The sequence below is a fragment of the Rhinolophus hipposideros genome, assembly GCF_964194185.1.
Source record: "Rhinolophus hipposideros genome assembly, chromosome: 22".
Taxonomy (NCBI): Eukaryota; Metazoa; Chordata; class Mammalia; order Chiroptera; family Rhinolophidae; genus Rhinolophus; species Rhinolophus hipposideros.
The window spans coordinates 23,472,119-23,540,215 of record NC_138068.1 but is presented as its reverse complement, the minus strand read 5'-3'; the positions used below and the strand labels follow the sequence as shown (position 1 = coordinate 23,540,215).

The 68,097-nt window shown below is 49.2% G+C and overlaps 2 protein-coding genes across 4 annotated transcripts in view; one reads left to right on the top strand and one right to left on the bottom strand.

Annotated features, from left to right (window-relative positions):
• Positions 1–14,439: 14,439 nt before the first annotated feature.
• On the top strand, positions 14,440–41,627 carry ANGPT4 (angiopoietin 4). Its single transcript, XM_081034736.1, has 9 exons — positions 14,440–14,938; positions 22,851–23,006; positions 23,552–23,673; positions 26,365–26,597; positions 30,275–30,390; positions 32,471–32,572; positions 34,069–34,235; positions 38,662–38,792; positions 39,437–41,627. The coding sequence occupies exons 1-9, from the start codon at positions 14,630–14,632 to the stop codon at positions 39,595–39,597; spliced, it is 1,497 nt and encodes a 498-aa protein (XP_080890862.1). The 5' UTR covers positions 14,440–14,629; the 3' UTR covers positions 39,598–41,627.
• Positions 41,628–65,694: 24,067 nt separating this feature from the next.
• Positions 65,695–68,097, bottom strand: part of FAM110A (family with sequence similarity 110 member A) — an 11,786-nt gene continuing 9,383 nt past the window's right edge. For all 3 annotated transcript variants that reach the window (XM_081034017.1, XM_081034018.1, XM_081034019.1), the window contains exon 2: positions 65,695–67,268. In XM_081034017.1, the coding sequence (XP_080890143.1) occupies positions 66,284–67,171 (888 nt within the window). In that variant the 5' untranslated portion in view covers positions 67,172–67,268 and the 3' untranslated portion in view covers positions 65,695–66,283. The remainder of the gene's footprint in view (positions 67,269–68,097) is intronic.

Sequence of the window (68,097 nt, the reverse complement as noted above, 5' to 3'; positions counted from 1 at the left end):
AGTGGCTCCTGATTTGCATTGGTATTACTGGCTGGCCTGAACTCAGAGGGTTCAGCAGTTAGGAGCAGGAAGAATCTGAGTCCTGAGGGGCTTGGGGTGGCTGGAGAAAGTGGTGTCAGCAGTCTGGGGCAAGCTAAGGTGATGAAATATCACTCCTCCACCCCAAGAGAGTGCCTGGCCTCACGCATCCCTCCGCCAGGCACATGGGGACCCCCTGACCCCTCAAGGCCCACCGTCACTTTCACTTCCCCCTCTTACCTCTGTGAGGACAGCTAGAGCCCCTCCTTGCCTGGCCAGACCACCAGCTTCTATTCTGCAAAAGTTTGTGCCTCTGAAATGCCCTGTTGTTATTTGTTATTTCAAGACCTCAACTTTTTTTTTTTTTTTTTTTTTTTTTTTAATAAAGGGAAGAGAAAAAAGAAACTTGCAAATGCTTCTTGGGCGTCCAACGGGTGTTACAAAACCATGATGCTGATGAGTTTAGAGTAGCCAAATCTAAACCATGTGGGTGGTTTGCACTGGAATGCTCAGGGCGGAGAGGGCCAAGGTATGTCAGCCCCTCCAGGCCCCTCAAGAAGGGGGCTCTGCCAGAGACAGAAGAGAACAACACTGTGCTCCCCCCACCCCCAGTGACTCTCAGCCCCATGAGCACAGAAGTGGCCCCAGGAACCCATCCGTGTTCTGTATGGCATGTCTGAGGGGCCAGGGACACCTAGGAAGTGCAACAATCCCATAGAACCATTTAAACACCCTGGGCTGCTGCTGAGAGGGGCCTCATCTTTGGAAGGCACAGTTTCGAGTCCCAGCCTATTATCAGCAGCCTGTGGGGTCAAGGCCAGATCATTTTCTCTTTCTGGGCCTCAGTTTCCCCACTTGATAGAAGAAGAAAAGGTATGATTGGATTGAATCCATTGCCCAAATCTGAGTAGCCCAACAGCATCCTCTGTGGTGCCTTTTTAAAAATTCGGATTTCAGGGCCCCACCTCAGACTTAATAAATGTGAACAAGTTTGAAAACAGACGGTGGGAGCTCACTCCTTCCAGGACAAGCTCAGTGGAGAAGGTGGCTCTCAGATGACCGCCAGCCCCAGAGTGCTGGGGTCTAAATTTGAGGAGGTTGCAATGCTGATTCTGACCTCAAGGCTCAACAATCTGATTTTATAGTTTGACATATATTTATATTCTGATATATATATATATATATATATATATATATCAGAAAACTGTGTAGACTGTATACATATATTCACATATGTAGAATCTATACATATATTCACATATATAGAATCTATACATATATTCACATATGTAGACTATATACATATATTCACATATGTAGAATCTATACATATATTCATATATGTATAATATATATGTATAGATTCTACATAGTTTTCTGATAAGATTGAAATGCTAGGGCGCTGAAGTTTCTAAATTCCACAATTTTAAGAGACCAGGACAGCAGTGGCAGCTTCCCGTCTGGCATTCCCCTGACCATGTTCTTTCCCTCAGGTGAACTAGTCCTCTGTCTCCAACTGTGGTCTGTGGACAAGGTTATTTTTTAGGAGATAGAGTCTCTTCGGGGCCTAGGTGCTTCCTGTAACCTTCCGAGCTCAGACATTCCCTCCCCTCCAGCTCATAATCCTTTCCAATCCCAGCCTCTCCCACGTTTTCCTGAAGATTGAGGCGTTTTACTGGAAAGGAGAGCATCCCATTAACTGCCTCTTACAGGAGAAGCTCATAGAGAAGCCCAGAAACTGGCCCAGGGCATCCAGCCAGAGAGGGCAGTGGGCAGAGCCCAAAGGGAGGTTCTAGCTGCCGGCCCCTCCGACGCTATTCCAGTGGGAGAGAACAAAGGCTTGGCCGGAGCTGAGGGGTTCCTGACAAACTTCTTCCGCCCGCACCCCAACGGGGCCACACCAGGGGCCCCTCAGCATCGTTTCCTCACCCACTGCGTTCACTTGGCCTCCATCCCAATCAGACACCGTAGCCCTGTCTGTAGTTCCCACCTCTTACACTAGAGGGCGCCACCCAACCAGCAACAGGGCAGCAGCTCAGATTGTTAAGGGGGGCGCTTTTTTGAAAGACGAATTTACTGCTTCTCTCTCCTACCCAGCAGGACCTAGGAAGGGTCGAGAAGGCTGCCTCAAGCTAAGACAAAAATTGCGATGGTGGCTTGGCTGAGTGGCATTCAGAGGAAGACCCAAGCCCAGCATTCCACAGCCAGTAATCATGCCTGTTCCTGATCTCCTGCCAAGACATCCAGACACGTGGGGGGGGGGGGCAGCCCTCAGAACTCGGGGAGCCTTATATTTATATATTATATTATATCTCCATTTTCACTTATAGGAAAATTTCAAACCATCCTCCTGACTCAGGAAATGTTCATTCTTATAAAAACTAATAATAGTAATCATGATCATGACTATTAATAATGTCTTACATATATACTGAGCACCTACTATGTGCCGGACAGTGCTTTAGAGGCAGTATTGCATTTCCTTTGCTTAACTCTCTTCGATGTAGGTCCTAAGTCCCATTTTACGGACTTCCTTTTAGGTGGGAACATTTTCACATCCTTATCTCCTGCCGCCCTCACAGAAACCCTGCAAGCTCTGAATAGCAGAGGCTCAAGTTAAAGTCATTCAAAATTCATCAATTTCAATTACCCATCCATTCAATAAATATACAAAAGTGGCTGCTGTGTGCCTGGTGTTGTGCTGGGTGCTGGTGATAAAGACCCAGGCCTTGTCACTTGAGCTTTCCAGTCTAGACACAAGTCAATTACAATGATATGAAAAGGCCTTCTACAGAGGACCAGATCTAGGAGGAGGAACAGAAAATCCATCTACAGCCTGGGGGGTGGGAGCTCCTCCTCTAGAACCAGATAATTAAGCTGACGACTGAAGAATGACGATGAGTCAATCGAGAGGGGTGGGTTCCCAGCTATAGGACACAGCATTTGCAAAGGCCTGGAGAAGCTACTCATGAGGGTGCCCACTCCAGAACTCCCAAGCCTCCTGGGCTGCCAGATCCTAGAATACAGGGACTTCCCTCTGGGGACTGCTGGTTCCCCAACCCTCCATGACTCCCTTCCTCACCTATAATCTTTCATTCAACCTGATACCCACAAAGGTAGAATAGATCATCCAACCAGACCTGTAACCGAAGAAGCCATCTTGGAAGCGGGTCCTCCAGTCCCAGCTGCTCCAGCCCCCAGCTATAGCGTCTTCCTAGCTAAGGCCCCAGCAGAGATAAGTTAGCCCACTCTGCCCCTTCTGAACTCCTGATCCTCAGACCCATGAGCATAATAAATGGTTGTTGCTTCATGCCACTAAGGTTGGAAAGGTTTGTTTTGCAGCAATAGACAATTGGAACAGGGGTCTTTAGGGGTTGATAGTGGCACTGCTAGGGTGGAGGGGCAGGGAATTGAGGCAGGTAAGAGCCAGACAGCAAGGCCACAAATCCCACCTCCACCGCTGATCAGCTATGTGCTCTTAGGCAAGATCCTGTATGTTTCTTCAGTTTCCTGTGCCTCAGTTTCCTCATCTGTAAAAGGGAATAATAAGAGTATGCCTCATGATGTCACTGTGAGGTTTAAGTAAGTGAATATATGAGAAATGGTTTGCATACACAGTAAGTGCTCAATAATAGTTTTTATTATGATGTGTATTTCATTTATTCACTAAACCAACATTTCTCAAGCACTAAGTCTGAGCCAGGAATTATCCAGGAATTATGTCAGGCGTTTAACATTAAAAACTTAAAACCATCCTTCCCAGAGCCCTCAGAAGTGGATTTTTTTATTATTCCTACTTTTCACGGATGAAGAATCTGAGGCTCAGAAAGTAAGTAGTGGAATGGGAACTGAAAACTTTGCCCTCCACCAGGCGGCTACTCCATGTGTAGGCGCCCACAGCGCACGTCCACGGGGCACATCCCATTCAGCCAGGAAGATGTGTATCATGTGGAGGAAATGCGCCCAGAGCTCCACTGCTGTCTTTCTGCTCAGCATCTGGAAAAGGAACTCCAAGTGGCTCTTACACAGAGGAAAGCAATGTCAACCCCACTCAAATTAAATGACAATGAAGTCACACAGAACTAACATTTTTCACCTATCTGATTGGCAAGGAGCCAAATTTTGAAACCACGGGGCTTTGGCAAGACTGTAAATAAGCTGGTGCTCTCCCTACCTTCCTAGGGGGAGGGACATGGCCCAACCTCTGCAGAAGACTAGTTGACAATATCAATCAAAATTACAGTGCGCATGTCCCATGACCCAGCAACCACTTCTAGGGGTTCATCCTCTGATTAGCCTCATCCATCTGCAAACTCACAGGTGTACATGGCGTACATCTGTTCTCTGCAGCCTGCGTGATTACAAAAAACTGAAAACAGCCTGAGTGTCTGTAGAAGATCTGATTAATTTGATCAGCTTACAGGTTTTAGCTCTTACTCTGCCTCCTCCTGGAAGCCTTCCCTGACAACCGCCTAGGTAGGCAAGGTGCCTCTCCCATCAGCTCTGCACCACTGTTGGTCCTGTTGGTTGCACCTGTGCTGTCCCTGACTCAGTATGTCTATCTTGCCCCTAAACGGGGGGCTCCATGAGGGGAAGGTCTGGGTGTGACTCCTGTCTGGATCCCAGTGCACGGTCTCAGTCAGCCGCAAGGGTGGGACCTAGTCGCTGTTAAATGGATGAATGAATGACCCCAAAGCGGCTCTGGATATCTGTGTTACCTGGCAAGCAGCAGCCTCTACCCGTGCCATCCACAGGCTGCAGCGGATCAGGCTCCAGCCACTGCCCCAAGGCCCCAGGAAACAGCCTCCAGTCTGGGCATCCAAACCCCACTTCCCACTCCCTACTCATCCTTCAAAGACCTGCGCTCACACGATCAGGGCGAATAAATAAACAGGTACAATCTCTATCTCTGTGGATATTTGGAAATAGCTATCAAATTTACCAACACATGTATGGTTTTCTTCAACATCAGGTTGATTGGAATATAAATTACTACAGTAAATAAAATGTAATCATTTGAGATGTAAAGTTCATTGCATTTTGACAAACATATACAGTGGGGTTACTACCACAATCATGATCTAGAACAGTTCCGTCACCCCAGAAAGTTTTCATACCTCCTGGCAGTTGATCTTGTCCCATCTCTACCCCACCCCCAACCCCAACCCCCGACAAACACTAACGGGTTGCTTTCTGCCATGTGGCTTTGCCCCTTCCAGAACATCACATAAGTGGGAATATATACAGTATGTAACTTTTGTAGTCTGGCTTTTTCACTCCACATCATACCTTTGAGATTCCTCCTATTTTTGTGTATATCAAGAATTCATCTTTTTCTATTGCCGAATAATATCCATTGTTTATCCATTCACCTGTTGGAGGACAGTTGTTTCCATTTTTTGATGATTATGAGAAAAGCTGCTGTAAACATTTGTGTACAGTTTTTTCACAATTTTCACTTCTCTTGGGTAAATACCTAGCAGTAGGATTGCTAGGTCACATGGTAAGTATACATTTAATTTTATAAAAATTTGCCAAATTGTTTTTCCCAGTTTCAGTTGCTATGTCCCCTCACCAGCACTTGGTATTATCAGTTATTTTAAACTTTAGCCAATTTAATAAGTGGTATCTCACTTATTAGCTTTAATTTGCTTTTACAGATAACATTGAGTATATTTTCCCATGCTTATTGGCCATCTATACCTATATTTTAGCAAAATATCTTTTTAAATCTTTTGTCCATTTTTATTGGATTATTTGTTTTCTTATTATTGAATTGTGAAAGTTCTTTATATACAGAGGGTGCCAAAAAATGTGTACACATTTTAAGAAAGGAAAAACTAGTATTAAAATTGTAATAATATATACCAATAACAAAAGATGAATACAAGTCACATTCGACATCTGCAATTACCATAGGTGCTCAAAGTGGTTACCATCAGCATAATTTTAATACAGTTTTTTCCTTTCTTAAAATACATATACATCTTTTTGGCACCCTCTGTATATTCTGGATGCAAGTATTTCATCAGATATAACTTTTGCAAATATTTTCTCCCAATCTATGCCTTGTCTTTTCATTTTCTTAGCAGTGTTATTAATAGAGAAGTTTTAAATTCTGAATAAGTCAAATTTATTATTTGTTTTCTTTTATGGTTCATACCTTTTGTGTCTTGTCTAAAAATATCTTTGCCTGACCAAAGTCACAAAGATTTTCTCCTATGTTTTTGTCTGGATGTTTTACTGGTTTAGGTTTGACGCTTAGATCTATGGTCCATTTCAAGTTAATTTTTGTATATGGTGTGAGGTATGGGTTGAAATAGTTTGTTATGTGTTGATGTAGAATGCCATTTCACCTGTAGAAAATTATCCTACTTATGTCCCCCCGCATACAGACAAAATGAATGTTCATTGCAACCTTGACTGAAAAAGTAAGGCATTAGAAACAGCCTAAGTGCCACCACTTGGAGACTAGAGGAGTACAAGTCGGCACATCCATACAATGAAAACATTGCGCAGACGCAGAGTGCCAAATTGAGCAGCTGTAGGGGTTGTGCACTGCGGGGATCCATTCTGATTGGTCAGTGTCCATGCAGACAGCTCTGCGATGTTTTGAATGTCATCTTGTTCCTGCGTCAAAAAGAATGAGGCGCCTTTTAGGGAGTGATGTAGAAAGATCTCTAAAATGTATTGTTAAATAACAAAAGGACAGTGCAGAATAGTGGGTGAAGTTTGCCATCACGGGGTAAAAAAATTCCTTTGTGGATTTCCTTGAATGTACATAAAATAACTCCGGAAAGATTTACAAGAAATTGGTGAAAAGGGTTGCCTCAGGGAAGGGAGTCTCTGGGTACCTGGAGGACAGGAGTGGGAGAGAGACTCACTTTCACTATCTCCCCTTTTGTACCTATGAGATTTTGTGCTATGAATCTATTATACATTCAGAAAATAAGTAAAAAGAGAAAATTAAAAACAAACAAAAAATTTTACTAACAATTGTCACCCCAATAAATTTTAAAAAAAACAAAAAGAATAAATAGATAAATAAATAAATAAATAAATAAATAAATAAATAAATAAATAAATAAATAAATAAAATTTCTACTTCCTCAGGGGCAGGCACCTGGTCTGGGAGATTCTGTCTTGTGTGCACAACCCTCCACAGTTTGGAAGATCCTCTCATGTTCCTCCTCAGGTTTCCCGACATACAACAGCTCTGCCCGGTCAGCTTGATGGAGAATGCCTGTTTTTCAGATGAGGGAACTGAGGCTCTGAGCAAGGCTGACATTCCCAAGGTCACCTGGCCCAAACCCAGGTAACTTCTCAGGTATCTACTAGGGCCAGAGGGGTGGAAAGCCAGGAAGGAGGCCTTCAGTCCTGCCCCCGCAGGGACCCAGATCGAGTCACTTAAGGTACCGCTCAGAGCCAAACCCATCTGGAAGCTATCGCCAACCCGCCACCCCAGACTGCGGAGAAAGGGTGGGTGGGAGCCCCGACTCTGTGTACATCTGTTCCTCATCAAGGCTCATGCTCTGGACCAGGATCCAGCCCTGGAATTCCCATTTCCCGGCCGGACCAGGCCACCCTCACACCAACCACCCTTCCCACTGAGACCTGAACAACAGCACATGGGAGGGGAACAGCCCTGAAATCTAGGCCAGCGTGTCCCTTTACCTCCTGGAGATATAGGTTCCCCTACTTATAAAGATTAAATAAGCCAGTTCATACAAAGCACTTGGCAAGTCAGTGTTGAATAAACAATAGCTATTACTAGCTCTCTCCTGATATCCCACCCCTTCTCATTACTGTAACATAGGTGCCCACGTATGCGTGCCAGCAGCTAATGTGCCCAGCACTGTTCGAAGCACTGACCATATACTAACTCATCCAAACTTCATAGTAGCCATCTGAACTAGATGCTCATAGTAGCCTGGGTTTTCTGATGACCCAGCTGAGGCTCAGAGATGTTGAGTAGTTTGCCCAAAGTCACACAGCCAACAAGGGGCATAGCAGGATTTGAACCCAGGCCACCTAGCTCCAGAACCCTGAATCCAAAGCTCTCCCTGCACTACCTCTGTGGACCTGAACTTCTTCCCTGATCTCTGATTCCTGCAGGTGACTGTGACAGTGATCCCTGAGACAGAAATGAACACGGATCTTAGCCAGTAAGATCCGGTTGACTGAGAGACAAGCACCAGCAGCACAGCTATGAGATGATACTCAGCCCTCTAATCACCTTGAATGGAACAAGAAAACAGGAGAGACCAGCAGGCTGGAGACTGCCAGGGTGGAGGAGTCGCGGTAACAGGGGCCCTGACACATGGCTAGGAGCAGTGAGTGTGCAGGTCTAGCACAGCCTGCTAGGGAGATGGGATTTGACGGTGCCCTCACACACAAAGCATGCGCCATCCATCCGCCTCATGTCCAGGGATCTGTCTTAGAGAAATGGTGCCCCTGTGGACAAAGAGGCACAAACGAGGGCCTTTCCTACAGTTCTGTTAGAATAGAAGGAACTGGGCTTCAGCCCAGAGGTCCATCAAGGGCCTGGCTCCACTGACAGGGTGGCCCAGCCACTGTGCTGGTAAACTATGCAGTGACGAAAAAGCTTGAGGCAGGGCTCAGGAGCCGATGGGGCTCAGCCAGACCCCATTGTGCAGAAAACAAAGGGAGCTACGGGGCCCACGAGTGCAGGAGGATCCTGGGAGCTGTCTGTGTGTAGAGAGCTGGGGGAGGGGCAGCAAGGAGGCTGAACCCAATTTTAACTCTTTGCTTTGTGTCCTTCCAGATTTTCTGTCACTCAGTCAATGGTTGTTTTATCAGAATAAGAAAAGAGAGAGCAGCATGCAGCGCTGTGCCTAGCAGTGGAGGGGGCTCACCTGAAACTGATAAAGGAGTTGTGAGCCCCTGTGACTGCTTGGTGCCAGGGTAGAGCTCTGAAGGGGGCAGTTGGGGGGCCCTTCCCTGGACTATGGCTTCAAGTGTCTGATTGAGAGCAGTTTCATGGAGGGAAAGCTGAGCTGAGGGAACAGTGGGAGCCTGAGGGCTAGTCTTATGGAGAATTTATCAAGTGCTTACAGTGGGCCAGGCACCGTTCTAAGCATGAAATCTATTATCATCTCCATGGTGCAGATGAAGAAACTGAAAGCCGGGGAGTGATCAATGGGCCATCCACCCCACCCGCCACTCACAATGTTTCTTGCACAGCCTGAGCACTGCACCAGGAGTCTCAAGTCTGGTTTGTGATCCACTCTGGCCTCTGCTCCCTCATCCCTGAGTCCCATCCAGTGTTGGATGAGGGCAGCCAGCAGCCATGGACACTCAGCCAGCAAGGCTGGGAGCAATTAGGGCCTAGCTACATTTTTTGGACAGAGGCACCTTCTGCATTTTAATCAACTGGGGCAAGAAGAGAACAGCCCTAGTTGCTGCTCTCCAGTGGGGCTGGGGCAGGACTGAGAGAGAAGAGCTGGGAGGGTGGGCCAGAAGCCAAGGTGGGCAGAGAAGCACAAAGAACGTGGGGGAACCCTGTCCCCTGGGATATGATGAAGCACTGTCCTCTTTGAGGTAGCAAATGCTTAAGGCTCCACTTCCTCCCTCACTCCTTCCTGCTCCCTCCAGGCTCCCCAAAACAAATCCGCCATTTAACTCTCAGGGATGATTTCTGGTCCTGACTTCTCTGGGTGGAAACGATCTTTTTCAGGGGAGGAAAGCTTGAGCTCCTACAGAAGGGAGTGGGGCAAGGAAAGCTGTAAGGCTAGAGCAGGAAGGGAGAAGTGGGGTCCATCTTGTGGAAGGGAGCTCAAGGGTAGAGCATAGGTGAACACTGTCCCGCGATACTGGCAGAGGGTGGAGGTACAGGCAACAACCAGGCCAATCTGAAAGCCGGAAGGGATCTCAGAAAGGATCTCATTAATGCTAAAGGCAGCCATAACAATAGCAATCGAATGATAAAATAAGAGTAATAACAGTAATTCTTAGCAGTTACTGAGCCCCAGTCACTGTACATTTTAATCCTCACCATAACCCTGGGGACTGGGCCATTCCCGTTGTGCAGATGAGGAAACTGAGGCATAGGGAGGTTAAATAACTTGCCCAAAAACAGACAGCTGGAAAACAATGGAGTCAGACCATTCTCCCTTCTCAAATGGAGGGAAAAGGGAGGCCCAGAGATGGACAGCAACCAGCCCCAGGTCACACAGCAAGTTAGAGGCAGGGCAAGGTCTGTGAAGGCCTTGACTCTCAGGGCGGTCTGTTCCTTTCCTCTGTTCTGCCACAGCCTTCTCAGGATCCAGGAATGTGCCATGTCATTCCAAAGGCCTGTGGACTCAAGCTTGGGCCTCATTCTCCCAAGGAATCCAGCCTCCACATGTGCAGAAAAAGAGAGAGAGAGAGAGAGAGAGAGAGATCAGGTGTAGGGGTAGAGGTAAATTTGGCTTGATATTCGGGCTGAGATCCCTTTCTTCTTTTCTGGTCAGTTTTGCAATTTACCACAAAAACAAAACCCAGTATCCAACAACAGCAAGTCAGTTAAGAAAATCTCAGCAGCGCCCCAGCGGTGGCTTATGCCACCGTGAAATGTGCTTAGGCAAGAATCTCCTGCTAAGGAAAGTAGTTCATAACAGAAAGTTAAATAGGAAAAACAGGGTATAAAATACGTGCACCGTTTCACAGCCACCAAATTGCCACAAAAGTAAAGCCTGACAATGCTAAGGGCCAGCTGGCCGGAAGGCAGAGCCATGGAACCGTTGGGGCCCCGTTGGTGGGCTGTAACTGGCCTCTGGGAAGCACTGCTTGGTCGTCTCCTCGGGCTGGCACTGCGTATCCTCCACATCCCAGGAGGAACACTCCTGTCTTAGCACCGTAGAGAAACCTCTGCTCATGAACACAGGGCTCGTGCATAAGACAGCCACAGCAGCCTTGTTAGGAATGATAGAATTGAATCGACACAAAGGTCCACCGTCTGCCGGGGACTGGATAAGTAAAGAGGGGTATTTGAGGCAACGCTGCACAGCAGGGACAAGAAAATGGTGCTCGTCGTGAGATGTACCTGTGGAATTTGGATAGACCTGGAAAACATACTGTGCAGGCAGGACATTGCTTACAGTTTAAGAGCATATATTTTTAAGTGTTGAAAACAAAAGTAAGATGCTTTATTTATGGGTATATATGGGCCTATGGTCAGGGAGGGAGAGAAAATGTGACTGGGAAGGAGGAGATGAGGGACGCCAACTTTACCTCTAATCATATTTCACTTCTTTAAAAACCCAGGACAAATTTGTAAAATGGTGACATGTGCTCGTTTTGGAGTGATGGGTATATAGGGTTATGTTATGTTATTCTGTGCACTTTTCTGATTTCTTTTTTCAAAAAATAAATCCAAAATCAGTAAAAAAAATTTTTTTTTAAGTTTAGAGAATGTGCTTTTGGTTTTTTGTTTGTTTGGGGGTTTTTTTGCTAGAAAACACATCCAAAAATATATGCATCTATATAGAGACGGAAGCGATGGGGAGGAAAATACTCCAAAATGTAGCTGTGGATTTTGCTTACGGCTGGTGAGAACACAGGCAATATTTATTTTTTTTCCTCTTGCTAATATGTTTTTCTGACTTTTCTATGAGGGACATGCTGTGCTTGTTTAATAAAAACAAACAAAATACAGAGGGGCCTATCGGTTCTCTGGGTCACAGGCTCCTCTGCGCCTCCGTGGGAGTCCCAGGTTCCAAAATAGATCTGTCCCTCGACCTGGCAGGTTCATTCTTCACGTCCTGAAATGAGTGCCAGATGCGGGCTTAGAGGCAACTGAGCTCCCCAGGCCTGAAAAAGGACGGATGTGGCTAGTGGCCCAGGCTGAGCAACACAACAGAGGGTACATTCTCTCCACGCCGATCCCCTCAGCCTCTGGAGCGGCACAGCTGGGCCATTCCCATTGTTCAGAGGGGAAACTGAGGCCAAGGTGGATACCCCGAGGAAAGAGCAACAAGTGTTGCTAACAGCAGAGGCAGCTGTGCCCAAGGCATGCCTGGCTGAGAACTCACGGGGTGCTTATATACTGGGTGACTTTGAAAAAGTCCCAGTGTGTCTCTGGGACAATTTCTCTGGCAGCCCCAATAGAAACAACCCCACTTCCTGCTGCACCTTTCACTACTGGAGGGCCTCTAGGACATTTTTATGCAGAGATGCTAGATCTTTCTTAAGAATACGGACAATAATAATAACAGCTACTAACTATTGAGCACTTACATGCTAAATACTTAAATGGCATTTTCTCATCCTTCCCTCCTATGGTGGATGTATTTCCTAACAATATTTCCCATCCCACATGATCTTCTGAAGCTGCCACTCCCGGTTCCATTGTGCAATGGTTAACACTCTGGACTGAAACTGCCACTCCCCATCAAAAGGTAGTGTATTCTTCCTCCCCTTGAACTTGGGTGGGACTTTGTGACTGCCTCTATAAATAGAACGTAGAATAGTTGACCCTGCGTGATTCCTGAGGCTAGGTCATAAAGGGTCATTTGCCTTCTGCTGGTCTTTCTGGAGATGCTCACCCTTGGAATGCAGCCACCAGGCCATGAGGAAGCCACGGTCACATGAAGAGGCTGTGTGTAGATGGTCTGGCTGACAGCCCAGCAGAGGTCTCAGGTATGTGAATGGATGAACTTTTGGATGGTTCTGGGCTCTATCCTGCAAGCTGCTCCAGCAGACGTCAAATGGAGCTGAGTCAAGCCGTGCCCACTGAACCTGGCCAAAATTGCACATTTATGAGTAAAATAGGTGTTGTCTTTGTCTTAAACCACTAAGTGTTGGGGTACCTTACTGCACAGCTCTGGTAACGAGAAGACCCTCCCTCGCACCTTACTAATGAGGGACTGCTCTCTCCATTTTATAGATGAGAAAACTGAGTCTCACCTACTAAAGTGCAATCAAGATTCAGGACCAGGGCACTTAATCGCTAGGCCTGGGTCCCGAGAGACTTCAAAACTCAGCCTTGGGTCCCTTATGGTCTATCAATTGTGTTGTGACTCTGGGTTTGGGGTGGTGAAAAGTGGACATAGGGAACAATTGACAGACTGTTATCCTGAGTGGAAAGTCTCATGAGGACACGATGATTCTTGCTCCACAGATTCACCCCTCAACCTTTTGGGGACACTGACGGATCACCGCCAGGGTTGTCAGCAGCCCGAGAGCTTCCTACCCGGACCTCACCACGTTGCTATCAGTGGCCCCGAAGACGTCCAGGTCATGTCCTCAGGCATGTGAACAGCGCAATACAAGAGGCTCTGGCTGTGCTTTCAGCTGCCCAGCTTGCAACCCTTGTTTATCACGCTGGGTGTTAAAATGCAGGGACCTGAACAGGGGGGGCCTGGGGAAGTGCTGGGTTCTGGAGATTGGCCAGCAGTGTGAGACTCAGACTGGTGACTTAATGCTCTTCTTTGGATCCAACTACTGAGGAGCTCCAAATCACCAAGTGACTTTCCAGGAATGATCCGTTTTCCCTGCCTTTGCTCCCAGGAGGAAGAAGATCAGTTCTTCCAAGAAAGAAGAAGCCTGGAGGTGCTGAACTGCAGAGGGAGAAGAGCTCAGCCACCAGGCTGGGCCTGCAGCCCAACCCACTTCCTCCCACTGGCCCATCAGCTGAGGATTTAGAGCCAGAACCTCTGATTCCAGGGCTGCACCCCAAGCTCTTCTCCCCAACATCTGTCTCCCCACTCCAGCCAAAGGTAGCCCCAAAACAATCGGCTCCAGGACAGAACAACCTCTCATTACCGTCAGAGCAACTAAACCAGGGCCCCCCCAGGGTACAACATCCCCCCCAGACCCCAAGGGAGAAGGCCACAGTGCCTATTTCCCTGGCCTCCCAAGGGTTTTCTCCGTTTCCTGAAATAGACTGGACTGGCGGCTTCCTCCCCAGCCTCACCTCTCTGCCCTCCTCCTTTGCTCTCTCTGGGGGTCACTTCACTTGTGTTCAAAGTGCTAACATGGAACCAGAGGGGGAAGGTGGAGGAGGAAGAAATGGGGGAGGCGTGGGGGGGGGCTGAAATTTGAGATCCCAGCCTTGTGGGGAGTGGGCTTGGAGAGAGACAGAGAGACAGAGACAGGAAGAGAGAGTTCAGTTGCTTTTGGTTTTCGGAGGCGGGCCGCATTTGGGGTTTAGTGTTTGCCTGTGTTTGAGTCTGTGGGTGTGTGCGCAGCGTGTGGCTGTGCGTATTGTTTTCTTTCCTCCCCTGTCACAGGGAGGCCAGGCCCCCACTGGATAATAAAAGGCCTCCAAAGCCTTGGCCAAGAGCAGAGCAAGGCCGGTGTATGGACAGGGCAGGGTGTAGGCAAGCGAGGAGAAAGGAAGGGAAAGGGGGAAGAATAGAGGTGAGAAGGTGTCTGGGGATGTGAGCAGGAGGCAGTGGGAGGAGTTTGAGCAGCTGTGGTATTTGGAACAAGTATAAATAGCCGCCTGGCAGGGAGCTTGGCCAAACAGGGGTTTGCCGCTGTAGCAGCGGTGCTGGCCTGCACGCTGTTGGCCACGGTGGGTACTTCCTGGGCACAGAGCAGGGCGGTGGGCAGACAAAGCTCCTGGGGGCTTTGACCGGACACCCCTCGACATCACCACGTCTCCTGGATGCTCTCCCGGCCAGCCATGCTGCTGGGCAGCCTCCTTCTCACTGTAGCCACCATGACTGTGGCCCAGCAGAGGGGACAGGAGGCAGGTGGACGTCGCCGGGCACACCGAGTCCAGCATGGCCAATGCAGCTACACCTTTGTGTTGCCCGAGCCTGAGCCCTGCCCACCAAAGCCTGAGGCCTTCAGGGGCTCCAACAGCCTCCAAAGGGACTCACCAGCCACTGCACTGAACCTAGGAGACTGGCCGACCCAGCGTGTGCGACAGCTGGAGAAGGTGCTAGAGAACAACACACTGTGGCTGCAGAAGGTAAGGCCTGGGCCTGCAGAGGGGCATGGTGGGCAGTGACTGGCAGCTGGAGCGTCCATCCCAGAGGCCTTCCCTGGGCACAGAGGGCCAGGCTTATGGGACCTCTGTCTCCGAATTGTACAGATTGAGATAATGAGGCCCAGAGAAGGGCTGGAATGGGCCTCAGGCCACACAGCAAGACTGGACGGGGTCAGAACTGGGAACCTGACTCCCTAATTGCCATTCATTCATTCATCTGATAGAGATAGGTGGAGTGCTACCTTGAGCCAGGCCCTCACTAGGCGCTGGGGATACAACAGTAAATAGAGCAGTAGGTCCCCTTCTGGAGTAGTGGGAGAAAGGGGCATAAAGAGATGAACAATGCAGGTCTATGTCGGATGGTGGAGCAAAATGAAGGACGGAAAGAGACAAGGAGTGACCAGCTGGCCCTCTCTATCTCCCTGTCTATCTCTGCCTCTCTCGCTTTCTATCTCTGTGTCTCTCTGCTGGGGCTCTCACGGTAGCCCTGTGGTTGCTAACTATGTACGTGTCTCTGTCACTCTCTGATTCTCTCTCCTGTCCGGCTGGAGTCTCCCTGCATCTCTCCCTGTCACTCTCATAGGTTCTTCTCTAACCACTAGACCCTCTCCCCCACCCCCGCCTCTACCTTCCTGGGTGTCCACACAGTCTGTCCACGCCGAAGGACAAACCAACCCAATGGCCAGTCCCCAGCCTTCAGCTAGGTTGCTTGGCTGGGGCTTCTTTCTGTACCCGAAGCTAAGGGGGAGGGGAGGGGAGGGGAGGGGAGGGGAGGGCTGGGCAGGAGCCTCCTAGCCTGGCACTGTCCTCAGCCTCTGCTGTTCACTCCGGGTCCCTGACATCAAACCTCAGAAGAACTCGGACCCTCAGCCTCGCAGTGGTGAGGCCTTGCCTGGCTGGATGTGGGTCAAAAGCACATCCCGCGGGGAGCACAGGGTTGGGGTTCTGGCCAAGCCTGAGACCCTCCCACACTGGCTGGGGACTCCCAGCTGCCCCAGCCGCCCCAGGCTGCCTGTAAATTCCTGGCATTTTCAGCCTTCGGTTATCCAAACAAGAAATGTTGCCGAATCAAATCTCTTGGGGTTTGATTTCCTAAACCCATGGCTGGCTGCTTTTTGTTTGGGACTGGGGATGGGGTGGGAGGACAGCATCTGCTTCTTGGAGGAATAAGGTTATTTTTCCAAGAAGGAAGCCTAGAAATGGCTGGCACAGATGCCCTCAGCCCAGGGTTGGTCTGGGAACAGCAGCCGCAGGGGCCCCTCACAAGGCTTCCCCCAGAGAGACAGTTTTATTTGTTTGAGCAGCTTGGCCTGGCCATCCCACTGGGGCAGGGCCATGTGTTTCTGGTTCTTTCTTACCAGGCCCCAGACCTAGGCTGGGCTGGAATGTACACAGACCCTCTCCTTCTTCTCTCCTTGGGCAGGAAATGTGAGAAGACAGGCCCTAGGTCTGTCCCCTGAGCCTGCACCTCTGGCCTCTAAGCGGTTGCTTAACCGCAGAGCCAGCTCTGAAATGTCTGGAATGGACCCTGCTGTGGAATCTGAGTTGGGCTGAACTAGGATCAAGGGGTCATGTCCCATTGGTGCCACTGACCAGCTATAGGGCCCTGGGGCAGCCACCTGCATCATTTGGTTCCTCTGTAAAGTGTAACTCAAAATATTCTCGGACTCCCAGAGAGAGCATGGGATAAAGAAAGATAACCGGTATGTACTGAGCACTTACTGTATGCCAGACACTGTCCTACGTGCTTTGAGAGAATTATCACATTTATTTCTTACAATAAGTCTACGAAACAGGATTGTTTGCCCATTAATAGATGTGAAAACTAAGGCACTAGTTTTCCCATCAATCTTGCCACTCTGGCTAAACTTGCCCCCGACCCCACTCATTATGCCCTCTTATTTTCTTCGTGGCACTCATCACTATTGGAATTTAACTGAGGGATTTAGTGGATGTGCACTAGAATCAAATAACTTGTCTGTTTTGTTCATTCCTGATTTCCTAGTACCTACCCTGTTTCCCCGAAAATAAGACCTAGCTGGACAATCAGCTCTAATGCATCTTTTGGAGCAAAAATTAATATGTCTTATATTGTATAATATATATAACATAATGTATATTGTCTTACATTATTTTTTTTTGAGATTTTTATTGGGGAAGGGGAACAGGACTTTATTGGGGAACACTGTGTACTTCCAGGATTTTTTTTCCAAGTCAAGTTGTTGTCGTTTCAATCGTAGTTGTGGAGGGCGAAGTTTAGCTCCAGGTCCAGTTGCCAGTTGTTAGTTGCAGGGACAGAACCCACCATCCCTTGGAGTCAAACTGGCAACCTTATGGTTGAGACGATGTGCTCCAACCAACTGAACCGTCTGGGAGCTCAGCTCAAGGTGCCATGTTCAATCTTAGTTGCAAGGGGTGCAGCCCACCATCCGTTGTGGGAATTGCGGAGTCAAACCGGCAACCTTGTGGTTGAGAGCCCACTGGCCCATGTGGAAATCGAACCGGCAGCCTTCGGCATTAGGAGCACAGAGCTCCAACCGCCTGAGCCACCGGGTCGGCCCCTCTTACATTAATTTTTGCTCCAACAGACACATTAGAGCTGGTTATCCGGCTAGGTCTTACTTTCAGGGAAACACAGTATGACAGTGCCTAGCACATAGTAGGTGCTCAAGAAATAATTGCTGAGTGAATATATACATGAAACTCAGAGAACGAGGGATTAGTTTGAGGGAGCACAGTAATTATGATATGTATTTATATATGGGATGTTTCATAGAACCTTGTTTTGGTAGGTTTGTTTTTATTGTATTTTATTCCACAGGTAGTGAAATTCATCTCTTCACATATAGTTCCACAAGTCTTGACAACTGTATACAGTCATGTAACCACCGCCACCATGATGATATAGTACATTGCCAATACCCCAACAAGTTCTTGTGTCCTTTTGTAGTCAGTCCTTGCCCCCAGACCCTAGCCCCTGACAACCACAGATTCTGACTTTTCCAGAAAGTTATGATGTAGCCTTTTGAGTCTGGCTTTTTTCACTCAGCATAATACATCTGAGATTCATCCATGTTGCTATGTACGTCAGTAGTTCTTTCCTTTTTATTGCTGAGTAGAGTCCATTGGATGGATGGACTGAAGCTGTTTATCTGTTTGCCAGTTGAGGTCTTTTTAATTTAAATAATGCAGGAGAAAAGCACGCTTGAGAAGAGCTCCTTGGCTACTGAGTCTGCTCATACATGGGTGCTCAGCTGTTGTCTTTCTGAAACACCTTTCTTCCCCAGCTCCTGCCTGTCAAAACTCTTTTTATTCAAGGCCCTTTCCAAACCTTGCCCTCTCCACATGAAGGACCAGGGTTTACTGTTCCCATATCCCCAGATTGGTAAGTGAGGCTCAGAGAAATGTAGCCCTCAGCTACTAGAGACCCACAGCTGGAGTAAGTAGAGCCAGAACTCAAACCCAGGGCCAAAGGGAAAGGAGGGTAGCCCAAGGGCCAAAGATCAGCCTCTTTTCTGATGCTGAAGAGGTGCTGGAAGGCCAGGCCTGCATTACCCATCTCTGCCCTGAGAATTTGCCAGCTTGGGGGAGACAGAGAAGGGGCAGGTCCAATGGGGGGCGGGGAGGCTTTGGCAGATCCCATCCCAGGTACATTCCTGCATTGGGATCCTTCCTCCATCCTTCTAACTGGCTTTTCAGCCCTGGGCCAGACCCAAGCCCCGCCATACAGACTGCTCTTAGTCACCAGAGCCCCAGCCTGGCCATACTGGGCCCATCTGGTCTGGATTACCCATTCCAGGGCCCATGCTGGTGGGCGGGTGTGGCAAATTGGGTGATGGGCCCCAGCTGCAGGTGGCCTTTGCCCCACCCAGCCTCTTACAGCCACAGGACAAGTGAGAGACCAGTAAGGGTGCTGAGGGAGTTCTTGTCACTCAAGATGACCCCAAATTATCCCCAGGGCCCACCACTCAGCTCTGCTGACCTGAGGAAGCCCCTGAGCAAGGAGTCTTGGAACCTAGCCCTCCAGTTAGTGACCTTGAGCAAGTCTTCTGGGCCTCAGTTTGTTCATCTGCAAATGAGAAGTTTGAGAGAGGTGTCTGCGAAGTTCTCACTGCAGGAATGAACTTGCTGTTTGACAGCGCGGAACAGAAGCTCAGGGCCTAGGAGTCTGCATTTTAACCAGGTCCCAGCAGGTTCATGACTCATGGGAAAGTCCAAGAGCAGCCTCAGGATAGCTCTGCTTATCTTCATCCACCGTGGTGCTCCCTGGCCAGTCACACATTAGAATCCCCAGTGGCTGACAGAAGCGTGGTGGGGAGAACACGAGAGTCTGCCGGGTGGCGATGATGGTAGCCTGGCCAGGGGTGAAGGGAAGTGAACTGATTCGAAACTCGCAATAGGAACACAGTGGCCAGAACTTACTAGTGGATTGAATGAAGCAGGTAAGAAAATAAAAGAGTCAAGGATGAGGTCTGGGTTTGGGGCTTAAGACCTGGGTGGGGCCATATACTGAGAGGGGAAAGACTAAAGGAGAATGGGGTGAGGATTCAGGGACCAGGGCAGTGGGAGCTGAGGAATCAAGTGTTCCATGTTGAATGCTTTTGCTTGAGTTGCTGACAAGTGGGTGGGACATTCGGGGGAGAAGTCTGGGTGGGAGACAGAGACAGCTCCATCAGCATGGAGAGGGATGGGAAGTCCTATAACCAATTGGAACACCTGTGTCAGGGACCTGACGTATTTGGAGCCTCGGACACTGGCATCTGGTCCTGGCTGAAGCTGATGGTTCCCTTTTCAGAATAATACTTTTAAATGCAAAAAAATAAGAGCATAAGAACACCCAGTGACATTGCAATCGTAATCAAAGTAATACAATTAAATCTGTGCTCTAGCAGTAGCATTATCCAGTGGTGGGTTTGACAATGTCCATACTTTCGAAGTTATAATGAGCAAAAAAAATATTTTAAGATGCTGTCACACCTGTGTTACGATATGAAATTATGTGTGATTTCCATTGGTAATGAAGTCATAGGACCGGCTAATAATGCTATACAGGTAGTATAACACGGTTGTTAGGTTCCTTTAAAAAATGTCGTGTTACGCGAATCCGTGTTATACGAAACAAAGAACTAGTACAAAAAAAAGGGGGTTAGGTTCCAAAAATTTAAAAAAATACTACTATATTTTTATAATTAAGAGAAATATCTTTATTGAAGCAATTTTCACCCAAAGTATAACATATTAATATGTATTAAATAATGTTTTTTTCGTCATCGCTGCTAAGCTTTTATTGCGTTCCATGTTCGGGGATTTCCCTAATTTCGAATGAGATGTTTTTTGCTCTTAAAAGCTCTTATTACGCTCTGTGTTGTTCATGGATTTTTCTAATTCTCAAACCGTGTTAGAGTGAAATTGTGTTCTAGGATGCCGTGTTGTACAGGGGTTACCTGGAGTTTGTGGCCTGTGCTCATAATTCAAGGAAATGCCAAATATTAATTACAGGTTAGTGAACAAAAGATGTAATCTATTCCTCACTGAAGTTCATGGACCCCCTGAATTCTCTTCCCAGACCCTGTGGTTCCCCCGTAAGGACCCTTGATCTAGGGAGAGAATGCATAGAGAGATGAGGGCCCAGGACTGGGCCATGAGAGTCCCCAGTGTGTAGGAACCTGGTTAAGGAGGAGTAAGAGAGGAGGTGATGGGGGAAGGCAGGAGGAAAATTAGGGGAAGGTGCATCTGGAAAGTGCTTCCAGAAAAAGGGAGTAGCCATCTCAGTTGCCTGCCGCTGAGATGGAGAGTAAGATGAGAACACAGAAGTGTGCCTTGGCCCTGCCTTGTCAAGGAGGCCACAACAAGGTGAGTTAAAAAGTGAAGGGGCTCTCGGGGTTGGGGAGACAGTCCGGGGGGTGCACAGGATGCATTGTATTTTTTCTTGAGCATGGTACACAGCTTTCATTATATTATTATTTATGCTTTTCTTTTTGTATATGTGAAGTACACCACAATAATGTTATTAAACTTTTTTAAGGTGGGGGGTGGGGATGGAGGTGAGAAAATGGAGACAACTTGTTCAAGAAGTTGGGTTGCTGAGGGGAAGCAGAGAATTTGGAGATGCAGATGGAAGGGACTGTGGGACCAAGAATACATTTTTTCAGATTTTTAGATGGGAGCTATTGGAGCATGTTTGTGTGTTGCCGGGGACGGTGGATGTGGGGCTAAGGACGTATGGGAAGAAGGACAGGGCCAATGGGACAGAGGCTTGAAAAGCTGGGATGTGCTGTCACTCTGGTCCTCGGTCCCATTTGTGACCTCTACATTCAGGACTCTCAAACTTAAGTGAGCATAAGATTACCTGCGGGACTGGGCGCCACCCCAGAATTTCTGATTCAGTAAGTAGACTCTAGGGTAAGACCTAGAAATGTGTGTTTCTAACAAACTCCTGGTGGTGCTGCTCCTAGGACCACTGTTCTAATCAATACCAGCACCCTTCATGTACGCCCCCTTCAAGATTTGACCTTGCACTACAATGGAACGTGCCCCTTCAAAAGCACTCTGGGGAGGAAGGGATGGGAGCAGACAGTTGAGATGGAGGAAGGGAGAGAGATGCAGGAGGAAGCAGCCAGTCAGAGCCTGGCCCTCCAGCCAAGGTCACCAGCTCTATCTGAGGAGCACCAGTCTTCCCAGGAACCCTGGGAGATGCCCTGTGGGACCTCTTGGGAGACTGAGAGAGAGGGTGAAGGAAGGAGCCAGGGCCGGGGGTGGGGGAGGGAGTAGATATGGTGGGGAGAGGCCAGCATGTGTGCTGAATAGAGAGGGAGTGGAGGAGGGGCACTGAGCCCTGAGAACACACTGTTCACCTCTGCAGCTTGATCCTGGTCTCACTGCCAGACCACTTCTCCTGCTCTTGGGAAAAAGAGAAGCCCTGTCAAAGAAAGGAACATTAGTTTATGGGATCCCAGAACATTCGAGCTGGGAGAGTCCTTGGAGATCGGCCAGATCAGCCCTGTTTGGCAGATGAACAGGGCCAGAAAAATAAAAAGTCCAGCTTGGCAGACGGACCTGCAAACTCTTATATTAGGAAAGATGTGTCTCCACTTTCTGCTGCTGGCTCTCCCCTAAGAAGCTGGGTAATGGCCATGACTTTGGGGATTATGCTCTGACCCTTCCTGCTCCTCCTTTTCCATCATTTCATTGAATGCATGTTTATTGAGCACCTATTGTTCATTAAGTATTTTGCTAGACATACCACATCCCTGGCTTCATAGAATTGACATCGCAAGGGTAAAACAGGCAATAGACAGATAAATTATAATATAAAGTCGGGGATTGATAAGTGGTAGGAAGGAAGAGACCTGAAATGATATGAGAGAGTGAGCCATGCTGATGGGGATGGAGGCGGGAGGGGGGTTTCCAGGCAGAGGGAACAGCATGTGCAAAGGCCCTGAGGTAGGCACCTGCTTGCTGTATTGGAGGGATGTCATAGAGGCTGGTGCTTCTGGAGCAGAATGAGGGAGAGAGGACCCAGGGAGGAAATGAGAGTGGTAGCGGGAGGCCAGGTCATGCAGGAAGCTGCAGTCATACCAGACTTTGGCTTTTTCTCTGAGTAAGATAGGAACCCTGGGAGGGTTTTGAGCAGAGGAAGAATGTGATTTGACTTAGGTTTAACAGGATCTCTCTGGCTGCTGAGTGGAGTATGCACTGGGCAGAGAGGGACAAGAGTGGAGGCAGAGAGGCCAGGGAGAAAGCTACTGGAATAGTCCAGGCGAGAGGTAATGGTGACCTGGCCTGGCAGAGAGTTCTCTCCTGGTTGTTCTATGTCCTTCGTGGAGACACATGGAAGGTACGGGAGCCTTCCCCCAGCCCATACCCATGACCTCAGCCCACGGTCTCCCCACAGCTAGAAAGGTACATCCAGATGAACTTGAGGTCGGAACTGGCACAGGTACAGCAGCACATGGTCCAGAACCAGACGGCCACCATGCTGGAGCTGGGCACCAGCCTCTTAAACCAGACCACTGCCCAGACCCGCAAGCTGACCAACGTGGAGGCTCAGGTACCGGAGGGTGAGCGGGCGGCACTGGGGGGCCTGTGGCCGGCCAGGCTGGCTCACAGCCCAGGTCATCCTGCCTTGACCTCTTCCTTGGGTGAGATCAGGGTCTCCCCTAGGCTTGTACCCACCCCACCCCGCAGGGCCCCTCCCTGATGACCCTGTCACGGGGCCAAAGTGGGGGCTGTGGAGAGTGAGGGAAGTGGTCAGGTAGCCGTTTGGACAGCAGAGCTGATGGTACTTGCTGATGGGTTGGAGGTGGGGGTCAAAAGTGACTTTTCCTGGGGCCTGAGCATCAGGAGGAATGGAACTGACACGTGCAGTGATAGGAAGAGCAAACTTAGGAAGCCAATCAGAAGCTCAGAGTGAGTGAGTGAGTGAGTGTGTGAGTGAATAAACAACCACAGGAACTAACTGCTGGGAGGGTGGAAACAGGTCAGCAAGTTTCTGGAATGGCAGAGCCTGTGGGCAAGTGGGTGGCTGCTGGGCAAGGCTCCTGCAGGGCTTACGTACGCCCTCCCACCCCCACTTCCTCCTGCTTGCTGAGGCAGGTCCTGAACCAAACGTCGCGAATGGAGATCCAGCTGCTGGAGACTTCACTCTCTACCAACAAGCTGGAGAAGCAGCTGCTGCTGCAGGGTCATGAGCTCCACCGGCTGCAAGGCTGCAACAGGTGGGCACTGGCACCCTGGCACGGGGCTGGGGTAGGGGCTGGGGCCAGGGCTCGGCTGGGACCCAACTGAGCGCGAGAGCCAGGGCTGGGACGGGGCTGGGTCAGGGTGGAAAGCTGGACTTGGGCTAGTGCCTGGGACAGGGGCTGGGGATAGAGCTAGGGGCCTGGATTTGGACTGGAGTGAGGCCCCATTTGGGGACTAGGGCTGGAGCTAGAGCTGGGACTAGGCCCGGGCAGGGATAAGGACTAAAATCAGTGTTGGAGACCGGACTGAAGCTTGGAGTAAAGGCGGACACAGGCTGGGCTGAGGCTGGGGCTGCAGCCAGGCAGGCACAGGGCCTGGCTACACAGCACTAGGTGGAGACAGGAGACAGGCATTCTTCTTCCTTCCTTCCTTTCTTCCTTCCTTCCTTCCTTCCTTCCTTCCTTCCTTCCTTCCTTCCTTCCTTCCTTCCTTCACTCCTTTCTCCATTTATTTATTTTGTAAATTTTAACAGCTTTATTGAGCTACAATTTACATCCCATACAATTTGCGCTGTCAATTTGAATTTGATTGACTTACTTGTAAATGAATAAATCTGATCTCATCCACCCTTCCCAGAAGCAACCACAGTTATCAGTTTCTTGTCTGCACCGGTGGGGAGTTTCTGCATTTATAAGGAAATGCACACGAGGGAAGCATCCTTAAAGTTAGAAGGAAAGAAAGAGTCACCGGTACAGTTAAGGCAGACAAATAGACATCCAAGGCGGATTTCATCTCGGTTTTGAGCTGAGTGGAGAAAACACTGCCAAGGGCAGGATGCTGGAGGAGGCAAAACCCACATGTGGAGGCAGCCGCAGGCCTGAGTACAGCGCAAGATGTTGTTCACGTGCTGGGTTAAGATAAGGTCATAAGGATCACCCAGCTCCCTCTGATCTGGGTGCAGTTAGTGATAGTTTGTCACTTTTTTATACGTATTCCCTCATGCCAAGGTGGGGAAGGGCAAGGACTGGGACACTTTCCATCACTCTGAATTGGCACAAGGTGCCTAGAAATCAGTGAAGACATAGGGCGTAATCAATAAGCTCTTGGCCCATGGAGATCGCTAACATTCTAGAATCCGAGTGTGCCCAAATTTTCGCTCTTCCTGCAGCACACTTTGGTGTTCAGGGGAAATTCCTCCGCTGGGGCTGGACTTATTGTTTTAGTTTGGAGAATGGGTCAGCATAACCTCACATACAGGAAAATCTCTCCCTCCTATCCCTCTCCCTCAGCCACCTACCCACCCACAGCAGAGGCAGCCACTGTGCCTAGTTTCTGGTGTCCTGTCCACTCAACCAATGGTATTTTTTAAAGCAAAAAAGATTCTTTTTTGAGCTTTTGCCATGTGTCAGGCACTCTTATAGACACAGGGGTCACAGAAGTGAACAAGTAGATAAAAATCCCTGTGCCGGTGAAGCTGATATTCCAGGTTTCTAAATATGTATGAAGAGTTCCTTTTCACCCTTTTTAAACCCAAATGTAGCATTCCACTCTTCTGTACCTCATTTTTTGTTTGTTTGTTTGTTTGTTTGTTTTTGTCACTTATCCTGGAAATGGTTCTATAAGTGCGTGATCCCATGTTCACTCTCTTGTTCTACTGCATAACGTTTGCCGTCTGGCTATCCCTGCATTTATTTCTGCATTCCCAATTAAGGAGGATGGAGGAGGTTTCCAATTTTTTACTGTTGCCACCAGTGATGCAATGAATAACATTCCATGTCTCATTGCACACACATGTGAGCAAACCAGTGGGATAAAATGTCAAACGTGGAAGAGCTGAGTCAAAAGCTTCTTTCTCTTTAAAAACTCGTCTTCTTTTTAACTCATTACCAAAATGCCTCATGCTTATTATATCATCAAACCATAGAGACCTTTATAAAATGAAAGGGAAAGTCAGTCCCCTCCACCTGCCCCCGTCTTCTTCCCCTCCATCTCCATCCACTCAAACCTGTTCTGCAAAAGTAACAGCACGTAGTGGATTTTCTTTCACCTTTTCCACAAACACAGGCTTCACATGTTCTTCCACGTGTCTTTCTGTGCCTTTTCCTGGAAGTGCACGGGCATTACATTAATACCTTTTCTCTTTCTCTCTTTTTTATCCTCCCACATGTGGGGTTAGACTAGAGGCATTGATGTGCCAAGGTCCTTCCACTCCAAGATTGAGCATCTTTCCGATTCTGTGCAAATGGCTCCACCTCCTTGGCTCCAGACCATTTCCAGGGTCACCAAATAGAACAGACTCAGCCAGCCTTGGCTGTCAGGCATTTAGACTGTTTCGATTTTACCCTATTACAACCAATCCCCCAGTGGGCATTCCCGTCCGTGCTTCCTGGATGTTGACTCCTGAGAGTGGACTGCTGGGTCAAAGAAAGAGCAGATTTGGGATTTGATTGTGGCTACCTGGCTGCTCGCATGTCCCTCCCACCTCCAATTCTTTGCTCTACTGGACCCAAATCCATCTTACTCCATGGCGGAGTCTCTCTTTCCTCCACTCCTCATTCTGTGCCACACACCTCTGGGCTGTGCAACCCTGGGCTGCACGCTCTACCTCTCTCTCAGCCTCAGCGCCAGTCTGTACCGCGAAGTCCCCTGGGGACCCAGGGGAAAGTGTGCAAGTGTGGATGCCTAGTGGGGACGACGGGCTCACCCCCGTGCGCCCCGCCCGGCAGCGCGCTGGAGACGCGGGTGCAAGCGCTGGAGACGCAGCAGCAGGCGGAGCTGGCCAGCCTCCGCGGCGAGAAGGAGCGGCTGCGGCGCCTGCTGGGCCGCCAGAGCGGCGCCCTCGCCGGCCTCGAGAGCAGCCTGCGCGCCGCCAGAAGCAACTCCAGCCTCTTACAGCGCCGGCAGCGCCAGCTGCTGGAGTCTGTGCAGCGCCTGGTGCGTGTCGTGGCCCAGGGCCTAGGTGAGCCAGCCAGCGGGGGTACCGAGTGAGGGAGGAGGGCGGGAAGGAAGGGGAGACCCTGCTTACAGTCCCCGTTGTCTCTGGGGCCTGGAAGCCATCACGGGAAAGGCCCCAACCCTCTCCCATCACCTGTGAAATAGAAATAGCAAACAATAGTAATGGTGATGACAACAGTCCTAACAGGAACCCATCCAGACTCTTCTTCCTGACTCCATGAGTAACCTTGGGCATGCCCCTGCCCCTCTGTTGGCCTCAGTTTCCCCATGTGTTTAATAAAGGTAATGATAATAACAAGAACACCACCAGCAAAGGCTGACAATTTGGGGTTCCAGGATCTATACTCATCCCCACTTGCTTGGACTTGCCCTCACCCCTCTGTAGGTCTCAGTTTCTCTATCTATAGAATGGGGAGGTTGGACTCAATGCTCCCCCAAACACTTCTCTCACCTTAATGCCCCTGCCCGTAAGTCAAAAGTTGCCAAGCAGAAATGTGGGCACACCTAGCTTCTGAGAAGGGAGAGCAAGGCCTGGGCATTCCCCAATCCCCACTGGCTCCTTCTAATGGAGCCCACTGGGGGTGGCCAAGGCATTCCTGGTTCCAACTTCAATCACTCAGTCAACAAACACTTAGTGAGTACCTACTGTGTGCCAGGCCCAGTGCTGGGGCTGCAGCAATGAAGAGGATTGCTGTGGCCCGTGTCTTTTACAAAAATGCCCAACCCTCTATCTGTGTGTCACTGAGGGAAGGAGATGGAAATGCGTATTTGCTGAGTGCCTACTATGTTCCAGAGGCTCTGCTAGGAGTGTTCCTGAAGTTTCCAGACCATGGAAGGCCTGAAAGGCTATGACGAGGAAGGGGGCTTTAACCCGAGGGCAGTGGAAAACCACTGGGCAGCTTTGAACAGGGTAGAACTGTTTTAGGAAGTTCAGCTGGAACCATAGAGTGAAGAGTGGCCTGGTGAGAAAGACTGAGGAAAGGATTCCTACTGCTGCTAGATCTCCACTGGGGGAAGTGGGGGGGCTGAAAAGCCTTTAGAGCACAAGGGTTCAAGCAATAGTGACGAATGCCAGGCAATACGGCTAGCAGCAGTTTGGGGACAGAGGATGGCACCATAGCTCCATCTAAGTCAGAGACACCCTGCTGGGTAGGGGTTTGAGACCCAAGGAAGCCATGGGCAGAAGAGGTGGATATCTTTCAAACCATGAGCTGCAGAGTGACCCAAACCCTTCACTAGCTGGTACATTGTCCTGGTGGGGAGACTGCGTAAATTAATGCCATGTGTGGGCTTGTTGTAGCTCATCCCAGGGCGCAGAGCCCCGGCATGACACCTCTCCTCATAGGCTCACCACTAACCCAGTCTCCAGCTGTGGCCCAATGTCTGCTCACCAATCTGTGCGGGAGGTTGTGTTGGACACCTCACCTTGGCCACCCTTTGCCAAAGGCCCTGTCCTCCCGCTGCACTGTCACCAGGGAAGAGCAATTGTTTCTCCTTCGTGTCTACATGGAGGAACTGAGAGGATTAGTCACCAGGTGTAGAACAGAAGATTGGGCAGACAGGCACAGGAACCAGGCGTCCTTGAAGCTTAGCGGGAAGCCTGCAGCCCCTCTCTGCATTGCTTTGTCCTCGGCAGGTAGAGGCTGCCAACGGGTGGACACCTCAGGGCGTTCAGAAGGATAGAAGGACAAGGACACAGGTGGAGAAAACCTAACCAGTGCTCGATATCAGAAGCAGCATTTGTTAGCATGGTCTGTTTGCTGAGCCTTGTATGGGCTCTGCAGTAGAGACCCAAGGGGAGGTGGGTGGGAGGAAGAGCCCATCTTTGCAGTGAGATAAACTAGAGTTCAAGCTCTAGCTTCTTAGCTTACTAGCACTGGGACTTAGCCAAAGTCATTTAACATCTCAGAGCCTCAATTTTCCTCACCTGTGTAATGGGAATAATAATAGCACCTGTTGCACAGAGGACCAGTTAAGTTCATGCACGTGAAGGGGCTGAGTACAGTGCCTAGGGCCAGAAGGTGGTAAAGCTGTACAAACTACCAGCCCAGAGATTCAGAGGGGGACCAGGCTGGGGCTAAACCATGTTGCCTATCAATACCAGTCCATCTTTACTGTTATGCACCTCAAAAATATTTCTCCTGGACCCAAACTGCCCCTGGCAGTACCTAGTTGAGCAACACTACAGTATATGGTAGATATTTCACTTTTATTGTTATTACTGTTACTGCTGTTATCGCTATATTGTTGACTAAGTGGACAGAGCCTTGGGAAGTCTGGCTGGAAATCTGAGACCAACTCCCAGCTCCACCCTCTCTTGGCTGGGTAAAGTTGGGCCTGTCCCTGCTAGGCCAGCCCTTTCCCCATGCTTGGCAGTTCCCCAAAGACCAGGGGGCTGACAGCTAGGGCCAAGGAGACTCTGCCCAGGGAATGTTTATGCGCAGCTCGGATGGATTTGGGGCCTTAGTCACTTCATGTATGATCTAGGAACAATAGCCTCCATCCAACAAGTGTCCCAGCTCTAGGTCCTGGGATCCAATCCAGTTCAAGTGTGAGGCCAAAACAGGAAGTCCTGCCCCTGATAGCCTCCTAGGTCCTCATTGGCCAGTATACCTATCCATCTGGAACTTTAGCCTCATCCTTTAATAACCACCTACCTAGAGATTGTATTCGGGTGGACTAGCGGCTCAAACCTCTAATTGGATCCCACTAAAAGGAAGCAGAAAGGGAATTTGAAACCCCTGTCGTTTGTTTGTCAGTCGTCACTTTTTTCAGGCTAGGCCTAGAGGCTTCCAGGGCCCCTGTGGGATTTGGTCATTAATATTCTCCTGAGGGAAGAAACATGGGCTCTTAAGGCCAGTGGTGAGCTCCCAGGGGACCATAATGTGGGGCCCACCTCCAGGACTGCAGGGATATCCAGCTGAAGGGGTGGACTAATGGAGGGGACCCTGGGTCTCCCACGCAAGGGAGTTCTAAGGACAAATCCCTGGAGAGAGAGGGAAGGCTCTGCCACCCTGTCTGTGTGCCCTTGAACCAGTTACCTCATGTTTAGGCCTCAGTTTTCTGGTCTGTGGAATGAGGAAGTATCTCGTTGGAGTTCAGGCCCCAATCACCCCCCCTGCGAAGATTCTAGCAGCCTTATCTCTGGCCTCCCTGGTTTGGGTCTTGTTCCCTCCAGTCTCTGTTCCACACTCTGGCCAGAGTGTTCTTCCTCCATAGGCTGGACTCCTCAGCCTGGCATTCAAGGCTGACCTGGCCCCTGCTGCCATCTCAACCTCATGTCTCCTTCCTTGGTGATTCTCTGCCCTCCTCCTCTCACATTCATCAAACAACCAGAGCTCTCTCTGGCCTCAGTCCTGTTCTCGTGGCGTGCGTCACTCCCCCCATCCCCACCCGCCTCAGTCAGTTTCCTTTACTTCTGTTTCCTGCGCACACCAGGACCTCAGAGCCTTTGCGTATGCTGTTCCCTCTGCCTGCATCACCCTCCCCGTCTCGACCTTGGCAATTCCTGGTCCTGGCTCACTATCACCTCCTCTAGGAAACCTTCCCAAGTCTGAGTCATCTCTCTGTCCCTAGCACCTCCGAAACCAGAACCTGGCACGGAGCAGGCAGGAGTGCCTACTTGGCCCCTTCCTCTCTGCTTAGCTCACCTCTAGTTGTGTTTGCTTTGTGTCATTGCAGGCTCCATGAGGGCCGCTGAGCAGGTGTTCCAGGACTGTGCAGAGATCCAGCGCTTTGGAGCCAATGCCAGTGGTGTCTACACCATCCACGTGGCCAATATGACAGAGCCCAGGAAGGTTAGGGGGCTCCCCAAGGGCTGAGGCTTTCCAAGGGTGCTGAGCCAAGGGACTCACAGACAAATCCCTGCCCCCATCAACTTCAGGACTTATCCAACATCTGAGATTCCAAAGAAGGTGGGGTGGACCTATTTCTGGAGCCCCTACCCAGCCAGGGATCAGATTGTGGGGTCAAAGCAGAATTTCCCAAGGTTGGAAATACATCTTCTACATCTTCTCCAGAGATGCTTCTAAGATGGACTAGCAGGAAACAATTCTTTATTGGCTACGGCAATGCAAGCTGATGTAACAAATAAACCCTGAAATTCCAGAGGCTTAACACAAAGAAATTTATTTCTATAGTCTGGTTGAAGGCAGGTGTGGGGGCTCTGCTCCACATGGGAAATTAGGGACCAGAGCTGATGGGGAGGCCCCACCACCTTTACTGAGTGGGTCCCAAGGTTGGCCTGAGCTTTGAGGTCCCGTTATCAGATGGGGAGGGGGAAGTAGGTAGGGCAGAGGTTTTGGGAGCCAGGCCCAGAAGCGGAAGGGTATGGGGACCAACTAGCCAGCCTTCCCACTTCATACTTCCCTGTGCTATTTCTTTTCAACCCTTCTGAATATATCAAGGAGAATGGCTCCGTTTGTTTCCAGATTGTCTTTAACATTTCTCACATACCTGCCAGACTGCCCTTTCAACAAAGAGAGATCAGGCTTTCCATTTCTAGCTAGAATTTCATAATACTATTTTGTATTCTTCATATTTATTTTCTCAATTATCTGAATAAAGGTAAGTGTTACTAGTTTTCCATTTATGGTACTGATGAAATGTCTTTTAAAAATACATTTAGTCTAAGTATTTAAGTTTAAAAGGGGGGATATCATTTTTAAAGTAAATATTCTATATGAAATTAAGTAAATTCAGTTATGGTAGAATTCAGGAAGTTTTGCGAATGACTGAAATTTGAGAACACTGATAGAGAGAGAAGAGCTGGCCTGGGAGGCAAGAGATCTGGGCTCAAACCTCAGCTTTACTTTAGACTCATATGCCTTGAGTAAGTCCCTTCCCCTCTCTGGGCCTCAGTTTCCCTTCCTGCACTCTCTGCTACCCTCTCAACAGATGCCACTGTCTTCTTTCACTGAGCAGACCTTACCCATCTCAGAGCCTCTGCTCCTGCTGCTTTCTCCACTGGACATGACTTTCCCACTCATCTCTACCTGGCAGGCACATCATCAGCCAAGGCCCTGTTCCAATGGCATTTTCTTTAGGAAGACCTCCAGGGTTTCCCAGGGACTCCTTCTTGGGGGTTCTCCTTGTAGCTACCCAGATGTTCATAATCAATAGTCTGCCTGCACTATTATAGTCTCCTCGAAACTAAGCCAGCCCCAAGGGTTGATTTGTCTTTGACTTATCTCTGATTCTTTTCATCCAGGGCCAGCCACCAAGTTTGTCCTCATTGAACATTGAACATGTAATGAACTGGCTAGAAAAATAATATGTGAACACAGATTAGCCTGAAAGATGTGAGGGTGATGGATATAAGCTCTTTGAGAGAAGGAACTCTTTTTGTCTTATCCTTATCACTTCCCAAGTGCCTCGAATGTGGTGAACACATAGGAAGTACTCAGAAAACATTTGTCCAATAAATGGAACAGCATTTCCTGAGTTTACACTGTGTACCAGGCACTTTACATCTAGAGGCATTTAATCCTTGCAGAAACCCTCCAACAATAGCAAGGGAAAAGCCTGCATTTATTTAGTGCCTCGTATGTTCCAGGCTCTGTTTTTTAGATCATCTCATTGAATTCTCACAACCCTAGTTTTCAGATGAGAAACTGAGCACGAGGATGTTATGGTATTAACACACCCATCCTATAAATGAGGAAAGGAAGGCTAAGAGGGCGTCAGTTGCCCACCACTTTAGAAAAAGGATGACAACGAGTGGGGAATTTGAACTGGATCTTTCTGATGCCCTTCCTTGATGCCCAGGCTCCTCTGTTGTTCTGTGAGATTCTGTCAGCCAAATCACACTTGGAACAGCCCAGACCTGGCTTCTGGCTGCCTCCAAAGGCTCCCTCCCCATCCCACCAATTCCCTCAGGTTTTCTGTGACTTGGAGGCCAATGGAGGTGGGTGGACCCTCATCCAGCGCCGTGAGAATGGCAGTGTGAATTTCCAGCGGAACTGGAAGGATTATAAACAGGTAACATGGCTGCCCTGGGGAGGGGTTTTTCATCCCTGAAACCTGGGGCAGGAGGTGGATCGTGGGTAGGGGACTGGTTTGCCTTCAATTCTTCCCAGAAAAAAGTCAGCCCGCCTAAAACCAACCACCTTCAAATAATTTTTCCTAATGCACATTCAATTTTAGGATCTCCACCCTCTGAAACTGAACCTTCTTTTTACAAGTTCTGACATATAGTCTAAGAATGAAAGTTTAACTTTATTTTTGTTTCAATTTTTCAGAAAAGATAAGACATATTACATTGCTTTCAGTTTTTTAAGAATACATAAAAAGAAACAGAAAAAAGTTATCTCCCCTGACCATCCATGGCTGCACTGCTTAAATGAATTTCCTTGTCTTTGCACACATATGTGAGCATGTCTGCAGGAGAGATTCTTCTGTGTGGAATTGCTGACTCACAGACCACGTGCATTTTACAAGATGAGAAAGAGCACCCTATTGTCTTCCAATTTTTCAAATTAGATTTTGAATAAAGGGTTTGGGGCCAGCTGACTTAAAAGCTCAAAGACACAGAAAGATTTAAAAGCAAAAGACACCCACAAGGAAATACAGCAATATTATTTTTGCCTGTCTGCTTGCTGTCCATTTGAAAAAGACTTAAAAATAAATACCAAATTAAGCTACGAGTGTTCTTGAGCCAGTTGGGTTTAAAGCAGTCATTAAAATAGCAAAGAGATATAGGGGGCTCAGAGGCAGAAATACACAAAGGAGTCCTGATTATTAACCATTAAGCTAATCAGGGCCACAACCTAACTAAATGGGTAGTGGGGCATAGGTGTGCCCCTGTCCTTGGTGCTGAATTATTGTTCTGGCTGGAGGCATTGGTTTCTTGTCACTGTGGGACACCGATGACTCCCAACGCTATTAGCTTTACATTTATGTGTTGCTGAAATTTTGCAGTGGTTTTTGTGTCTCTGAACAAAGTTTGCTCTATTATTTATGCAGCTGATTAAAATCGTTGGTTTCTAAATTGAGATTTGACATACATGCACTAAGTACACAAATCTTAAGTGTAAGATTCCGTGAATATTCACATATGTATCCAACCAGCGACCGCCATTCAGAGCTACAGATAGCTCTGGAGCCCCCAAAAGCCCTCCTTGTGCCTCCTCCCCATCAATACTCCCCCAAAAGAGGTCGCTAGTCTGACTTCTAGCAATATACATTAGTTTTGCCTATTCTAGAACTTCATAGACATGTGATTCAATTATATTTGACAGGCTTTCACATTTGCAAAAGTCTTCGTCTTTCTGCTCTAGGAGGTGAAGGGTTCTCCTTTTCCCAAGCCTGCCCACACTACTTGATGAATTTGATCATTAGGCAAAGTGGTTTTGGATCAGTGGCCCCAGACCCTGAAGCCCAGCTCAGCCAGGGGCATAGCCTCCCATGTCAAAATGTAGTCCACCCCCACCCTCCCCTTCTTTCCTCTCTCACCCCCACCTTCTCCTCCCCTTTAGGGCTTTGGCAACCCAGCCGGAGAGCACTGGCTAGGCAATGAGGTGGTGCACCAGCTCACTAACAGGGCAGCCTACTCTCTGCGTGTGGAGCTGCAAGACTGGGAAGGCAACGAGGCCTACGCCCAGTATGAGCATTTCCAGCTGGGCAGCGAAAGACAGCTGTACAGGTGGGCTCGGGGCCCAGGCTGGTGGGTGGGCTGGGATCCCTTGGCTAGTGGCTACCGAGTCTGTATTATGGGTCAGCCACTGGGCGTCTCCTGTTCCTACCATCTGTCCCCCATTTGGGTGTACGTCATGGAATCTGAAGGCGACTGGTTAGCACTCAGCACCTCCTGGCTACTGGGTGGGGTGGAGAGAATGTTGCTGATGCTGCCGTGCTGGGAGTGGGAAAGGGCCTTCCAAGGTCAATCACCCCAAGGCAGTCATTTTACAGAGGCCCAGAAGGCAAGAGGTGACTTACCCAGCTTGTCCTATGCTTCAGGGTGAGGTGGAAGGGTCCCTGGGCTCATTTTGGCTCTGCTGTAGCTCACTTTGGAACTTAGATGAATCAAGGTTCTGGCTTCTCTATACCTCTACTTCTTAATAGCAGGATGAGCTTAAATATGAGCATACGAGTACTATAAAATCATCAAGGTCTCCCACCCCTCCCTCAGCCTGGTTCTTGGTTCTGTTTAGGAAAAGGAGTGAGCATTTATTCAGAACCTACTATGTTCCAGGCACATTATTTAATCCTCCCCACAACACTCTGAGGTAAGCATTGCTGTACCTATTTTAGTGATGTGGAAACTGAGGCACTGAGCTTGCGTCCCCTACACAAAGTTACAAGCTAGGTAGAGCCTGGATTTGAACTCAGGTCTGACTGCTGCCAAAACACCATGTTTCTACTACATGATGTTGCTTCTCTGAAAAACTCAGGAATCTTGAAGATAAGCCTGGGTCCTGGCTATCTTTGAACCAGAACAGAATTAAATTCATAGACTCACTGTCACAGGGATGCAAAGGACCTCACATGTCGTCTGGTTCTTCATGTGATGCTAGAATCTCCGCCACAGTCATCGTCCAGCCGGGCTGCATTGCCTCCACTGATGAGGAGGTCATTTCCTCCCAAAGGATCTCTGATGATTGTGTCCCCCCTATACTTTATCCCTAATTCCTCCTCTGGGGGGCTTTCAGTGATGTGTCCCCACCCCCCTTTTCTTATTAAATGCCCCTGGTTCCTCCAGTTACGTGGTTCTGACGTCCCATCTTATGGGACCCACCCCAATCTGATAACATTCCTCCTTAAAGGTCCAGAGCTAAATGAAACATCCACTGGGTCAGGGCGAGGCAGGACTGAGCTGGACACCCCCCTAGTCCCCTAGCTGACCAGCAACTGGCCACAACAGCCTGCTGACTCCTATTTAAGCCACTGACCACCAACGCCAAGGCTTAAGTCCTCACTCCATCCTCATCTTCCTGAATGACCCTGAGTAAGTCATTCCACCTTCTCGTCTGTAAAACAGGTGCCCTGCATGTACCGACCGCATGCAGAGTGTGTGGAAGCTTGAATGAGATACTGCACATAGAGTATTTACACAGTGCTGGGCACCTAGAAAGGGCTCAGCAAATAATGTTATAATTGCTGTCCCCCAGGCAGCCCTCAACACCCTTGGCTGGCCCACTCTGCATGAGCGGGAACCAGGCCCACTTTTTCATGGCTGCTCCCATCCCGTGTTTGGTACATGGTGAGTGCATAAGGGGAAGCTGGGGGAGCCTCCCAAGTCTTTCCTACACACATAGCCTCGTCTCCCTGACCTAATTCTTGAGTAGCGACTTCCAAGGCCCTAAGTCCAGGATCTGTATTTTTCTTGGAGAAGCAATGTTGGGAGAAGTATCTCATTGCACTAAAGAACATGGCCTTGGAGCCAGATGGCCTGGGTTTGAATCTCTATTACTCACTGGCTTCATGACCTTAGACAGGTTACTTAACCGCTCTGTACCTCAGTTTCCTCATCTGTAAAGTATAGCGTTTATGTCATAATTGAGGTAATCTGTGCAAAGACACCTAGCATATGGGAAGTGTTAATAAAATTCAGAAAGAAATACAATATTTCTGCATCTATGTATATATTTCTGTTATGTATGTCTATCTATACAAACATGTACATGTGTGTGCAATTTGGAACCCCTTGCCAAGCTCTTATATGTGAATTTGATATGCTGCTGAGTGAGGGCCATCAGCAGCTGGGGCATGGGCATGGGGAGCCGGAGGGGGGCCCTTATTCATCAGTCACAATAATGGGGGCTTCTGGAGCCCTGTTAGGGCACATGAATAAGCCTGCAGAGGCAGTGGCCCACAGGCAGGGGTGGGGAGGCAGCGACAAGACACCAGGCACACACAGACACTGGGCACTTGCCTCCCAGGGATGGCCACACACTCAAACGTGATTGCAAGTGCAAGACACAGACACTCATGCCCATGTAGAGGGCCTCACCATACCCCTGGAGAACACGCAGAGCTCGAACTCACGCAAATTCATAGCTGCACAAACAAGCACAGACGCACACCCAGACACACCTGTAAATGTCCCTCACGGGTAAACACACACAATCCCAGGCACAAAGGCAGATTCCAGAGCGCACCCTGGGACCCACAATAGATATTCCAGCACAAACTCAAAACAAGCTTACACATACACGTACACACACAAGCAGGAAGATGGTATCCAAATGGCCACACTACAGACACATACATAGACTCATGCACAAATCCACAGACACGTGGAAGACACACCATGTATGTCTAACTCGGGGATCCCCAGAGACTAATGTGCTTCGGTTCCCAGGCCTGGGCCATTAACATGTTCAATGTACATCGGAACAATGGGTCAAGTGGGGTTTCCTGGCCCATGAGTTGGGTGTTCCCCAGAGTTCACGGAGCCCCATGCTGGCTCCCACAGGGGAGGAGAAGAGCGGCAGAGCCTGAGCCAAGGACTTGGGGACAGTAGAAGGACCAGTGCTGCTGGAGTGACCCCAGGAGACCAATCGGCTTTGTCTAACCCTGATTCCACACAGCCCCCGTCTGAATGTGACCCCAAACCTCAGCCTACGCCCTGAGGTTGGCCTTGAACTGACATCACTGAGCTTTCAATGGCCGCCAGGAGAAGCTGGAGCCATGTGAGTGCGTGGGCCAGCTGCCTAACCCCACCGCAGGGAGCCCCTGGCCCGATGGGCCTCTTGGCAGGGCAGTTTGCACTTCTAGTCATGTGGTAGGGGTGGCATGTTTGTACAAAATACAAACATGCCCGGGGTGGCATGTTTCAGGGCACAGATAGGACTCATGGGCTGGCCACAGCCATCTGAACCTGAGGGCCAGCCCTTGCCTCACCACAGACAGAACCCATCGGTGGGAGGTGCAAGGACTTAGCCAGGCCACATACCCAGGCCCCACGTTCCCTCTGGATCCCACTGGGGCATCTCCCAGGATCTGCCCTGAGGGAACCAAAGTTTCCCCAAGCTGTCCTGGCTGCCTCTGGTGTCCACTTGCCTCCACCCATAGGCCCTTCATAATTTCTCTCAAACTGGCTCCCCACCTCAGCTACCAGTGCAGCCCCTCCCTTGCTACAAGCGCTCAACCATCTCCAACCAGGCTCACTGGAAGCCTGTGCCAGCCATGTACCAAGGGCCGGGGACACAGGGACGAATAACAAGCAGCTCTGCACCCATCACACACTGAAGTCGGAGAATCACAGTAGCCAAATGAGGTCCTCACTGTTACTATGCTATCATTACCGTTTTAACGGATGAAGAAACTGAAGGTGAGAGGTGAAGCAGTCTTCCCAAGGTCACGCAGCTGGCAAGTGGCAGACCAGGTGTTCTGCCCTCAGAGCTCATGGTCGTAATCTCCTAATAGGCTTGGACATGCCCACAAGGGTCTCACAGCCTGGCAGAGGAATATAAACCCTCCCCAGCTGACTGCAGATGTGGATATCACAGGGCTGGGGGTTGAGCCCGGGCACAGATCCAGGTGGGTTGGTGTGGTCAGGAAAGGCTTCCTGGAGGAGGTAGGTGGATGGGGGAGGTGTGACAGAGCTGGGGTTGCAGATGGTCAGATGGGGAGGAAAGTGCACATAGCTCCCAAGTCAGGCCCCACTCCATTAGGATCTGGCTCTCACCCTCATTCGTTCTGAGACCTTGGGTAGGCTCCTTTGGTTCTTGGAATCTCAGTTTTCTCATCTTTAAAATGGGATTAATTGGGTGTTGTGAGGATTAAATGAGATGAGTTAACCCATGTAAAGTTCTTTGAACAATGCCTGGCACATAGTAGATTAAGTTTAAAGAAACGTTAGCCTTTGTCCTTACTATTATTTTCATGACCATGCTCTCTCCTGTGCAAGACTCAGGTTCAGCAAGATGAGGGAGGCCGGGAACACAGTAGGTGATTTGTCCCTAAAGGGGCAGGGAAGGCAGGGAAGGCAATCCAGAAGGGAGATGTCCTAAGCACACCAGGCTGGGGCTCCCCCTCCCAGAATAACCAGAGCAGAGACCCTTCCTCAACCAGTCCCAACCTGACTCTGAGTCCCTCTCCCATCACCACCTCCGGGTGGCCTCCAGACTTTCTCTGAGCGGGTACAGCGGCTCAGCGGGGCGCCAGAGCAGCCTGGTCCTGCAGGGCACCAACTTCAGCACCCGCGACGCAGACAATGACAACTGCCTGTGCAAGTGCGCCCAGATGCTGTCTGCAGGTGAGTGCAGGGTGCACTGAAGCCCCACCCACCCATAAGCAGGAGATAGGAGAGACCTCCTGAGGCACAGAGACAGGGACAGATGGAAAACAGAGAAACATTGGAACTGACATAGAGACAGAACAGTGGAAGCAGAGCTACAGGGGGACAGAGTACAAAGGGAGAGATGGGAAGAGACATGTAGACCAAGGAAAGACAGAGGAGCACAGTGTGTGAGAGATAGGCTCGGAAAGACAGACAGAGACCATTAGAGAGACAACCCTGGGTGTGAGAGACTCAGAACTGCAGAGCATTCGTAGCCCGTGGAAAGGGAGAGATGGAGGCTTGTGAGGCAGCAGGAAAGAGGACAGCAAGGGAAGGAGACAGGGACACAGAGGGTTTAGGGAGAAGGGGGGCGGGGGCAAGAGTGGCAGCCTGAGCCCAGTGCCACCCTCCAGAGGCCCCAGGCTGCGCCCAGGGTCTGGGAGTCCCTCCCACCTGCCATACCCCCTCCCACCTGCCATACCCACTCCCACCCAGCCCCATCTCCCTTGAGCTGGCTTGCTGGGGAAGGCTACAGCCTGATTAGTGGTTGGGGTAGGGGGCTGCCCTCACCGCACTGGTGAGCCCGCGATTCCCCAAAGCTTATTCTTCCCTTCCACCAGGGTGGTGGTTTGACGCCTGCGGCCTCTCAAACCTCAACGGCATCTACTACCCGGCTCGCCAACACGTGCGCAAGCTGAACGGCATCCGCTGGCACTATTTCCAGGGCCCCGGCTACTCGCTGCGTGCCACTCGCATGATGGTGCGTCCCGTGGGCATCTAACAGCAGCCGCTCCTGGAGGCCGGACGGACAGAGGAGACAGGACTTGTAGTCCCTGGACAAATTGGACCCAAAGAGAGGACACAGTGCCAGGCCTGGGCCCGGACACCTGGGTCTCCTGAACCAGTCCTCCTTGCCCCAGAAGTCCCAAAGAGGCACCTGCCTCCTTATTCCCCTCAAGTTGCAAAATGGTGGGCTTTGGGGGGGTTCCTGCCTCTGTACTATCCCTCTTTTCTCTTCCCTCCAGTCTCCTACAGGGGCCCCTTGCCAGCTTGAGGGTCACAGTACCCTGTGTGAGCTGAGAACAGATTGAACTTGGTTTCTCAAAGGGATACCTGGCTAATAGAGGAATTGCAGGCAGGTGGGAAGGTATTTGCAGGCAGGAAACTGCTCAGGGGGAGACTCAGAATCTGTCCCCGGGATTGGTGGGGAGACTTTCTCCTGTTCCAAGCTTTCTCAACCTTGAGATGTCCTCGAACTTTCTGTTCAAGGCTGAAGGGGCTACATCCACCCCATAATAGGAATCATTATTTTCACCCCACACTATCCGCCGTTCCTAGGCTCTATCTAGCACATGGAGCTTAGACCTAGTCTCTCAGGGGCTTCCGGAAATCTAAGTGAGATTCCTTTTCCCCCGGTAGGCCCCAGAACGTGTTTCACTGAGAGTAACTCGGACTCCCCATTCAAAGTACCTATGGTCAAGTGAGAGGGAAACACCAGGTTAAATCAGTGTGAACAGCCATTCTTAGCTGCGGGACTTGTCAGAGCCTTTGATGTGGTCATGTGCTTTGTGACTGCCCATGAAGGGGCTAGTGTGGGCAGCTTTCTCAAAATTTACTAATTTGAAAATGGGCCTTATTTATCCTAGAGAATTTTTCAGGGCTATGGATGCCCTTGGGAAAAGCTGACTCTTGAGTGTCACAAGGAGGGGCCTCAGGGCCTTGTCCCCCCCTCCTCCCCCAGCTGCACTCCCCCTTTCTGGCTACAAAAGCCCCAGTGAAACTCTCAAACAGCTTCTAAAAGCAACTGGAAGGAAACTTTGGTTTAAAACAAACACACACGGTCCCTAGATGTAAGATTCCTGTCTGTGCTATGGGCCGGTGTCCTCCAAGGCTCCTTCTGGCCCCAGGAAGCCAGCTGCCTGAGGCTGCCCTCAGCTCTCCCTGTAAGTCCAGCTCATTCTGGATCAAGTACAGGGACTGCTGGGGACTGTCCATGACATCAATCCCTGGGTCCAGATCCTTCTAGGTCTAAGCCGGAACCCTTAGCCCATCCGCCTGCCCCACCCAACATGATGCTATAGCTGGCAGTCTGGGAGAAGGGGCTTTTGCCTGAGTCAGGAGACCGGAGGCTCCTCATGAGACCAGCGGCTTCTTTCAGAGGAGAGGGTCAGAGACGGGCCACCACCACTCTGCCACCCATCCCCCATCACTGTGCATCCTCCTTAGTCTCAGTGAGACCACCAGTCCTGTCATCAGCAGCAACACCCAGGTCCAGCCAGGACCAACCTGCCCAGGATGTGCCTCTGTCTTCAGAACATTTTCTTCTGGATGAGGCTAGGGCGGTGCAAACAGGGCTCCTTCACCCCACCTCTCTCCACCCAGCCCCAGAGCCCTACTCTGTCGACCCTCTGAGTAAACCCAAGAGGGATTAAGCAGATCTCCGGGAAACCAAAGGCTGTGGCTGTTCACGGTGGCATTGCAGGCAGGAGGGGAAAGTACTTAGGGGCGGATTGCTGCCCCCAAGGCTCACGTGGCCTTACTCTGCATTTGTTCCCAGGCTTTATTTAGTGCCTACTGTGCACAGTGTGGTACCGTGGGCAGGGCTTAGAGTCAGACGGACCTGCTGTAGCTCTTAAACTTGAGGCCAGTGGCTCAGCCTCTTGAGGCCTCAATTGTCTTGTCTGTGAAATGGAGATGATGACACTCCCTCCTCACTGGGCTGTAGCAAGGAGAAAATGAAACCATGTATGTCAGCTTCTGACCGGCGCCTGACATGAAGCGGTGCCTAATAAATGTTACTTCCTGAAGAGGTGAATGGGGTGGGAAATTAACCCCTAGTGCATGCCACCACCTCTTCTGGACCCAGGTAAGGTAAGCATTTATTACGGTATCCACAGCATTTTTTTATACTGTTGGATGCCGGAGAGGAGATGAGGGCAAAGCTGAGCCCCAGGGACTGACTTCTCCAGGTGGGGTGAAGGCCCAAATCCCTGTCTCTACTCCAGGTCTCTTAAAAGACCAAGAAGCTGATTTGGGTTCCCCTCAGACACCTGTTCTTAAATATTCCCCTTTCCCTCTCACCTTTCGTCTTCCTCCACGCTAGTACCCTTCTTCGGCACAAGACATAGAAACCCTATCCTAAGGAATGGATTGGCTCATATACCAGGAAGTCTAGAGGTGGATTCGGGTGTGGTTACCTCCAGGGGCTCACATAATGTCCCTCTCCATCTCGCAGCCCTGCCATCTGCTACGCTGTCTTCATTCCCAATCATGTTTTCCCCTGATAAGATGGCCCCACCAGCCCCAGGCTCATGTCCTTCCAGCTCGGCATCCCTAAGACAGACAGCTCTCTTGTCCCTGTGATTCCAGCAAACACGATTCTCTCCAGCCAGGCCTGGTCCTGTGCCCATCGCTGCACTTATCACTGTGATTCTGATTGCCCAGACCAGCGTTGCATGATCATGCTTGGGACCAGGGGGTGGGGTCAGCCCACCCAAGTCAAATGGAAGAGCAGTGGAGAAGCAGGCACTGTTTCAGGAAGCAGCCATGCTGGGCAGGCAAGAACCGGTGATCACTTTTTCTCTGTCACTCTCTCTGACTCCCATCTCTTTTTTTCCCTCCATCTCTGGCCCTTCTCCCAGCTCCCCTGCCCCCAAGGCCTGGCCCCAGGCTCCCGCTCACCCCCAGGTTGCCCCAGACTATCAAGGACATTTCTGTGTCCTGCCCAGGAGATGTCAGACCCAGGAGATGTCAGACCCCGAACAGAGCCCTGGTCCTGTCTGAGCCTCCGTTTACCATCTGTGCAATAAGGACCCCATACCTGCAGACCTCTAAAAGCACTTCTGACAATGACACTGACACGTGGTGGCTGCAGACAAGATCAGCTAAAGGACTCCAGGCAGCAAGGCCCTGTTGGGTGTATGGCTGGTGTGACCTTGGCCCTGGCCGTGTCTCCTGGCGGCCAGTGCTCATAGGAACTGGCTTCTGGGACACCTGCATCTGCAGGTTCCTACGCAGAACCTCTCTACATCAGACCAGTGTGCTCCCGTTTTAGTGATGAAGAAATTAGAGCTCAGAGAGGAAACGGGTTTCATCTAAGGAGGCTCAGTCAACCAGCACCTCCAGTGAGCCTGCCTCCGTAAGCTGCGTCCCTAGTACAGCGCTCCTGGAGGCATCTTGGCACCGACCACGAAAATGCTGGAGTGGTGGCCCCTCCAATATCGAAGGCTGAAAGAACTTTCTGGGAAGCTCTCCAAGACCTGTCTTTCCCACTGGCACCTGGTATGTCCTGATGGAGCCAGATGAACAGAACACATTGTTCCCACGATCTCTGCTGGTCCCAGCAAAGGCAATTTCCCCGCTAGGGGGGAGAATTCACTGCAGACACCGCAGAGACGACAGCCATGGGTGAGGAAGAAGGTGGCCCTTGGCAGGGAGCAGGGGAACAGCCAGTATAAGGCTGGATTGTCTTGGTGGCTGGGGGATTTGACCTTTTTCCAGGGTTTCCTGCCCTTTCGTGTCTGTGTGAGCCTTCACCTCTCCCATGTATAGCAGCTTCTGAAAGCCCCCCACATCGCCTTGGTAGCATCAGCATCAGCATGTTTTGATGGAGTAGCCATTCGTAGAATGGAGTCTGGTCCAGGCCATGTCCAGCATAAATGGGCTACGTTCTTGTGTTAGACTAAATGGGAACGCGCAGCTGCGGTTCTCATGTGTCCAGAGGGCAGGGAAGTCCAAAGGCCTTTACTACCCAGCACATTCCTGCCCTATCGGGTGAGACCTCTCAGAGCCTTCCTTTCCACATCTGCACAGTAAGGAGACTGGGATCTAGTTCCCAGGGAAGTTGTGCACATTCGATGTGATGGTGGACGTCTAGGCCTGGCACATTCATTCAGGCACACATTCATTTATTCACATACCAAATATGTACTGAGGACCCGCCTGGGCCAGGGCCTTGCTGGGTGATGGGGATGGAGCAGCGAACAACATACACGTCCGCAGTCCTATACTTACAGAGCTTAACAGGCTAGAGGGAGAGATCGGCTAAAACCAATTATTTTTAGTTGAAAAAACTAAATGAACACATTAATACATTGTAAATGAGGAAAATAAACAGGAGGTAGAGATAAGAGATTACAGAGTATCCAATTTAAGGTGATTCGGAAAAGCCTCTCTGAAGATGTGATGCTTAACTTGAGAACTAATAAGGTGAGGAAGAAGCCGCCAGGGGAATAGCTGAGGGACTAGTAGACCCACTAGAGGAATAGCAAGTGCAAAGGCCCTGAGGTAGTCCTGAGGAGCTACAAGGAGGCCAGTGTGGCTGGCAGAGTCAGCAAAGAGGAAAGTGGTGGGAGAATGTGCCCTCCAAGCTCCTACATCAGAGATCGACTCCCTACACTAACGTCTGCCAAGGACTGGATCCCGCCACCACTCTGCCCGAGTCGCTGTGGAGCTGGAGCAAACTTCTGCCCCTCTCTACACCTCAGTTTCTCAATCTGTAAAGTATAGGAGAGGGAGCATCTCTGTCTGAAAGTCATCCAGATCCTGTTACTCTATGAATCTGGGTCCAGGGCCTTGTTGTGTCCACTGCCCCAAGCTAGGTGCCACCGAGGGAGTCAGATGGAGGAAGAGAAAAGAAGGGGCTTGCCCATAGGCTAAATGGGGATGTCAGAGTGTGTCCTACACAGGGTCAGCCAGGGGGATTAGGTTGAGATAGTGGGCGTTGATTGTATGCCTCCTCTGTGCTAGTTCTACAGGCACTATCTTTTAATACTGGTAATGATAGTCGGTTCTATCATTACCCCATTTTACAGATGTGGAAACTGAGGCACAAGAAGTAAAGTGCCTTGCCTAAGATCACACAGTGACTTGGGGTACAGGCTAAGCTGCCATAGCTAAAAGACCCCAAAACTCAGTGGGTTAAATATTTCTCTTCCATGTAAGTCTAGAGCTGAGCAGTCCATGGCTGGTGGGTGGCTCTGCCATCTTCGACAGTTTCCCTCTCTGAGGCCAGAGCAGCTACACCCCAAGATGTCATTTTCCAAGTGGTATGAAAGGAAAGGAAACAGGGCACCCAGCAATAAGCTGCTTCCCTTCCAGCACCCACCTCTCACCCGGCCTCATTTTTTGCCTGGAAGATCCCAGCAGCTTCATAACAGGCCCCAGCTCCAGGTTTGCTCTCTTTTGGCCTACAGTCAGGTCTCTTCCCCTCCCTGGAGGCTTTAGTGGCTCCCCAGTTCCCTGAGAATAAATCTAACACCCAGCTTGCAATCAGGGCTGCTCACCACCTCGCTCAGTTCTTCCCCAGCTCCACCTCTGCTCCAGGGGTTCTTAAACTGGAGTTCAGAGGCTTCAACCCTGAAGCATTCCTTCTGAAGAAAGGATCCCAGATAGCCATCAGTTGTCCTGGAAGAATGGCCCATTTCCACTTGACATTTATGTCCCTATGGCATGGAATGCAGGGCTCAGTATTTACCCTTTGACACAATAATCATTAGAAATCCACCCTGAATATATATAATATATGCACAGAGTTATTCATTGCAGCCTCATTTGTGTTAACAAAAGATGGGGATCAACCCAAAAGAATAAACTATGGTATATTAGTTTCTGCATATCAAACTATCCAATCTCAGTGACGAAAAACAGCACCCATGGATTTTATTTTGCAATGATGGTTTTAAATTCAAATGTAAGAGCATTTAACTCACGTGTGGAATCACTGAAATTAGATCATTGGTATTTCGTAACTCATATATGTGTATGTTTTATACTTCCCAGAACAGTGGAAATGCTGCACTAAACTAACTGAATTTCACTTCCTTATACGCATACATTCTGCCAACGTGCTCTTCTTCCTACTTACTGATGAGTAAGGAAGACTGAAAAGCAAGGGAACAATGGGGCGCGCTATCTTTCCACGTCATCCTTTTCAGTGTAAGTGGTTGACTAACACAGGGAAGTAACATGAATAAGAAGAGATATAATAGGTCCCTTCGTTGGCTGTGTTTCTTAAAATGCCACAGCCTTTTTTTTCTGTGACCAGAGGAATTTCTAGTTTGAACAAAAAGCATGGCCTCTTTGGGCTGCGCCCCAGCATAATCATAGACGGCACATGCTTCCCCGTATTCACTCGAGTCTCTCTGAATGTCCACACCAGGAATCTATGTGCATGAGGCATGGTGAACACTATACGTGAACAGCTGACACCCATATTGTATGTATCTCTTCTGCTCACATGCATGATCCCTTGTCCCATGATCCCTTGCCCAATGCACAAGTTCAAAGGTAAAATTAAGAGTTTCAAGATGGTGACAGCAGAGCATTAAGAGAGGAGACCTTCTGAGCACGGGGCCCTACATACAAGGTAAGCGTGTTAATGGAAGCCATGTAACGAGCATTGCAAACACACTGACAGGGCAGCAAGGAGCTAATGTACATATATCCTCCCACAGACACATGCTCCGTTGTCCCATCAGACTTCTCTTACAAAACACAAGTTCAAAGATAAAATCATTAAGCATTTCAAGACTACAGCAGAGCATTAAAATCAGTGAATGGCCTTTCTGAGCACAGGGCCCTGTGCAGCTAAAGAGGTCACATGCCCATGACCCTGGTCCTGGTTCCAAGCCAAACAGGCAGAAGCTGCATGGCCTTTCATGACCTAACATGGAAAATCACAGGATAGGAGCTTCACTTCCACCCTACTTTACTGGTCAAAGTAGTCACAGAGCCTCAGCCCAGATTTGGGGTGGAAGAGGGGATCATCATAGACCCCCACCTCTTGATGGGAAGAGTGTCAAAGAATGTACAGCCTTTTAAAAACCATACACACACCCCATTTTGGGTGGTAATGTGGACATATAAAGGTCACATTTCCCAGACTCCCTTGATATTAAGGTATGGCATTTGACCAGGTTCTGGGCAATGATATGTAAAAAGAAATGTGATGTCAGAAAAATGGGAAAGCTGACCCAACCAGAAGATGAACCCCTTTGTTCCACACCCCCGTGTCCTTTGTCCTGAGGTGCAGGTATGATGGTTGGAGGATCAGCAGCTTGGACCATGAAGTGAGCTTGAGGATTGAAGCCACAAACTGAGCTGGTGGGGCAGGACAACAGGAGGAGCTTGGATTTCTTTTGATCATGGCGCTGCCACACTGGACCACCTCACACAAGAGAGAAACAAACTTTTATCTTATGTAAGCTGCTGTTGATTGGGACTTACAATCTTAACTGATACTACACATTTTTCTCAGGGACTTGTGGCAAGACATGAGATCCTGAAAAAGGAGCCCGTGGTGCTGCCTGGTGCTAACTCTATTGTGACTCTTTCAAATGAAAGGAATTTTGAAGCCAGATTTTTTTTTTTTTTTTTAATTACCATTCTGGCTCTGCACCATAGCTGGTGTGATCGTCTCAGAACTCAGATCAGGTCATTCTCATGCTTACAATCCCTTCCATGGCTGCCTGCCACTTGACTCTAGAGTAAAGAGGAAGGCCCCAGAGATCTGACCCCTCCCAACCTTTCCAGCCTCATCTCCCACATTTCTTGGGACTGCAGCTGCCATTTTGTTTTCCTGCAGAGAGCCTGCCCAAGGGTAAGAACAAAGAGAAAAGCAGGGCCTACAGATGATGTCTGGATTCTGAACCAAGCTGCACCGGAAGCCACTTCACTGTGGACTTTCAGCTCCTTAAACCAATACAAGTTCTATTTTGCTCAAGCAACTCTGAGTTGGGTCTCTGTCACCTGCAGCTTAAAGAAGCCCAAACTGCACACAAGCATGACTGTGAGGGGTTTCAGAAGTCAGCAGAGAATGCCCAGGTGTCTGCTGTGGTCTTTCCTGGGCTTAGCAAATGAGCCACCATGTAGTGACATGGCCTGGACAACTATTCTAATCTCTTCTGGAAATCACAGACAAACGAGAGCTCCCAGAGCCCCTGCCTTCCTCTAATGTTTGTGTGTGGAAATGTTTGTGTGTGATGACTATGTTCATTCTTTTGACCATGGTGATGGGTTCACAGATGTAAACATATGTTAAAACTTATCAAATGGTTCACCTTAAATATGTGCCATTTATCGCATGTCAATTTTACTTCAATAAAGCTGCCTAAATAAAACAAAAAAGTTACTAAATTAGAGAAGATACTAGTCATTATTTTCTCTTCACGCCCAAATGTCCTCAGACATTTCATGAAAATGGAAACAAACAAACAAAAAAACTGGGGTAGCCATACTTATAATAGACAAAATAGACTTTAAACAAAGGCTATGACAAGAGACAAAGAAGGACCCAGTAATCCCACTTCTGGGTATTTATCCAAAGAAACCCAAAACACTACTTCAAGGGACGTGTACATCCATGTATTCATTGCAGTATTGTTTACAATGGCCAAGATGTGGAGGCAGCCTGTGTTGCCATCAATGAAAGAATGGATAAAGAGGAAGTGATACATACATACAATGGAATATTGTTTAGCCATGGAAGGAAATGTGTTCTTGCCATCTGTGGCGGCAGGGATGGACCTGGAGGGTATTGTGCTGAGTGGAGTGTCAGACAGAGAAAGACAGATGCCATGTGATTTTGCTCATATGTGGCATCTAAAGAACAAAATAAACAAACAAATCAGAAACAAACTCATAGATACAGAGAACATTTTGATGGTTGCCAGATGGGAGGGTGGTTGCGGGTGTGGGTGAGAAAAAGGGGAAGGGATTAAAAAGTACAAATTAGTTGTTACAAAGTAGTCTTGGGGATGTAGGGTACAGCATAGGAATATAGTCAATAATATTGTAATAACTATGTCTGGTGTCAGATGGGTACTAGATTTGTTGGGGTGACAGATGGGAGGGAGTTTGGGGGCAGGGTGAAAAGGTGAAGAAATTAAGAAGTATAAATTGGTAGTTACAAAATAGTCATGGGAACGGGGTCAAATATATGGTGATGGAAAGAGAATGACTCTGGGTGGTGAACACACAATGTGAGACATAGATAATGTATTACAGAATTGTACACCGTGAAATCTACGTAACTTTATTAACAGTTGTCTCCCCAATAAACTTTAATTTTGAAAAAAAATAGTCATGGGGATGTAAAGTACAGCATAGAGAATATAGTCAATGATATGGAAATAACTATGTATAGGGCCAGGTGGTCACTAGACTAGTCAGGGGGATCACTTCTTAAATTATATAAATATCAAACCACTATACTGTACCCATGAAATGAATATAAAATGATATTGAATGCCAACTGTAATTGAAAAACTAAAAAGTAAGGGAAAAGTGAAGGGGAATAGTGGTCCAAATTTCCAGGTATAAAACACTAAGTCATGGAAATCTAATGTACAGCATAGGGAATATAGTCAATAATATTGTGATAGCGTGGTACGGTGTCAGATGGTTGCTTGATTTATGATGGTGATCACTTCTTTAGGTCTATAAATGTGGAACAACTATGATGCACCTCTGAAACTCACATAATATTGTATGTTAGCTAAATTTTTAATAAAAATCTTTTTAAAAAAGACTCCTGGAATTAATACATATCAAATGCTTAGAATAGCAAGTGCTTGACAAATAGTATAATTCGTAGATCTTATTAGTAATATGATCTATTCTATGTATAATTAAAAGTATAACTGTATGATTAATATATTGTTAATATAACATGTAAATGGAAAAGGAAAAATTCTGGGAGACGAAAAGTACCTCAAGACGCCCGATTTGAGCCAGATTGAGCTTGTTGCTCCAACTTGAGTAATAGCTTGAGATCTTCAAAAGGGGGAAGGAATCCTTCCAGACCCACCAGTGTTGACTTAAACTGAGAAAGAGAAAAGCAGCCCAGCCATCCAGGCGCTGGCCTGGATACTGATCAACTAGGCCTGGGTGTTGCTCCACACTGTCTGACACAGGTAATAGGTGATGCCCTGTTGAACATAAACAATTTCACAGAACACCAATGTCAGACAGAACGCTCTGTGACTCGAATCAAGACAAAAACAAGATCACTCTGTAATTGTGTCTGAATACAAAACATGAACATTTCCAGGCCACAAAAATAACTACGCATCGCTCCTACAGTGACTACTGCTGCTCCACCACTTACCAGCTTCGCCTCGCTCCGGTCTGCCTTCTCTGTAGAGAAGATTTATGAAGATCCAACCATATAATTACTCCCACTGCCTGACAACATCCAATCTAGAGGAAAACCCCACTTCTGTGAACTCTTCTCAAAATCACCTAACACAAGCCCAAATCCTATAAAAAGCTCTTTCTAACACCGTCTTCCTGAGACGCGCAGGGCTCCCCAGGGCGTGCATTCCCTCACTGCAATGAGTAATAAACCCAACTTGTTTAACGACAGGTGTGCTCCTAGGGATCTTAGGCTGGAGGGCACGGACAGAAAATTACTTATTTGTGTACACTCATAAAATAAGGTCTCAGCTCCTTAAGCTTATAGTTCTCAAACAACTGAAAACTGAAACAAAACTACAAAGTAAATACTACCATACTATAAAACCAATAATAAGTATTATTGCTATTAATTATGTAATTAATAATTATTAATAATTAATCCACCCAGGCACTGCTATGTACTATCCCTGCCTCATTCATTCACTTCTCACAACCTCCCTGTCGTCAAATCAATTCTGTGTCTGTTTAGGATTAGGTAGGTTTGACTTCATGTGACAGAAAACTCAAATAACAGATTTGCAAAAGAAAGTGGCCTGTATAGCAGTTAACTTTGGCTACATAACAAACTACCTCACAATTTAGTGGGTTGAACTAACCACTACTTTGCTCACGACTCTGTGGTTGGGCAGTTTGGACTGGGCTCAGTGAGGACCACTTATCCCTGAGTCCATCGTCCATCTGTGGTCAACTATGGTTGAAGGCCTCATGCTCATGGCTGTTGTCTGGCTGTATGCAAGGCTAGGGGAGGTAACGGGGCCACGCAGCCACATCCCCCGGCAGGCTGGCCTGCACTGGCTCACGTGCTGGTCTGAGGGCTCCAGCTGCAGCAAGCCTTCTGCACAAGCCCCTTTCAAGCTTTGCCCTTTCTTCATTGGCCAAAGCAAGACACAAGACCCAGCCCAGATTCCAGGGATGGAGAAAAAGATTCACGTCTTGATGAGTGAAGCAACAAAGCCACATTGCAAAGGGTTGAGCATACAGGAATGGGAGGAATGGAGACCATACTCGCAAAATATCTACCTCGGTTCCTTTTTCTCTTGTGTTAAGAGGTCTGCGGAGCTAACTAAAAGTGCTCCCAGTGGCCAAGGGTGGAACAATTTGAGATAATAATAATAATAATAATAATAATAATAATAATAATAAAGTTGTATTGGATTATAATGCAAAGAATAAAATAAATATCCATGAGTTCATACTGATACAAATAAATGAGCGAATAAATAGATGATAGATAGATAGATAGATAGATAGATAGATAGATAGATAGATAGATATCATATGCAAAAGAATTCCAAATAATTTATGTAGATACTCCACCCTTAAGGAGGGGAACAGAACTCCTCACTCCTTAAGAGTGGGCTGTGAATAATGACCTTATTCCAAAGAGCACAGCATGGAAAAGGAGAAAAAAGAAGGAAATTTATAGTGGAGAAACTGACAGTGATCAAAGTCACATCCATACTGATAAGTCATATTCATAGTATCTTCCCTCCACAGAATGTGAGGGGAATGCCACTTTACCTCTGGGTTCTTCTTCCAAAAACACAACACACTGGTCTGGTCATAAGAAAATCATCAGACAAATCCCAACTGCAGGACATTTTACAAAATAACTAACTAGTACTCCTTAAAACTATTGAAGTCACTAAAAACAAGAAAAGTCTGAGAAACAGCCACAGCCAAGAGGGGCCTAAGGAGACATGACAACTAAATGTAATGTGGTCTCCTGGATGGAATTCTAGAACAGAAAAGAGACATTCAGGAAAAACAGGAAATCTGAATGAAGTGTGGACGTTTTAGTTAATAATAACATAACAATATTGGTTCGTTAATTTTAATAAATGTACATACATAACATAAGATGTTAATAATATGGGAAACCGAATGTGGGGTACATAAGAACTCTCTGTACTATCTTGGCAATAATTCTGTAAATCTAAAACTGTTCTAAAATAAAAAGGTTATTTAAACAATAAAAGGCTGGGAAAGATCAGTCCGCGCCAGGGCTGGTGCAGTCTCTGTGGTTTCATCAATGTCTCAGGCTCCTTCTCACCTCGTATTGCTTCCTTACTATGTGGCTTTATCATCAAGGTCACTTCTTGATCCAAGATGGCTGCTCGGGCTCCAGCCTTAATGAATGAACCCACGTAGGAAGTTAGAGAAAGAGAAGCAAACTGGCTTTCCTCCCAGCTGCATCAGTGTCTTCTAATTTCCCGGAAACCTCACATAACAACTTCCATTCATTGGCCACCAGTAGCTGCAAGAGAGGCTGAGAATATTTGTTTGTTTAGCTGGGTCCATTACCACCCAGGAATAAAATCAGTCCGGTCCAGAAAGTAAGGAAAATTGTATAGGCAACTAGCAGTCTCTCAGGTGCTATTCTACCTCCATTGTAGAGATGACAAAAAAGAGAGGTTGAGTGATGTGCTCGCAGTCTGAGGACTCAGCAAGAAGGAAGACGGATTTGGACTCAGAAATCATAACTCTTAAGCCGATGGCCCCAACTACTAAAGTATGCTGCCATAGCATCAGTGTACCATTAATTTAATGATATGCATGATGTGGCTTTGCTAAACCTGAATAGTCACCAGCTGTGTGAATGTGGGACACTCAGCTGTGCGGCCATTTCTTTCAGGTTTGTCACACACTCCCACCCAACTCTGTGTTCCAATGACTTCTCCCATCACTTGGTTCTATTTCAGTCACGGCAAAACTCCCTTCCCACCCTCTACTTCTGCATCATTTGGCCTTCACTTAGCAGGAATTCATCTTTACATATCAAGGCCACCTCTGCCCTTTCTCACCACCCAGAAATGGTTACAATGGTAAAGCACCGTGGTCAACATCACAGGTTCTGGAGTCAGCCGGGGTTCAGATCTTGGCTACACCCTTTATACTCGCTGTTGACCTTTTTGCAAGTTACTTAACCTCTCTGTACCTCAACTTCCTGATCTGTGAAATGAGGATGATAATAGCACCTGTATTATAGAGTTATTGCGAGGGTTAATGAATAATACATGAAAAGTGCAAAGCACGGTGCGTGGCCCATAGTTAGCTCTCAGTAAATATTCTTTGGTGCCAATGTGATCTCAAGTCCAAACACAAGCTCAGGTAGGATTCACCTGGGGTCATACAAATGATTCATGATATGTTTGAGTACTTTCTTAGGGTTATCATCAAAATGAAAGCAAATAATTTTAAAATTCATACGGGGAACTCATTGAGACCCATCCCCAATTCATCCCCAGATATCAGCTAAAGAAACACTGCTTTAGAGCAAAAAGCACAGGCTTGTCAGATCTGGCCCAGACTCCGGTTCTGCCATGAACTTGTGGTATGACCTTGGACAAGTCCCTGTCCCTATCTGGGTTCAGCTTGCTCAGCCCCAAATGTGACTTTGATACTATCACCAGGCCAAATACGACAATTGGCTGGGAAAAGAATTTGTGGTCTGTGAAGTTTTTGAGGATCCAGGGTTCATCTGGAGGAAACAGACCTTGATACTAATTAGAGATGCTTCCTACTCCAGGAACTGCCCCTTCAGGGTTGGGATTAGGGGAACCCAGGAGCTCTCCAGAGTCTGTCCTAAATCTGCTATGTAATTTTAAGTAAAGCCCCTCCTCTCTGGTCCTCAGTTTCCCATCTGCTCTTTGAGGACCCCCTGGACCCCACTGGACCACACAGAGAGGCTCAGTGACTTGCTCAAGGTCACACAGTCAGAGAACCAGACTCCAAGTCCAGTGCTCTTTCTGCACTGAAGCACCCCCCAGCTGCCTACATGAACCAGAGGGGTCACTACTCCATTCCACAGTCTGCCCTCAACCCCAAACAATGCTCTGTCCCCTCAACCATCACATGGGTCACGGGGAGTTGGCTGGCAGAAACCAGGAAGTGACTAACCAAGGAGCCCAGCAGATTTCTGGGAAGGCGTTCCCAGGATGGGAGAAGACAAGCCCCAGTGTGAGTGCTCCTTGGGGGTCTCGGCGGGGCTCAGTGGCAGAGCCTGTGACTGTCCTCTCTAGGATACTGGCCCGGGATGATGCATCTCCAACTGCCCCGGGCTCTGTACCCTCCATTCAAGTTTCACATTCCTAGGAGACGCTTACCTGCCCAGCCTGCACTCAGATGTCTGGTAACACCAGGGAGTCAGCCCTGGTCAGAGGACAGCGTGTCAGCCCTGGTCAGAGGACAGCGTGCATAAGTCAAACTTGGCCAGTGGGGACATTGTAGTGATGCCCACCCCAGTTTGTGTCTGACATACATTCTCACCTCCGGGCATTTGCACAAGCAGTTGCCATCCCTGTAGAGAATAACAAGAGGTAGTTCCTAGACCTGGGAACAGAAATAAATGCATATCTTATTTTCCAAAACCTGCCTGCAGGTTTATCACTTATAAACACAGTGATACTCTGGGCAGAGAGTTAGATAGATTCAGGGCCAGAGAGTTGAGGGGAAAGAACTCGTTTAGTTTTCCCAAAAATGTATGCGGACTGGCCCAGCCCACAAACATTTGTCCCCAAGGTAAACAAACATCCCTCAGCCTGGGAGGCTCTGCCCTATTACCCCTGTCAGCAGGCATGACCTAGCTCACACACTCCAAATAATGCTGATAAAGCTCGCTGACATTTTTTGAGGCACTAAGCCTGGAGATGACCTGCATCTCTCATATGAGGAGGTATTAATAGCCCTATTTTGCAGGTGAGGAAACTGGGGCTCAGAGAGCTTATGTGACTTACCCAAGATCCCACAGTTAGTAAGAAACAGAGCTAGAATTTGAACCCTAAATGGTTCAAGGTCCCCCAAAACAGATCTAGGGCATAAAATCATTGACTAGATGGGGAAACGAGGCCCATAAAAAGGAAGAGGTTAGGGACACCCATTTGAGCATTGACGGGGCTTCACCCAGAGTTTCACCTTAGCTCACTGACCATCTGGAGGAAAGCATCCCTGCCCCTGTTTCACAGCTATAGACCCTGCAGCTCAGCAAAAGGAAGCCCTTTGACCAAGGTCCTACAATGGCCGGGATGGGATGCTAGCCATTGTCCCTCTGACCTAAGCCTGTGCTTTGTCCCTCTTCCCTGGGGTCCCAGATTCTGTAGGGTCTGACTCTTGTACCCGTGGGCCATTCTCTGCTAGGTAACCTGCATGGAGCCTGCCTGAGCTTGCTCCTCCAGGAGATGAGGGTATTAATTGGGTGGCCAGAAACCACCTCTCTGAGGGGCCAGTGCCCCAGTGGAGGGTTTGGAAGATGAGCTGGTACCGCAGCCTCCTAGGAGACGAGAGGCTGGGCCTGGCAAGGCCTCCATGACTGACGCAGCTTCTGCCTGACGTCGCTTCCCTGCAGGAACCAGAGTTCAACTCCTGTCTGCTCTCTGGGTTATAGTTTCCACCACCGTACATGAGGAGGTTGGACTCAGTGGTGGCTAAGGACCCTTTCAGCACTGACATTGGAGGATTCTAGGATGTCTGTGTTAGTCATCTACTGCTGAGTAAACAACGATCCCAAACTTGGTGACTGAAAACAGTCTTACAGTTTCTATAGATCAGAAGCCCAAGCACAGCCTCGCTGGGTTCTCCGCTCGGGGTCTTACCACGCTTAGATCAAGCTGTCGGCTGGGCTGTGTTCCTTTGAGGAGACTCAGTTGTTCGAGTAGTCAGCAAAGTTCAGTCCCTTGTGGCTGCCAGTCTGAGGCACACATTTCCCTGCTGGCTATTGGGGGGAGGGGTCCTCTCAGCATCTAAAGGCCACCTCCGGTCTCTATTTCCCTCACTTCCCAATCCAATGCTTCCCCTGTTGGCTCCACTTTCAGAGGAGATCAGAAGCTGGCACTCCTCTGCCTCCATGCCCGTCTAGCTCTTTCCTCTGCCATCAGGACAATTGCAGTAGCCTCCTCAATGGAGGCTTATTCCTCCCTTCCTGCTCTGCAGCCCATTCTCCCCTTGGCAGCGCAGGATAGGGGGTGGGGAGTAACATACAAAATCAGCTCCTGCCCTACGTCTGCTCAGTACCCTCCCATGTGTTCTCAAAGTAAAAGCCAGCGTCCCCATGAACTATGGGCCCTACCCCGTCCAGCCTTGTTCTGCACTGATCCCCCTCCTAGGCCTCTCCCCCTCTCTCACCTCCTTCCCCCGACAGGGGCCTCCATGCCGTTTGTCAGACACACCAGGCACAGGCCCGACCCACTCTCTGTCTAGAACACACTTCCTGGAAAACATCCACAAGGCTCCGCTCGCCTCCTTCTGGCCACTGCTGAAATGTCACGTGGTCCGCGAAGCCTGCCCTGACCACCCTATTTAAAAGCAGGATCCCTACTTCTAATAAAGTTATGCGTACATGTAGCACGTGGCCCAGCAATTCCACTCCTCAGCATTTACCCAAGAGAAATGAAAGTATATGGGCACACAAGGAGTTGGACACGAATGTTCATAGCAGCTTTATTTGTAACAGCCAAAAAGTGGAAACCACCCAGATATCCATCAATAGGCCGGATGAGACAAGAATGGGGCCTCCATACCACGCAGTACTACTCAGCAATAAAAAGGAACAAACACACTACAACAAGGATGAATCATAAGTGTTATTATGCTGAGTAAAAGAAACCAGATTCCATTTGTATCAACTCCAGAAAAAACAAATCCAACTGACAGTGAAGGAAAACTGACCAGCCGTTCCTAGATGGAAAGCAGGTAGGATGGGGAAATTGACAGCAAGAGAGCCTGAAGGAACTTTACAGGAGGAGAGAGAAAGTCTATAACTTGTCTGGAGTGGTGGACACACAGATGTATACGACTGTCCAAACTCACTGAACTGTATACCTCAAATAGGTCAATTTTATTGTATATCAATTATACCTCAATAAAAAGGGAAAAGACCTAGAGTTCTCCCCGCTCCCTACCCTGATTCATTTCTCTCCACAGCGTTTCCACTCTGGTAGGTATTGTCTTCCCGCTTGAAAGTCAGCTCCACAAGAGCAGATTTTACTTGTTTTGTTTTCTGCTGTATCTTCAGTGCCTATAAGAGTATTGGCACATAGTAAGTGTTTTATGGATATGGGATAGATGAATGGATGGATGGATGGGTTCAGTGTCTGAAGGCTCAGAGCTAGCTGATGGAGGTGGCTGTTTTGAAGCATTCAGACACCCACCTGGAGGTTGGAAGACAAACACCAGACCAGCAGAGCCTGTGAGACCGTGGGTAGTGTCATCATTCCATCCAAGGGCTGCATCATCACTCAGGCATTTGGACAACGCCATTCCTGGGGCTGTGTCGTGCCTACCACGGACCTTGGCAGATGGCCCAGCCCGGATCCTGACCCCCATTGGCTGGGGTTTCCTGTGGGTGCTGTGCGTGTGAAAACCAAAATGTTACTGTAGAGGGTGGAGCCACAAAACCAAGCTGGGCAAAACCCAGAATGTGGCTTGTGGTTGCCCCAGGGGTGGGGTAAGGTGGGGGAGGGGAGTGAGGGGGAGGTGGGTTGGAAGCCAACTGAGCCTGCAGACCCTGCAGGTCTGGTGTTTGTCTGTCTGTTTCAGGTTTCTTTTTGCCGGCTTTATTTCACTTTATTTTACATTTATTTTTTTCTACATAGATAATATATTCACATGGTTCATAACTCAAAAGGTACAGAAAGCAAGAAGTGTCTCCATCACACCCTGGCTCCAGCCAGCCAGTTCCCCCACAGGCGGCCAATGTGTAGGGTTCCCTGTGTAACTCTCCAGGGAGATTTGATGCCAGACAAGAGTATATGGACACATATTCCAGTTTCCACAAACATAACACACCGTGCATACTATTCCTGGTTCGCTTTGATCACTGAACCAGGTATCTCGCCATTCCACATCAAGCGCATGCAGGGCTGTGCAGAATTCCATTGCATGACTCGGCCCAAGTTGATTTAACCACTTCTCCGAGATGGATATTTACAACTATTTTCTGTTACAAACAGTGGTGTAGTAAACATTATACCTTTGCATGGGGGTATTTTTACATTTAAATAGTTACTTGCCTGCACTTAAGCAGTAAGAATAACATACAAAACATTTTGAGATCTTTATTCTCATGAGAACTCAGAAGCTTTGGCCCCACTGAGCTCACGTTCATGGGGGGTGACGATTGGCTGAAACAGGGCCCCGACTGCCCTTTGAGCCAGGCAAGCCCTCTCCATTCACAACTACCCCATTTTGCCAAGGGGAACACCTATACCCAGACAGGGAGTGACACACCTGCCTGACACCTGGTCTCAAGGAACCCAGAGGGGTGAGTGCTGGGGTCTCAGCCACCCCCAAAACTCACCTTCCTTCCCACATCCTCCCTGGAAGTGTGACCTTGGGCACGTGGCTTCACCTTTCTGAGACCCTCCCCCTCACAATGGCACCAACCCCCAGAAATGAACTCCCCTAGGAGCACTCTGCTCTGTGCAGGGCACACAGTAGGTGCTTGGAGTCTCATAGATGCTCAGTAGTTGGTTTGTATATGTGATTCTTACAACAGTTTAAATGCTTAAATACTGCGACTAATTAAATTTTTAAAACCTGGTCAATGCATAAGTTTAGTCTTGATAATGTCCAGTATTAAGGGATGATTTGTCCTATTGGCAGACGCTGAGGAAGGAGGACGATGGGTACCCAATAGTCCACCCAGTTAGGAAGTAGCAAAGGTGGGATTTGAACCCAGGATACCCGTTTCTAGGTGCTACTAACTGCCACACCCTATCAGGGACCAGAGACCCATGGGGCTGGCAGTGAAGGGAGGGCATTGGTAGTGAGGCGTACCAGAGATTATGGCACCCTACACCTACACACACACACACACACACACACACACACACACACACACACACACTGGCAGGGCAGGGCTAGGCCACACCTGGGTTGCAGTAGTAACTGCACTATGTTCTTGCTATGTACCCTCCAATGAGGCAGCTGTCCTCTCTGAGCCTCAGTGTCCCCACTAGTAAAGCAGCTATCGTGCAGGGTGAAATTAGATACGGACTGAGAAAGAGCTTTGCAAGCTGCAAAGGCTGCAGGCGTGTAGGGGAGTAAGGGAGTTGTACTACCAGTGGACACGAGGGAGGAGGGAGGTGGGAGGGAGGTTGGGGACATCCAACAGGCCTGGGTTGCCCGTAAGAACTTCCCAGGTCTGCGGCGCCCAGCTGTCAGGCCGCTTCGATCCCAGCCCAGCGCCAGGCCGGCAGGCTCCAGACAGAGCTCCCTGGCTCCAGCAGAATGCCACAGTGAGGGCAGGGGGCCTTCCCGGGGCCTGGCCTAAGCTATTTTCATCCCCGGAGGGTAAAGGAGAGGGCCTCAACTGCCTTCCTCCCCGACAGAACTGTCCCCTCCATGGCCTGGAGTCTTCCTTTTTTGAACCCAGAACCTCCCTGAGACCACAGAGGCCTCACAGCATAGCTGGGGAAACCAAGGAACAGAAAGGCAAACAATTGATCTAGGGCACCCAGCTGGGACTTGAACCCAGACCTTCCAATTTCCAGGAGACAGTTCCTTTCAGCATGCCATTTGCTCCCTCATTCTCACTCATTCCTTCATCCAACAAATGTTATAGAACACCTACTGCCCCCCAGGGGATGGGGATACAACCTAGAGCAAAGGAAACTCCCGGCCTCCTGGCGCTGCATCTGGAGAGAGACACAGGCAAGAAACAGATCATGTAGGCTCTGTTTACTGAAAGCCAGGGGGTGATATGTATTTTTTCTAGCAAGAAAAATAAGCCGGGGTAGGAAACTAGCAACTGTTGGATGCTGATGGTTTAGCTGGGGCGGGCAGTGAGTGGGTGGGTCAGAGAAGACCCCTCTGAGGAGGTGACAAGTGGGCAGAGACCTGAATGAAGTGAGAGAATAAATCATGTAGATATCTGGGGCAGGCCAGATGCTGGCAATGGAAACAATGCAAAGGCACTGAGAATGTGTCTGGTGTGTTCCTGAAACAGCAAGGAGGCAACATGGTTATAGCAGCATAGGCAAAGGTGAGGTGGGAGGAGTAACAGGTTTCCAGGTCATGAGGGTTTCATAGAGCAGTTAGCCCTTTGGGTTTTATTTCAGGTTATCTGGCAAGATAAACCGCCCACCTTGTTCAGAGGCTCCCATAACTCTCTACAGTCTGGACCTTTATGATCCAGGTCTGGCCCCATTCATCTTCTCTCTGTTCCTAGAATCTACTCCTCCCATCACCGGGCCTTTCCTTTTCCACATACTGTTCCTTCAATCTGGTATCCTTTTCCACTCCTATCCTCTCTTCTCCTGGTTAACTCCTACCTATCCCTTACATCTTAGCTCAAATGTCTCAGGCCTCCTGACCTGCCTGGCCAGGTCAGCAGCGCTTCCTTCCTCCCAGAACCTAATCTTAGGAACTGCCTAATTATTGGGACGATCATTTAATGTCTGTCTGCAACCTAGACTGAACTTTCCAAGGGCAGGTGTTTTGGTTACTTTTGTTCACTGCCGTATCCCCAGGATGTGGCTAGTGCTTGGCTCATAGTAGGCCCCAATACATATGTTGCATTGATGAACAAATGAATAGCATAGGCACTTTATAAAGATTGCCTCATTTCATTCAATTTTATCCAGTTTACAAAATTCAGAGAGGTGAGGCAACTTGATTAATGTCAGAGAGCAAGTAAGTGATAGCACCAGGATATTCAGGTTTTTCTGAGTCCAAAGCTGGGAATTTTCCCCAATAGTTTTCCTGGCACACGTAGGCCGTGGTCAATTGGAAATTGGCTGCAATAATTCTTCTATGCCTCTACTCCCACTCTTTTGCAATATGACTAAGAGATGGAGTCTTTCTCCATCCCTTGAATCTGACTTGGCCATGTCAGTTTGTCTGGGACATGAGTAATCATGACACAAGCAGAGGAGTTGAAGTTTGTCTTCTCTTGCTGAACATGGAACCTTGAGATTACCATGTGAATGAGCCCAAGCTAGCCTCATGGAAGTGAACAGAGGAGGCACCCTAGTAAACAGCTTGCCAACTGCCAGACATGTGAGGAAGGCTCTCCAAGGCCAGTCAGCCTCCACTGACTGCAACTTCATAAGTGAGCCTAGGTAAGACCAAAGGAACTGCCCAGCTGAGCCCAGATTGCCAATTCATAGAATAATAAATTGTCATCTTAGGCCACTGGGTTTATAGTAGTTTGTTACACAGCAAAGACTAACCAATGCACATACCTAGGGAACACTGTGCAGACAATACCTATACATACATGCATATGCAGAGATGTACACAAATGGCCTTCCATTGAAAATCTGTCCGCACCCACATAGATACTCACGTGTCCCTTACAGGTCATATACACTCACACCAGCCATCACCCAGCACCATACACACCTCTATTCAAACCACTCTCCTGGCTGCTAAGATGTCCATGAAAATGCCAGCCTGGAAATTGGTAGGTCGACATTGCCCAAGCTATGTTCCTGGCACTGGCCAGCACAGTGCAGGGCATGGAGAAGCACCCAGCAGACTTTTGTCAAATGAATGGGTGAATAAAGGAAAGGGCATGGAATGGGCCATAGGTTGGCACCAGTGAGCAGATGGCGCTGAGGGGTTCCCATGTGTAAATGGAGAGGCCTGGCAGCAGGGGCCATAGCTTCAGTTTTTATCCCTCTTAGAGACCCACATGGGCAGGGACATATAGTGGGTGCTCACAGATGATTATCTTACAAATTGTACTTGTGTTTGAGACTCTGTTTTTAAAATTGGCTCCACTGTTTGTTTTTATATGGGAGGATGGGGTGTTTAAAAAGCACTTGACGTGTTTCAGGAAGGAAATTGGAACCAATAAATTATCCTTTCTATGTGTAACTATGGGGAAATGAAGGATGTCTGAGAATTAAGGATGGGTTAGGAGAAAACTAAGGAAATGAAAAACAAAGCAGGTAGTAACCCCAGGAAAAAACAGAGTTTCACAAGAAAGGAAACGTAACTATAACATGTGATTTGGCTTAGCAGGAAATAATTCTTATATAGTTGTAATATAAATAACACTAAATATTCATTTAATGGAAAATTGTGATAAATCTAGATTGAAAGGAGAGGAGGGTAAGAACAATTCAATCTTCCTTGATAATAAAAATTAGAAAAAGAAACACTGTTAACCACTCACTGGGTAATGTGCATTTTTCTAGGCACTTTACATGGGGAATCCTCACAACAGTCCAGCAACTTAAATATTCTTATTACTCTCATTTTACAAATGAGGAAACTGAGGCACAAGAAAGTTAACTCACTTGCCCAAGGTCATACGGCCAGTCAGTTCAAGGGCTAGGATTCAAACCCAGGCAGGCAAGCTGTAAAAGCCATATTGTGAAGACACCAAACCAGAAAGTCGGTCAATATTTGCCTAAAATTAATCAAGAAAACAGCAGGAAAAGCCTGTTACTTATAAATATGGAGGAAAGGACCAGAAGAAATAGTTCAAAGTTGAATGAGGTTGCTTTGTGGGGAGCAGGCCTAGGAATGAGTACAGAGCAAGACACTGTTTTTTATTAATACTATTTAATTTATATAGATACACCCACGAGGTAGGAACAGGAATTGACAGGGAAAGAAAATGAGGGGATTTTCCGTGGATGGTGCTGCTCTATATCCTGGTTGGGGTTTGGGGTACAGTATGCACTCGTCTGAACTCAGGAAAAGATCTGTGCATTTCAATGTATGTAAATTTTACCTCCACCTCCCAAACAAAAAGAAAAAATAACTGTAAACAGAAAGAACTATAGCTAACGATATGCATGCTAAGGTGCCTTTAAGGGGACATGCACTGATGTTTGCAACTTACTTTGAAAAGCTTCCAAAAAATAAGATGTCTTAATAGACAGATAAGAGGGATGGATAAATGAATAGATGCCTGATAAAGCAAATCCAGCAAAATATTCAGAATTGCGCATCTACTAGGTAGGTATATGTGTTCACTGTACAATTCTTTCAAATTTTCTTTAAGTTTGAAGTTTTTCTTAAAGTGTTGGAGGAAATACATGAATGTATTATCTGAAAAATATTAAATTTTTAAAAACCTGAATGGGGTATTCTGTCTTGGGCCTGGATGGACCCAAACAACTCTAAACCCTCCTGTGTGCATGTCTGTCTGGGAGACAGCTGTAACCGTGCTGTCTCCCATGTGCCCTCCCTACCCAGGGATCCTAGAATCAGGGACCTATAGCCTAATTTCTTCAGTCCCCCCCTGCTCCACCTGGATGGCAGGCAAGGTGGAGGTCTCCTACCCCTGATCCCTTTGAATGCCTCAGTAGCAGAACCAGAACCATTTCACCAGGGACATCTACCTACATCTCATCCTCTGCCAAGAGGGTAAACTCTGGCAGGTGGGGTCAGGTGCCTTTCCCAGGGGCCCATCACACCTTCAAGACAGAAGTGAGCAGCCAGTTTGCCGGTCTCCCAAGCCCACGTGTATATAATTAGCTGGTGGGAAATAGATCAGGGGGCAGATCTCATCTCTACCTAATTAGGGGCTAGGCAGCTGGGGCCAGTCTGGCCTGGGGGAGCTGCTATAGGGGCCCGGCAGCCCCAGGAGATGGGACAGCAGCTGCAGGCCCTCAGAGAGACTGAAACACAGAGGCTGCCACTCACTGACCCTCACGCTCCAACTGGAGGCAGAACAATAGAGGGGCTGTTTCTGCAGATCCCTGAGGCTGGCAGGCTGGTAGGAGGGAGCAGCAGAAGCCCCAAGCTGCTCTCTCCACAGATCCCCACATGGGAAGGTGGTAGGCTACAAAATCCTGAAGGAGAGAGAGCCCTCCCCAGCCACGAAACTTCTGTTGGAGAAATCAAGGCTCATACTGGCACCTTCCCCACTTTTAAGAATCCCACCCTGCTCCCTTTCCAACAGACCCTCCCAGTGCCCTTCTCTGCTACCTCCGCCCAGCTCCTGGGAACAGCTCTGGTCTTCAGGCTGTTCCACACCTGCTCCACATTATGTGACTATGTGGCTACTGCTTAGCTGCCCATCGCCTCCCCACCCCAACACTAGGGCAGGGTCCACGACTGTCTTACCCACTGCATGGCACCCAGTAGGTGCTCACTAAAGTGGCCGAGGAGAAAGTCTGCCAGGATGGGGAAGAGGTGGGGTATGTGTCAGGAGAACCAGGGAGCCAGAGTGCTGCTGACTTTGGGGTGTCCATAGGCCAGGGTGTGACCCCAGGCTAGAGTGCAAACCTGCTCTGGGACAGCCCACAAGCTACTACCCTTCCTGCTCAAAGCCAAGAGGCAACCTTCTAAGGCAACCCCCGAAAGGTCACCTTGAGGATTCCGTGACAAGGTGAGTGTGAAGCCTCCTCCAGGAACAAAGGGCCTCCCAGGCCATCACCCACCAATCCTCTGACATGAACCTCAATTTCTCCACAGGTAAAACGCAGCCAGCACGCCTACCTTCTTGTGTTCCTAAGGGCTGGCAGGGCACAGCAAGGGGCAGCACTTAGCACAGAATGCGGGCCAGGTTGCCTGGAGGGACTGGTCTTTGACACCTCGGAAGACACCGCCTCTGCAGAGCCTGCCTGGATTATCCCCCTGACCCCATCACTACTTTAACATGGGGACCAGGAGGCCCAGGTCCTGCAATGTTAAACCTTCTGGGTGCCTGTGGGCTGATCATCACCCTCCCTGTGCCTCAGTCTCCCTCTGTATCAGGAGGGGGTGGATTCCATTCTCATGGGCTGGAACGGCATCCCCTTCTGTAACCCAGTTTTCCCTTGTTTCCCCAAACTGCCCAGGCCTAGCCCAGTCCCCAGGGGGCTGGATGTAGCCTGTCAGTCAGACAGACAGACAGACAGACAGCTGGGCTGACCTGCATATTTGTCAACAGCCCAACGGAAATCTCCTCTTTATGCTTAAAATAAAACCTACATCAAACCTGTCACTAGGGCCCCCATTAGAGCTTCCTGTTTCTGAGCGCTGCAGCCAAGGCAGCCTCCAGAAAGGAAGCACCACCCAGCCCATCCCCTCTCCTACCCCTGAGAGGGGCAGAGGCCACCCATGCTTTCACCCTTTGTGTTCCCAGGCCATAGCACTAATTGCTCCACCAGCCAAGATGGGGTTTCCTAACAGGTAACTAACCTGAAGGGAGATGGGAAGAAGGTGAGACCTCTGTGCCAGTGGCCTCCTCCCCTCCCCCAACCCAAAGAAGACTGTGCTGTCCAACTGTCCCCTCAGGCCAAAGTCACTCAGAGTTGGAGGCAAATCCATTTATTTTGTGCTGTCCACCCCAAGTCCCTCTTCCTCTAAGAACTCCCACTTCCAACCCCCACTCTAGAGCCCATGTGACCTCAAGATCAGGGTTTGCTCTCTGAGCTTCCTGCCCTCTCAGCAGCTAGGCAGGGGGTGAGGGAGGTCAGAAGACTCATGGTCTGGAGGGTCCATAATCGTGTCAGCCTTTCCCCTGCAGTTCCCCTTCCTGGTCCAGGGGAAAGGCCCCACCCAGTTCCAGTACCAGCTCTCTCCCGATTCACTCGGTGGCCAGACCCAGTTTCCTCCTCCGTGAAGGAAGCCCACCAACCTCCTAAATGGTTATGAGGATCCCTCAGGCCAGGCCAACCACTGACCCTCATGTGCTACCAGATCCAGGGGTGAACAATTACTAGGTTTGGAAGGCTCCACCCCAAGACTTCTCCCACCTCTTTCCCTTGTAAACACAGAAGAGTCTGATGACCCAGCCCTTGAAAAACAAGCATTTGTATTTATTAACCAAAGGGAGGGAAGTCAGAGCCGTGCAAACTCCTACTGGTCCCTACTGTAGTCTACCCACCTGGGCCAGGTTGCCAAAGCCTGGGAAGAACAGTGGATAGCCCCTTCTTCCCTTCCCCCACCCCAGCGTGAATTACCAGGGAACCAAGGCCCACTGAGTAAGGAAGAGGAAGTCAGCAAAGGACAGAGAATAAAGAAGGAAGAAAGAAACAGAGCAACTGGGTAGACAGACGGGATGAGATCCTTGGCCCCTCATTCTCAGTGGGGAGAGCTAAGTGCCCCAAACCCACGAGAGGAACCAAACAGAGGTACACTCATGTCAAAACCCCAACATCAGAGAAACAGGGAGTGGTCCAAGGTCAAGAGGCAACTAACTCCCTCCAAGGACGGTCCTTGCCAGATGGATGCTGGTCCAGCCTCTGAGTCTTTGCCTCCAGACCTCGTTCACACAAGGCAGCAAGCAGCCTCTTGTCCGCTCCCAGCCAGGGAATGGACGGAGGCGGGTCAAGGGACCCACTGCCCCCCGCCACCGGCCCGTGCCGAGCGCCCAGCCCAGCGCGGGCCTAGCCCTCAGCCGCGGGGCTCTCCCGCGCCTGCCGTAACCCGTACAGCCACTTAATCACTCGGGCGTTGCGCTCCACCGCGGACACGCCGTACGGGACGCGCTCCCGGGCCCGCTCCTCGACGGTGGCAGAGCTGCGGAGGGAGCAGCCCCCTTCGGAGCTGTCTGGCTCGGCACTGGGTCCCGCCAGGGACACGATGTCTGAGCTGGCCCTCGCCAGGTGGGCCACACCCAACCCCCGTGCCTCCTCTGGGTCCAGGCCACAGAAGTTAAAAAATCGCTCCAGGTCGGCAGCTGCCCGCGAGAAGCGCTCACTTAGGTCCGACTTGGAGCGCTGCAAACCCGGGGGCCGGGCCGGGCTGGAGGCGGCTGCAGTGCCTGGTGATGGGCAGGGCTGGGCAGGTGAGGCTGGCAGGGGACGGACATCCACTCGGCGGACGGCAGTCGTACTGGGTGGCGGGCGTGGGGGAGTGGCTGGGGGGTCCTGACGGGCTCCCTCTGGCCGTCCCGGAGTACGGCTGGCCTCGGCGGGGGACACGGGACTATCACACAAGTCGATGAGGCTGCTGAGGATGTCCAGGTCCAGATGGGGTCGACGGCCGGGGCCAGGCAGGGCTCGACGGCTGGAAGTGAGCACTGTGCGGCGAGTCCCAGGGCTGAAGAGGGGCTGTTTAGACAGCAGGGGCTGCACAGGTTCCTGGCGGGTGTTGGCTACATGCAGGCTCTTGACGTACTTGGCCTTGTCTGCCTCCAGGCGCTCCACAGCACTAGGTTTCCGGGCTCCACTATCTGCTGGCCGCCGGAGCAGGTAACCCGGGACCTTAGTCCGCAGGCGGAAAGGTAGGGCGGGGGTGTCGCGGCTTCCGGGAGACAGCGTGTCCACAGGCATGGCTGTTACATACCCCAAAGGTTTCTGTATGAGGAGATCGGAGAAATGAGGAGACAGAGATCCAGGCAGAAAGTTGGCAGCTGGACGCCGGCAACCGCTGCAGGGGAGGAAAGAAAGAGAGTGGCTGAGCAGCTCAGACAAAGGCTCAGCAAAGACTGGAAGAGGCTGAGACTCCTTTCCCATTAAGTGTGAAGACCACGCCCCTGATTCATAGGGAGCCAATCAGAAGGCAGAAAACACCAGCTGCAGGCCTTGTGGCTCCGCCCATATCCCTGCCCTCCTCCCAAGACCCTGCACGGCAAACGCAGAGAGAGAAAAAGGTGCCAAGAAAAAGGGATGGGCAGCCTGAGCAGAAAAGACAGGGCAAAGCACACTTTAAAGGAAGCAAACTGGGCTCCCAGCTGTGTGCTGGGTATGAGCTGGCTCAACCTCAGTGGGTCCTCTTAACAGCTCCATTTTGCAGATGGTGAAACTGAAGCCCAGGGAGGCAACCAACGTGATTAAGCTAATTCAGCAAGTTGGTGGCTCTGCTCCTTGCCTCCAAGCAAGATGCTGACACAGGGGTCTTGGGGTCAGGTGACCAAGAGAAAGGGCTCCACCCCCACCTGGACTACCCACAGGGAGGGAGCATGGTACCACCTCCACCCTCACCCACCCAGGCAGGAAGCTGACCTGTGCCATCCACCGGCCTAGACATGCCAGGCCCCAGGCACAGCAGCAGAGCTTGTGGGGGAGAAGTGCAGAAAATCGCCACCCCCGCCCCAGTGGAGTCCAGACACCAACAGCTTCCAGTTTGGCACTTCAGTGCCAGGCCCATGGTGATCCATGTGTGCCTATGTCAGGAGAACATCAGCCCTAAGCGACGCTCCTCTAAGAGTGGCCAAAAATACCCCAGATCATACAGCCCCACTCTTGATCTGCCAGCA

Coding starts and splice junctions, on each gene's coding strand:
- ANGPT4 (XM_081034736.1), top strand. CDS start 14,630: ATGCTCTCCCGGCCAGCCATGCTGCTGGGCAGCCTCCTTCTCACTGTA. Junction 23,007..23,551: donor TGACCAACGTGGAGGCTCAG/GTACCGGAGGGT, acceptor TTGCTGAGGCAG/GTCCTGAACCAAACGTCGCG. Junction 32,573..34,068: donor ACTGGAAGGATTATAAACAG/GTAACATGGCTG, acceptor CCTCCCCTTTAG/GGCTTTGGCAACCCAGCCGG.